Raw genomic sequence first — 72,089 nt, 5'->3', positions numbered from 1 at the left:
TTCTGGTGCTCTCATAGCGCAGCGGTAGAATTCCTATTTTTGACGTGGTATGCCCAAGTTCAAATCCTATCCACACTGGAGATGTATCATGACATCTTTTTTTATAGATCATAGAATCCCTACAGTGTGGAAACAGGCCCTTTGGCCCAACAAGTCCACACCGACCATTTGAGCATCCCACCCAGACCCATCCCTCTATAACCCACCTAATCTACACATCCCTAAACACTACAGGCAATTTAGCATGGCCAATCCACCTAATCCGCAAATCCTTGGGAGCTTGGAGGAAACCGGAGTACCCGGAGGAAACCCACACAGACATAGGGGGAATGTGCAAACTCCACATAGACAGTCACCTGAGCATTTGAAAGCATAGGCCAAAATATTGTGCTTCCAGATCACTCACAGAGATGGAACAACAGGATACGACAAATGAAAAGGAGGCTTTAGCAGTCACACTGACATGTACAAAATGTTCAGATTGTGTGATACTTACAGTTTCAGATATAAATTGAGTATAAACCATTGGTTACTCTTCTGAATATAAAGTTAAAAAAAGACATCCAGAACTCGATGGTTTGTGTTAAGACTAATCAGGCCTGACTCAACAACTGAATGCATAACCAAATGACGGCATACAAACTGTGCAAGGTGCCAGTAAGTACAACAGACAAAGTAGATTTAGAATTCAGAATGGAAGAGGCTGAAGTCTACTTGATAGAGGCCACAAAGCATTTACTGGTTACAGAAAGAAAACTGTAAGAAATATGTGAATCACAACAATGAGAGTGCTGCTAGATTAAGAAACATTGGTTAGAAGGCTGGATAGTGACAATGTATCTAATAAGTTTTACTATGCCAGTACATTGAGCAAGATAGATATCTCACTGACAACAATGACTTGCTAGTCTTCAATAAAAGATTAGTAATACCAAGAGCAAATACACTTGAGATTCTTTAGACAATACATCAAGGTCAGTGAGCATTCCAACATGTCATGCGAATGTGCAACAGTCAGTGTGTGGTCAGGGATTATACGTTCAATCCAAAAAATAATTGCTTTTCATGTACAGTGAATAATCAAGAAAGGAAGGAACAACTATTAGATTTTTTCCCATCAAAACCATGGAAACACTAGAGAATGGATTAATTCAAGTTTAAAGACAGGTTAAAACCAAAAGAACTGCAGACGCTGTAAATCAGAAACAAAAGCAGAAGCTTCTGGAAACGCTCAGCAGGTCTGGCAGCACCTGTGAAGAGAAATCAAAGTTAATGTTTCGGGTCCAGTGACCCTTCCTGAGAACTGGTTCTTCCTTATTGTTGTAGGCTACTTTTGAGATAGATTGAGGTAAAGCTTCAATGCAGAAAAGGCAGTGATTGAGTAGCTCATGATAATCTTCTCAACAAAAGCTTCTGGATTTTGTAGTCTCAGACAATGCTCCACAGCTTGCAAAGGAGCAATTCAGCAGATTTGTATGAGAATACAATTTTATTCTTATTACAAATTCGCTACTGTTGAGTAATGTCCCATGGTTGGGGTGGTGATTGTCTAGTGGTATTGTCATTAGACGATTAATCCAGAAACTCAGCTAATTTTCTGGGGAATTGGGTTCAAATACAGCTGTGGCAAATGGTGGAGTTTGAATTTAATAAATAAAATCTGGAATTAAGAATTTACTGATGAGATGAAACAATTGTTAGAAAAACCCCATGTGGCTCACTAACGACCTTCAAGGAAGGAAATCTGCCAGCCTTACCTGTTCTGGCTTACATGTGACTCCAGAGCAGTGAGGTTGACTCTGAATTGTCCTCTGAAGTGGCCTAGCAAGCCACTCAGCTGTATTAATCGCTACAAAGTCTCAACAAAGAAATGAAACCAACAGACCACCTGGAATCAACCTAGACACCAGAAGAGACAACGGCAGAAACAGTCCTGTCAAACCTGCAAAGTCCTCTTTACATACATCTGAGGGCTAGTGCCAAAATTGGGAAAGTCTTGCAGACAAGTCAAGCAACAACCTGACATAGTCATACTCACTGAATCATACCTTACAGTGTCCCAGACACCAGCATTACCATTACTGGGTATGTCCTGTCCAACTGGCAGGACAGACTCAGCAGAGGTGGCTGCAGCACAGTGGTATACAGTCAGGAGATAGATTCCCTGGGAGTCATCAATGTTGACTCTGGATCCCATGGCTTTGGGTTAAACGTAGACAAGGAATCGTCCTGCTAATTACAATGTACTGCCCTCCCTCAGCTGATGAACCAGTACTCTTCCATGGTGAACAACACTTGGACAAAGCACTGAAGGTGGCAAGAATGTAAAATGTATTCTTGGTGCGGGATTTCAATGTCCACCACCAAGAGTGGCTTAGCAGCAGACCCACTGATTGAGCTGGTACAGTCCTAAAGGACATATCTGCTAGACTGAGTCTGTGGCAAATGGTGAGGGAACCAACAAAAGGAGAAAACGTACTTGACCTCATCCTTACGAATCTGTCGGCTATAGATAAATCTGTCCATGACAGCATTGCTAAGAGATACCACTGCACAGTCCTCATGGAGACAAAGTTCCGCCTTCACTTTGAGAATACCCTCCATTTTGTTGAGTGGCACCATCAATATGTAAAATGGGACAGAATTCAAACAGGTCTCGCAACTCAAGACTGGTATACATGAGGTACTGTGGGCCATCAACAGCAGCAGAACTGTACTTCAATGCAATCTGCAGCCACATGGCCTGGCATATCCCTCACTCAGCCATTACCATCAAACCAGGGAATCAACCCTGGTTCAATGGAGAGTGCAAGCCAGCATGCCAGATGCAGCTTCAGGCATACTTAAAAATTAGGTGTCAACCTGGTGAAGGTTTCAAACAGGACTACTTGCATGCCAAACAGCATAAGCAGCAAGTGATAGGCAGAGCAATCCATAACCAATGGATAAGATATAAGCTCTGCAGTCCTGCCATTTCCAGATGTGAACAGTGGTGGACACTTTAACAACACACTAAAGGAGGAGGCTCCACAAATATCCTCATCGTCAATGATGGAAGAGCCCAGCACATCAATGCAAAAGATAAGGCTGAAGCATTCGCAACAATCTTCAACCAGAAGTGCCAAATGGATGACCCATCTCAGCCTGCTCCAGTAGCCCTTAGAATCACAGATACCATTCTTCAGCCAATTTAATTCACTCCACGTAATATCAAGAAATGGTTGGAGGCATTGGATACCGCAAAGGCTGCAGTATCAACATTCAGGCAATAGTACTGAAGACTTGTGCTCCAGAATCTGCTGCTCTAGTAGCCAAACTGTTCCAGAACAGTTGCAACACTAGCACCTACCCATCAATGTGGAAATTTGCCCAGGTAGGTCCTCAGCACAAAAAGCAGGACAAATCTAACCTGACCATCAGTCTACTGTTGAACATCAGTAAAGTGATGGAAGTTATCAAATGTGCAATCAAGCTGCACCTGCTCAGCAATAACTCGCTAAGTGACACCCAGTTTTGTTGCACCAAGGCCATTCACTCTTGACCTCATTACAGCCTTTGTTCAAACATGGACAAAAGAGCTGAATCTCATTGGTGAGGCGAGAGTGATGGCCCTTCTCATCAAAGCTGAGGTCTTCAAGATTGACTGACTGTGGCATCAAGGAGCCAGAGCAAAACTGGAATCAATGGGTATCAAGGGGCAAACCTTCCGTTGGTTGAAGTCATATCTGGCTTACAGGATGATGGTTGTGGTTGTTGGAAGTCAGTCATTTCAGCTCCAGGACATCTAGGCAGGGGTACCTCAGATATTGTCCTAGGTCCAAATATCTTCATCTGCTTCATCAATAATCTTGCCTCCATCATAACGTCAGTATTAAGGATGTTCACCAATGATTGCATAATGTTCAGTACCATTCACAACTCCTCATATACTGAAGCAGTCCATGTTCAAAAGCAACAAGATCCAGACAATACCAAGGCTTGGGCTGACAAGTGGCAAGTAACATTCATGCCACACAAATGCCAGGCAATGATCATCTCCAATAAGAAACAATCTAACCACCAGCCCTTGACATTCAATGGCGTTACCATCACTGAATCCCCCACTATCAACATCCTGGGGGCTACCATTGACCAGAAGCTTGACTGGTCTCACTATATGAATACAGTTGCTACAACAGCAGATCAGAGGCTAGGAATACTGAGATGAGTAACTCATATCCTGACTCCCCACGGCCTGTCTAAGTGTAATGAAATACTCCCCACTTGCCTGGATGGATGCAGCTACAACAACACTCAAGAAGCTTAACACACTCTAGGACAAAGCAGCCGCTTGATTGACATCACATTCAGAAGCATCCACTCTCTCTACCACTGACATTCAGTAGTAGCAATGTGTACTGTCTACAGATCACTTCCACGTGGAAAAACAAGGGCAGGACATACCCGGGAACACTACGACCTATATGTTCCTCTCCAAGCCACTCACTATCCTGACTTGGAAATATATTGCAGTTCCTTCAGTGTTGTTAAGTAAAATTCCTGGAATTCCCTCCCTAAGGACATTATGGTTCAACCTACAGCACATGGACTGCAGCGGTTCAAGAAGGCAGCTCACCATCACCTTCTCAATGGCAACTGAGAATGAGCTATAAATGCTGGCCAGCCAAAGATGCCAAGTCCCACAAGTGAATAAAAAGAAAGTTGGTAAATCTTTAAGAAATGCTCATGATAACAGCATTGCATCATAACATGTGATATGAGTGTATAAAAATCTCATAATCCTTCTTTCTTTACATCATGATACACTTGCTCCATTGTAAACTAATAGCTTAATATTAGCACTGTCATATATGTGCCTAAGTAATATAATATTTGTACATAATAGTTTGCTTTAAAGATGTCTATGGGATTCTTCAATGTCACTACATCTACAGCTAGGTATTCAAGCATCAGGTAAAACACCTTGCTAGAGGCAAGCTCACACCATGGTAACAATGCTGGCAATCTACAAAATACACCAATAACTTCATGGCAGATATTTAGAAACTAATTGAAGACCAGCCAAACAACTGCTTTAGACAACAGAGATTTCAGACAAAGGGAACATTCCTCATAGTTACGCAACATCAATTTCTGTGAGTGCAGACTGATGTAGGTGGGGCATCAACACCAAGAAAACAGTTCTGCCTTGTTTCGATTAGAATGTAAGTTCTTTCAAGGTCCAGCAATTTCTAAGTGTGTTTTCCTTAAACAAGAAAATGGCTGAAGTTATAAATGCAAGCAAAATTAAAGACTACATAGCTGCACCGAAGCACAATGCACACTCCACATCTCTCTCTCTTAAAATAAAACAAGTGATTGCTGACCCAATTTAAAAAAGCTCCAAAGTGCTCCTTGAGGAAAATACAGCTTGAAATAATTTTAAAAATAGTTTTCTACATTATCTGTGTCCAGATGTTGGTCAGTTCTGTCATTTTCTTTCTCCAAATTGACATAGAAATGAAAAAAAAATCACCATTTGATGTCATTACTGTTTTTTGACATAAATGCCACATATTTGCAGAAACATGCCATTACAAACCTGAAGTTCTTGGTTTTAAAGAGACAAAGCCAATGTAGCAGCTGTTCTAAAGGGAACAGGGCCTGTGGAACAGTCGTTTTAACTTATACTGACACAAAGTCAGGGACACACAGCTTAAGGTGGTACAGTGCAATTGTTTTTATAGTCCAATTATGGGTGGCATAAATCTCATTGCAGAATCATCATCAAATGAAATATTTACTGAAATATTACCATGCAAATATTATGTGCAGTTCTATTTTGTATATCAAATGATAAATGATCCCAAGAAAAGAGCCCTAAATATCCTGCTTGCCATTCACGGGGAGGAGTTTCACAAAATTGACACATCCAGTCTTTCCATTTATGATGAGAAAGATCCAGAAATGATCTGGAAATTTCTAAGAACAGCTCAAGGTAAGAATTAACTTCAGGATTAAATTACACCAACTCATGTCATTATGACAGTGACTCGAAGAGCCAATTGAGCAGTTTGTTGATAAATACTGCATCATAGGGCATGAGTAAGACTTTTCCAAAGAGGAACTGTCAGAGAGCTCATTGAGTCACTCTACACCAATTACAATCTATGCCTTAAGAAGGAACTGTGGGGAATAAAAGGAACCATACCATTGGCATATTACTTGAGGATAGATCCAAGTATGAAGTTATAGTGGCTGCCAACAAGAATTACACATTTCAGGTGCCACTAACACAACTGTTATGGTCAGCAAGATAATCAACCAACACAATCTGTAACAGACATAGTTTGTCTACCCAGATGGTATCTATAAAGCATGTGATACTGTCATAGTATTACTGGACCATAAGGTCACTAAAATGCTAAGGTGGAGATGGTTGATAGTGTCAAGTTCCTGGGAGTGATTATCACCAGCAAACTGTCCTGATCCACCCACGTTGACATGATGGTCAAGAAGGCTAAGGAAATTCGACATGTCCACAGTGCAGGTTCATAGTTCCTTAAAAGTGGAGACACAGCTTGATAGGATAGAGAGGAAGGAGTTTGGTATGCTTGCTTCACCATAGAGAAGACTTGGTGGATGATGAGACTGGGGAAGGGTGTGTAGATAGTTTGGGTCATGATGAGATCAAAAAGGAGGAGGTATTGGGGGTCTTGAAAAACGTTAAGGTAGACAAGTCCCCAGGGCCAGATGGGATATACCCCAGAATACTGAGATACACTAGGGAGGAAATTGCTGGGGCTTTGAGGGAAATCTTTGTATCTTCACTGGCTACAGGAGAGGTCCCAGAGGATTGGAGAATAGCCAATGTTGTTCCTTTGTTTAAGAAGGGTGGCAAGGATAATCCAGCTAATTACAGGCTGGTGAACATTACGTCAGTGGTAGGGAAATTATTGGAGAGGATTCTTCGAGACAGGATTTACACCCACCTGGAAATCAATGGGCATATTAGCAAGAGGCAACATGGTTTTGTGAAGGGCAGGTTGTGTCTTACTAACTTGGTTGAGCTTTTTGAGGAAGTGACGAAGATGATTGATGAGGGCATAGCAGTGGATGTTGTCTACATGGACTTCAGTAGGGCCTTTGACAAGGTCTGTTATGGCAGGTTGATGCAGAAGGTAAAGTTGCATGGGGTCAGAGGTGAGCTTGTAAGATGGATAAAAATCTGGCTCGGTCATAGAAGACAGAGGGTAGCAGTGGAGCGGTGCGTTTCTGAATGGAGGGCTGTGACTAGTGGCATTCCTCAAGGATCAGTGTTGGAACCTTTGCTGTTTGTAATATATATAAACGATTTGGAGGAAAATGTAACTGGTCTGATTAATAAGTTTGCTGATGACACAAAGATTGGTGGAATTGCGGATAGCGATGAGGAACGTAAAAGAATACAGCAGGATATAGATCGGTTGGTGACTCGGGAAGAGAGATGGTAGATAGAATTTAATCTGGAAAAATGTGAGGTAATGCATTTTGGAAGGTCTAATCCAAATGGAAAATATACAGTTAGTGGCAGAACCCTTAAGAGTACTGATAGGCAGAGGGATCTGGGTGTACAGGTACATAGGTCACTGAAAGCGGCAACGCAGGTGGAAAAGGTAGTCAACAAGGCATAAGGCATGCTTACCTTCATCGGCCGGGGCACTGAGTTTAAAAATTGTCAGGTAATGTTGCAGCTTTATAGAACCTTAGTTAGGCCGCATTTGGAATATTGTGTTGAATTCTGGTCGCCACACTACCAGAAGGATGTGGTGGCTTTGGAGAGGGTACAGAAAAGATTTACTAGGATGTTGCCTGGTATGGAGGGCATTGAATATGAGGAGAGGTTGGAGAAACTTGCGTTGTTCTCACTGGAATGACAGAGGTTGAGGGGAGACCTGATAGAGGTCTACAAGATTATGAAGGGCATGGACAGACTGGACAGTCAGAAGCTTTTTCCCAGGGTGGAAGAGTCAGTTACCAGGGGCCATGGGTTTAATGTGCAAGGGGCAATGTTTAAAGGTGATGTACGATGCAGGTTTTTTACACAGAGGGTGGTTGGTGCCTGGAACTCGCTGCCGGGGGAGGTAGTGGAAGCAGATGCTATAGTGACTTTTAAAGGGCGTCTTGACAAATACATGAATAAGATGGGAATAGAGGGATATGGTCCCTGGAAGGGTAGGGGGTTTTAGCTGTAACGGGCAGCATGTCGATGCAGGCTTGGAGGGCTGAAGGGCCTGTTCCTGTACTGTAATGTTCTTTGTTCTTTGTTCTTTGTTCTTTGTTCTATTGTTCAGTGCATTGAGTATAGGAGTTGGGAGTTCATGTTGCGGCTGTATAGGACATTGATTAGGCCACTTTTGGAATACTGCATGCAGTTCTGATCTTCCTGCTACAGAAGGGATGTTGTGAAACTTGAAAAGGTTCAGAAAAGATTCACAAGGATGTTACCAGGGTTGGAGGGTCTGAGCTATAGAGGGAGGCTGAATAGATTGGGGCTATTTTCCCTGGTGCGTCAGAGGCTGATGGGTGATGTAACAGATTTATAAAATTGTGATCGGCATGGATAGGGTGAAAAGCCAAGGTCTTTTCCCCAGGGTGGGGAGTCCAAAATTACAGGGCATAGGTTTAAGGTAAGAGGGGAAAGAATTAAAAAGGACCTAAAGGACAACTTTTTCATGGTGGTGCGTGTATGGAATGAGCTGCTAGAGGACGTGATGGAGGCTGGTACAATAACAACATTTAAAAGGCATCTGGATGGGTATATGAATAGGAAGATTGCAGAGGGATACGGGCCAAATGCTAGCCAGTGGTACTGGATTGATTTAGGGTATGTGGTCGGCATGGACGAGTTAGACCGAAGGGTCTATTTCCATGCATTACAGCTCTACAACTTAATAACTCATTAATTTTTATAGATGCGTCATAGAAAGCATCCTATTTGGATGAATCACAACTTGGTATGCCAACTATTTTTCACAACATCACAAGAAATTACAAAGAGTTGTGAACACAGCCCAGTACATCACGCAAACCAGTCTTCCATCCATTAACTCCATCTATATTTCCCACTGTCTCAGGAAAGCAACCAACATAATCAAAGAACCCTCCTACTCTGGTTTTATTCTCTTTCACCCACTTCCGTTGGGCAGAAGATATAAAAGTTTGACTACGTGTATGAGTAGATTCAAGAACAGCTTCTTCCCCACTGTTATCAGACTTTTGAACGGACCTCTCAAATGTTAATTCTGATCTTTCTCTCTCTCTGCACCTTCTCCGCAGCTGTAACACTGTACTCTGCACTCTGTTCTGCTACCCTGATGCACTCTTTATGGTATAATCTGCTGTATAGCATGCAAAACCACACTTATCACTGCATCTCAGTATGTAACAACAATAAATCAATTATTCAATAAATCATTGGAGAGAAATGCCTGGTGATGGCTAACTTGAGGCTTGCCAAACCTTGGGTGAGGAGCCAGGTTGAGAAGCAAAGTCCTTTATTGCAACCTCAGCCTGTATGGGAATTGAAACCATCCTGTTGACATTTACTTTGCTATTATTCGCTGTTCACTATCCACTCGCATAAGTGTAAGATGAATGTATATATTTCAGTACAGGTTGTTCTTTAATTTGTGTGCGGTCCCACTTATCTGTTGTAGTATCAGTAATTTTTGGATTATTCACATTTCCAATAATTAAAATATGAATGCTGGACTATTAACGATTGTTCTCACTTTAAAGAAGTTCTGCTTCTTTTTAAAGCAAAGGGAACTGATTTGCATCAATTGTTTTTCTTTTTGATCCACATCTGAGGCATCTCTCTGACAGTATTTGGTCTGTTCCAGGTGTTCTTGGCCACAGTGCTGAATTGCTGATGTCAAACTGGCAATTAAAGAGTAGAATCAAAACCTGGTCAAAATGACTACCTTATTAAAGTGTCCAACATTATTAACTGATGACAATGTGTTTCCACTCAGTTGTGCATTCTTGTAAAGTCCAATTTGGTCAAACTAATGCAAAGGATCTTGAAATTTAAAGCATAAATTATATCCAGTAATAATTTAAAAAGGAATAATGTAGGTACAGGCTCTAACCACAAAACGCCATGACTCTACACTGACTTGATCTCCATTGCAATTTCTGCTAATTATGACCGTTAATAAAATTTTGACGGGACTCTTCGAATTAAGCTGGACTTTTTTGTGGGGTGTTGGATGGGTTGAACAAGGATTTTAAAAAGCTTTTGATTTTATTTTAAAAATTAACTGAAACTAGCTACTGTACATCAATATAATCACAGAATCCTAGAATTCTTACAATGTTATGACCCAGGCTAGGTACACCAAATTTATGTGATAGGGTAGTTAGCAACCAATATATTTTTGTTCAAAATAAACAAAGTTTGAGATCCTGGTGATATCTTCCTTTTTTGCTAAGTTGAGGATTCCACACTCATTCTCCTGCCATGGCAGATAGAACCCTTAATGATGTCTGATCCATTTCCAAAACACTGATAAGATTTTTCTTGTTCTCACTTTGCACCACACCAGCCGTCATATTATATGGATAACCCTTTTCCATTCTGCCACCGCCAACTTGATGCCACCACCAAATATATCTTCCCCTTCCTTGTCAGCATTTTGAAGTGAATGTTTCTTCTGTGGCACCCTGATCCTCTATCACACCCAACACCACATTTACCTCCCATTGCTCCTTCACATCATTTGCTTTTTTACCTCCTCTGTCTTCACAGTTCAAGGCCCCAAACACTCCATCCAGATGAATCAGTAATTTACTCGTACCTATTTCAATTTATCCTACTGCATCTGCTGCTCAGAATGTGACCTCCACATGGAGGAGAACAAATGCAGAATGGGTGACCACTTTTGGTCAGGGGAGGCAGTAGTATAGCGATAATGTTGCAATACCAGTAATTTAGAGCCCCAGGCTCCAGCCCCACACCCACAACAAGAAGCATGCATCACTTTCACCTTCTAGTTGCTTGCCACTCTCATACATCACTTTGCTCTCATGGTCACATTTCTGTCATAGGTCTGCTGCAGTTTCCAGTGAAACCCATCATAAGTTGAAGGAACAACAGGTCATTTTATGCTTAGACACCTTACAACCTTCTGGAATCAACATTCACTGCCAAAACATTTTGTTTCCCCAGCCTTCTACTGTCTGGCTTTCTTGGTTTTTCTTTCATCAGAACTAACCTATATTTTGCTATTATTACCTACTAGGAATACCTATTCTGGAACTATATGCCTTCTTGACAACTGTTACCACTCCCTTTACCTATATTCTGTGCCACCTGTTGCATGTCATCTAAACATCCCCTGTACTTCCCTTCTGTTCTACTTGCTCTTTCCCACCTTTTTCTACAGAATAAATCCCATTACTTTTTGAACTGTCTTTGCAGTTTCAAAGAAGAATAAAATTAGACTTGAAGTGTTTACTCTACATCTTTCTCCAGAAATGCTGCCAGGCCTTCTGAGTTTCTCCTGCACTTCCTGTTTTTGTTTCAGAATTTCAGCAGCTTTTGTTTCAGATTCCATGTTCTTACTGAGGGAGTGAAGCTACAAGAATCAAGTTTTGAAAACAAAAAGAAAAGCAGTCTATATTACATATACAAATTATTTTTAACATTCAGAACTAACATGAGGTATATATAAGTTAACAGGCAAACCATGGTCAATCACCCCACCAAGCATATCAAACAGGACTTGGGGTCAAGAGATATCCCTCAGATTTTTGCAGCAACCAATCCAGACAAAAGTGATACTGAGTCACCAAACCTCATTAAAACTATGTCTCCTACACATGGGACTCTAGTTCTTCAGTTTTGAAAATATAGCTTAGAAACCTCCTCAAATGTGATTCTATCATGGTCTATCTCATTGCCTGCTCATGTCCTGATAGTTCAATGCCTTTTCCTGAGACCACAGTCCACTGAATTCCTGAGACTACACTCCAGCACTGCCTCACAGGAGTATCTCCAGCACTTTCAGAGATAGCTAGCTTCACTGAGCTGATACCACAGCTGGGATTTCTCCATGCTCCAGCATTTCGCAGGTGCACTGAGAATTCTGCTTTTGGCCTTCCTACACCCATACTTGCAGCTGCACTGAATTATTAATAGTTCCTGGGATCTTCTATACTTCAATTGCTCTGTATGGTGCCTAATGTTTCTCCTGAGCCCTTAGGCCAACATTTTGTTGCATGTAATGGCTCCCTAGGCTTCTATGAGCCTTATTTGGCTAGGCACTAATTCTTTTGCTGCAGAACACTCCCAGTCTTGTGGGCTTACTTATTACCCAATACATCTGTCCTGTGGTTGTGTTTTACGTGCCATAATAGTCACACGGCTGTCTGCAGCTGCCTGAAGACAGGACTGAATGCTAGTCTAAACATGTGCAGCCCGCCCCGCTCTACACATACTGCAACACAGAGGAATTGTAATCCTCAGCTTCTTTCTGTAAAAAAAAGTAATTTGGTTTAAGCAGGCACAGCACAGAAGGCTATTTGGCCCTTTCTACCTTCTCCAGCAGTCCAAAGGAGCAATTTACCTTGCTTCATTCCTCTGCTTTCTCCCTGCAGCCCTGCATATTTATCCCTTTCGGATAATAATCCAAATCCCTCTTGAATGTTTTGATTGAACCAGCCTAAACCTTACTCTCAGGCAATGCATTCCAAATCCTAGCACTTGCTGTTTGAAAAAGTTTCTCCTTATGTCTCCATTGATTCTTTTGCAAATTACCTTAAATCTTATCCCTTCTTGCTCTTGACCTTACATCAATGGGAATAGCTTTTCCTTGGAAATGTTTTGCATAGTTTTCCAAAAGTCATTTCATTTCTTCACAATCACACTGATGGACTAGACACTGATTTCAAATATGATGTTTTGGCGATGAACCAATTTTTAAGCTATACCAATCAAATCTCACTATTACCATTTTTAAAGATAAAAAGCAGTATTGTTTAAAGATATTTTTAACGTTGATGTTCTAAATTGTAGCCCAACTGTGCTGATTCATTGCATATTTTATACTTAGCAATATACAAATCCATTTGATTTAAAACTTGCAAAGGGAAACATTTATCAAAACTAATACATTTTTGGACACAATTTATGTCTGGATCATTGATTGAGACTAAAGTGGAAACTTTACCTCTCTATATTTATTCCGGAATTATGTTCCCTAAATTATAGACACAGCAGATTTTCCAGTTTAATTCTTTGAATATATCAGAAATTTTTAAAAATAATTCAGAGAAAGGAGAAGTAAAATATATCTAATTTTTTTCACTTGATTTAAGGTCATTATCATCCTTATTTCTGATTTGTTTCACAAAATGTAAACAGTCGCATATGCAACATGACCAGTGAAATGTAAATTTAATTTAACCTACTGGACCACCCAGAGGTCTGTACATTTGTAAGGGAAGATCTCCATGCTCCAGGTGCAGGTTGGCTCCAGATTTCATCTGAGACTGAAAAGATGCCAGAGTATGCCCTTGGGCTACACTTGGTTGTTCCTCTTCTCATTTATTGATCTGAGCTACAACTAGCCTGATAGGCAGGAGTCGCTGATGTTGGAAGCATTCTGTTTCCCTTCATCCGGAGATAGTCATCAGCAGTTCGAGGGATGTTTGATAGTACCTGATTTACAATGTTTGTTGTTTTCTTAGTGCATTTGTCTGGTCCCCAACTAGAACAATTAGCTGAAAAATCCTCACTCAATGCACGTGACTCATTTTAAAGATACCACAACAAAACTTGCTTGCGTAGGAGTTAGCAAACTCTGTAATTTAGTTGTGGTGTGATTGTTGTGAAATCTGAAACTTTCATGAGAGTTAACTAGTGAATTTTATAAGATTTTAAACTGAAAACTAGTCAAGGTCAGAAATCAACATTGAAAGAAAATATGTTGAAAGATGTTTCTCTAACTTTTTGTGGTTTTACAAGGTTTTATAAATCTTTGTAATAAATGCTAAATACAGACAAATTCTCACTTTCCTCTCATAATGCATATGGACCGTAACTCGCAAAATGCAACATAGACATTCAAATTTAGTCTTTTAGTAACTTCAGACTTTGGAGCAGGTGGATGAAGGAAACAAATGTACTGCAGCCAAATTTGCAGATGATACAAAAATAGGTGGAAAAACACATTGTGAGAGGGATACATACAAACAGTGAGATATTAATAGGTCAGTTAGTGGGCAAGAAGTTGGCAATTTGAGTATAATATGGGAAAATGTGAAGCTGTTCAGTTTGGAAGGGAGAAAAAAAGAACAGAGTATTATTTAAATGGAGAAAAACTGCAGAAAGCTGCAACACAAAGGGACTCAGGGGTACTTGTGCACAAAATACAAAGCTAGTACACAGGCACAGCACGTAATTGGGAAGGCTAATGGAATATTGGCCCTTATTTCAATTAAAGTAGGGAATATAAAAGAAGGAAAGTTTTACTGAAACTGTACAAGGTACTGCTGGTGAGACCACATCTGGAGCACTGTAAGCCATTTTCATAGAATCTTAGAATCCCTACAGTGTGAATTTTTGTCCACTAGTTAAGAAATGATATGATTTTTTTGGAGGCAGTTCAGAAAGGTTAACTGGGATGATCCACAGAGGGATTTTCTTATGAGCAAAGGCTTAACAGGCTGGGACTCCACACACTGGAATTTAGAAGAATGAAAGGTGATCTCATTGAAACATGCAGGATTCTTAAGGGGCTTTATAGGGTAAATACTGAAAGATTGTTTCCCTTCATGGGTGAGTCTAGGACCAGAGGACATAGTCTTACAATAAAGGAATGCCTATTTAAGTCTGAGTTGAGGAGGAATTTCTTCTCTCAGAGGATTCTGAGTTTTTGGAACTCTTTGCTACAGAAAGCTGTATGGGCTGAGTCCTTGTGTATATTTAAAGCTGAGATAGATTGATTCTTAATCAGTAGGGGAATCAAGAGTTATGGGGGAAAATGCAAGGAAGTGGGAATGAGGAATTTCAGATCAGCCATGACTCTATTGAATAGCAGACCAGGCTCAAGGGGTATATTTCTTCTGGTCTTATGGTTGTACTTTATTTATAATGTCATTTTGAAACTTGTTTTAATTTCACACTAAATACTCAAGTTTTCACTTCATCTGTGTCCCCATTGGTGGACAACTGAAGAACCACAAGATACTGGTTTAAAGTGGTTGCCAGCGCAACCAATAAGTAAAACCTTTTGTATGGAGACAGTGAATAGGATATGGAATGCATTATCAGAGAGTGTAGTTGAGACAAATACAATATGAGCATTCTAAGTTGGATAATACCTGAAAAGGAGAGAGGATTTCCAGGACTATGGGTGGGGGAATGGGAGTAGTGGAGTTGCTCTTGCAGAGAACTCGAACAATCAGGATGATCTGAATAGCCTCTTCACATGCATAAACATTATGTAACATTTTCAATTTCCCAATATTAATCTGTTCTAGTAATCTCCACATCCTTTCTTATTTTTCTTTCTTGATTAAAAATTTCATGGATTTTGTTTGAACTGCTGATACTCAAGGATCAATGATGCTTTTGTTGCCATATTTTTTGTCTTTATTCCTCCATTAGATATGTCATAGCTGGGAAGGTCAGCCCGAAATATTTTTAAAGTAGGTAGCTTAGTGGCAAATAAAGAACATTAATAAACCTGGTGGGTTCTTATAAGAATTGATGGTACTTTCATGACCCTATTACTGAGACCAGCATTTTCATATTCCAGATTTAATAAGTGAATTTAAATTCCATCAGCTGTTGTGATGGAATATAACAAAGCAATCAGGATTTTTTAATACAATTGCCTAGCTTTGGGGTTTTTAAGCTGTAGGAACATAACTCATGAATGAATTGTTTTTGGCTCATTAGTTAGACAATATCACCAAGAAAATCCAGCAAGGTTGGATTGACCATAATCTGAGGCATGAGAACTTGTTGAAGGAGGTGAGCGATCGAATATTCCTGGGATACAGATCAAGAGGAAGAAAACTTGAAAATAGAAGTCTCCTATCAGCTAACAACAGTGCAAATACAAGGAAGGTATGGCACACTAATGCACTTGAATTTGAGTATTGTGCCCGAAGTTCTGGTACCACACTTTTGGAAGAATATGAAGACATTATGGAGAGTGCAGAAAACACTTATGAGAATGGCTCCTAGGTTCCCTAAAGGGGAAACGTCCAAGATCATGAAGTGTGGAAAGGTGTGAGGGCCTGCCCTTCTCTAATGACTAATTTTACTTCTTCTTCAGAATTTTTTGTCTGCAGTAGTTTTCAAGCTTTTTTGGACCAAGTTTCTTGTTTAATACAGTATGAAACAATTATAGCTTTGCATTGATGAATTATAGAATGATTATAGCACAGAAGGAAGTGATTCAGCCTGCCATGTCTGTGCCAGCTCCCTGCAAGAGCAACTCATTGGATTCCACCCCTCCCTCCCTTTCCCTATAGCTCTTCTTTGTAAACCTTGATTGTATTGCTTCCACTACATTCTCAGTTACTGAATTCTAGATTGTGACCACTGCTGCAGAAAAGTGTTGTTCTTTGAAGTTTCATTTGTCTTTAAATCAGTGCCATATGTTTCTTGATCTTTCTACCAATAGGAACCATTTTCCTGTTGGATTCTGAGTTTGAATATTTATACTAAATGTCCTCACAACCTTCTCTTCTCTGAAGTGAACAGACCCAGCTTCTCTTACTTATCCATGTAACTGAGGCCGTGCACCCTAGGAGCCATTCTCATAAGTGTTTTCTGCACTCTCCGTAATGTCTTCATATTCTTCCAAAAGTGTGGTACCAGAACTTCGGGCACAATACTCAAATTCAAGTGCATTAGTGTGCCATACCTTCCTTGTATTTGCACTGTTGACCCTTGTTTATAAAACTCAGGTTCCTGTAGATCTTTTAACCACTTACACAACATGCCCTACCAACATCAATTAATAATTAATGTTACATATGGTCCCACCTCCCTCTGTTCTATCTATTTGTGCACCACATTTGAATTGTACCCTTTATTTTGTCTTGGATCTTCTTGTTCTTCCTACCAAAATGAATCACTTCAGAGTTCTCTGCTTTAAATTTTATTGGCTACATGTCAGCCCATTCCACCAGCTTATCAATTACCTCATTATCTATCACTATCCTTCTCACAATTCACAATACTTCCAAGTTTTGTATCATTTGTAAATTTTGCAATTGTGCACTCTACACTCAAGTTTAGATCATGGATATCAATCAAGCAAAAGAATGGTCTTAGTACCAAGCCTCAGGAAACCTCAATGTATACCTTCCTCCAATCCTAAAGACATCTATTCTCTGTCCTTTAATTTCTTGTCTTTCAGCCAACTTTGTGTGTAGTTACACAAGGAGGAAAATACTGACAATTTAGATGGCTGATGTCATGTGAGCAGTTCACACTGAATAGATCAAGATAGAGAGAGACTGACCCAGGGACTGGCACACATGGCGGGAGAATACTGGAAATGGGTAAAGGCATTGGCTGAGTGCGGGAGAACTCCTGACTAAAAAACTGCGCATAGAGGAAAAACCAATGGAAGAGGAGATGGAAATCCATTGAGCTGGGCTTAAGGTGACAAAACTGTGGAGGGTTTTGGTTTTACTCTCACTTTTCTATTTGTTGTATTTGGATGGCAGGTCTTCACATGCAGTCATTCACATCTTCTCTAGAATTGCATTGTTTTTTTACTCATCTATTGACCACTCTGTTGGCGCTGCACCACTAACACTTCTGCCATTTAATTCCTTTGGTTGCTTCTTCCCTTTTCCCACCCCACCCCTTTCACTTGCTTAAAATAATTTCCATTTTATATGTTTTCTACATTCTGGTGAAAGACCATCAATCTCTCTTCAGAGATGCCTCAAGACCTGCTGAGTGCTTGCAACAGTTATTGATTTTATTTCATATCCACAAGGTATTTTCTGATAAGCTGACAATATAAAACTGGAGTCAGGTTTGCTTCATTCTGTGAGAGACACTAACACTGGGTGTATTTACATCATAATTTTGCTTACTGCTGTACCCTGATATTAAATTGCATTGCAAATCCAGCTGAGGATTTCATGTTAGAGTTATTGCAGACATAAGTCTCACAAAGCTTTGGTTTGATATGCAACAAATGCCAAAGGCATCTTTCAGATATCATAATGCCATTTTAAACCTATCAGTTGATACATAAAACACTGTCACTATGGTTATTCCAGCCAGTTAAGCATTCACTTTTTAAATACTGGGAGAATCCATCATTAGGGATCATGGTTGTGATAACTATGAATAAATCCAAAAAAAATTCAATGGAAATTTCTATGTTTAGAAAGTTAGAGTGTGGAACAAATAGACTGGTGTAGGGGAATAGTGTAAATGCACCTATGGGGACAGCTGGATGAATGCATGAAGGAGAAGGAAATGGATTGTTATACTGACGGAGTCAGAAGAGGCAAGGATGGAGGAAGCATTGGTGGAGTATAAACGCTGACATCGTCCAATTGGACTTAATGGGCTGTTTTCGTTCTTAGAACGACTGAACTCTACATGATCAGCTCAATCCAAAACACTATTATTTGAACGACAGAATTCTTGACGCAGTTAGCTTGCAAAATGGGGCCGTTGAAATCCGACCTGCAGCCATTTGCCTGAGACGGGTAGCTATAATTTACATGTAGCCTCTGCCTTTTGCAGACGCTTAAGACACTTAATTCTCCAATACTCCTCTGGCTTTTGTGGTACATTTAACATTTACATTCTCATCTGTTGGTCTCATTCCCACGTGCTATGACATCTCTCTCAAATATGCATATGTTCTAGTGTTGTATCAAAATAAATTTACATCTGGCCTATGGGAACAGCCTATCCTAATGCAAAGGTTTTATTTCTAACTTCGTTTTCAGTGGGCATTCAATCATCATAATTCAATCCAATTCATTTCAAAAGCAAAACAAAAGCATTCAATCTTCATTCTGTACGCTCAGCACAGTCGACATTTGACAACACACGTTCTGTGTTGCTGAATGTCGATTTAACATTTCCGGTGAAAACGTGTCACGTCACGGTGGTCAATGCATGCAGAGGTGCCCAGTTTTGTTTTCGGTGCTCACTTACTTGTAATGGCACATTTCTAATAGGGTATAATTGGGTTTGAAATATTTAACTTGTACTAACAAAAGCAGAACGAATTTATCCGTACGCCAACAAGCCAGCTAACCAAATACAAAAAATAACCTGAGATTGTAGGAACTGCAGAATCCAAGACAACAAGGTGCAGAGCTGGATGAACACGGCAGGCCAAGCAGCATCATAGGAGCAGAAAAGCTGACGTTTCGGGCCTAGACCCTTCATCAGAAATGGGCCATTGCTTTTCCTATCTGGTTAGAACCGGCAGACATAAGATTGTTAGGGCAGAGTTCATGAAAAACGACCTCATACTGGGTCCATGGTTTTATATCCTGAATGATATTTCAAATAAAGTGTAGCACTTGTATGGTTTAAAGTGTGTCTGTTTTATAACCAGACGGTTAAAAACGAACTAAACGTTTAAACGAACTTGCCTGTGGATTTGAAAGCAGCGTTGCGTTTTAATACTTAATCTACCGAGTTTTAATGAAATAGGAGAGATAAAATGGAAACACGTTGATTTTATTCCAATATCACTCAGATACGTTGACTGTATACGTCTTTTTTATTACATATTCTTATAACCCACGCGCAAAATGAAATAAATGATAAAAATGAAATTGCACACATTTTACTGTACACGTTTACTGAAGTGATTTGCACTCTCAACTGCTTGCAATTTGTTCATGTTTAAAGATTCTAAGTAACGTCGTCATAATTCGCATAATGTCATAAAATAAAGAGAATAGAGTAAGTGGGCAGTGTTAGTGCATGACTTCAAGGTGCGGTTATTCTACTTGATCCGTAACTACCGAATTCTGAACTTGAGCTACTAACATTCTGTCTTTCTGTCCAATGTGGTGTCACGAAAACTGCCGATACACGTGTGTCCTTTAAACCTAAATGAGCCACCCACCCTTTATCATATTAACACTGCACTTCGGAAGACAGGCTCAAATACAAAGCAACTTTAAAACACGAAATCCGAAAGTTGTATGAAAAAAAAGACATTAAAATGACAGATGTATTTGCCCGAGTCTTTTAACGACCGACATTAGTCCTTTTACATCATTCGCGATGTTGTTGTCAGTTGCATTATTTGGTTCAGACGGGGGCAGTGAAGACTACAATGTCAAAGAACATTTGGGGATTAAATAAAGGTAAGGTCTTCATTCAGTGGTCTGGAACACTAAAGTAAAAGCCCCGAAAGTATGTGGAATTATAATTTCACATCTTCCTTATTCATTCCTTGGTTCGAAGATGCAATAATACTTTCTTTTTATTAACATGAATGCTAAATTAACAGTCTTTGACTGTATCACTGAGTTGTCCATCAAAAAAGAAAATTGTGACCCATATAACGGGGGTAGAAACTGCACTTTCTCGCCTTTCAATAATAGATGACCTGTGTCAGCAACCATTCAGTGAGAATATTGCCCTATGCTTAATCAGTGTCACCGCTAACATTACCAGGCTCTGATCCCATGCAATGTGGAAACCCCAGTGTTCTGGTGGATTTGAGTCTGTACCGCAGTGTTCAGCTCATTGACGGTGAAGTTCATGTTCATAAAGCTGCCAGCCGCCGTCGAGGGGGGCATGGCTTGAACACTGGGATAGTTACAGTCATAGTTGGCAGTGGAGGCTGCACCACTGTAGTTGGTATAGTTTGCATAAGTGCCGTAAGCGTAAGGGCTGAGGTGCATGTTATACGGTGAGTGATAAGATGAAGACTCTCCCAGACACGGCTTCCCGTCTCGAACGAGAACTGGTACTGCGATTCTTCTGGGAGGCGGGAGGCCAACCATCTCCAGCGATTTATCCTGGCGTTGCCTTTTACATTTGTATCTGCGATTTTGGAACCAGATTTTGACCTGGGTGGAGGTGAGCTTCAGTATGTTTGCTAAATGATCCCTCTCGGGTGCGGAAAGGTACTTCTGCTGTTTAAACCGCCTCTCGAGTTCGTAGACCTGAGCCTGGGAGAAAAGCACTCTTGGCTTCCTTCTCCTTCGACGGGGCCGCTCGGCTTCATCAGTTTTCTCTCCTTCCTTCTCCGTGTTCACTCCAATCAGTCGGCATTCTAAATTGCAAAACCAGACCGTTAGTGCGAAGCAGACCTTTATTCCCTGCACCTTTCTGCTAAACCCGTTTCTAACGTTGAATCAGATTTCTCAAAGTCGAAAGCAACAGTACAAAGCCTGATCGATATATTGATATCTGTACCAGGTTTATAGAACAATTAGCCTGACGGTACAATCGACGTACATCTCAATGGAAGGCCGGACAGTCCAACAGTTGGAGATGCAGGATTTCAACTTTAACTTGAGACAATGCGGGTTAAATCGTTAACACAAGATCAGAGGAAGGCACTTGACAAGGTCAACCCCAGCGCGTTGAAAAATGACAGGATATGGAACACTTTAAATTGAGCGATTTCTCCCATAAGAGTTACTGAAATTCTGTGTAAAATATTCTCTACATATCAAGGTCACTGTTTAAATATAAATATCGTACCACAACAATAGGTGAATAGAGTTAGAGGGTGATGTGAAATGAATCACAGTGAAGGAGAGGATTGTAATTTGTCGTTTTCAAATGTAGTGTTTTGAGGAGCTTTTAAAATAAGTAATTGGGCCGCTTTGGGAAATATATAAAAACGAACTCTTTTAAAATCTCTCTCCCTCCCAATGGAAAATGTATTGGAAAGATATATGAACAAACATAACTACAATGTACTTTTGAAGAAGAGGCGGATCTATTCTGTGTCAGTTTGAGAAGTTGAATGTTAACATAATGGACTCGGGAACCCCTCAAACGTTATTCACAGAAAACCGTGAGATACAGAATCAGGCATTGAAAGTTTAAAGCAAAATAGCGTAGCAAATCCAAATCTAGAGAGGTTAGTGTTACTTTGGGAACAAATATTAATTGAATGAAATCCAGGGAAAAAAAGAGATGTGAGATGATCCGTTAAATTGGCAAGAAATTGATCCTGAACCAGAAATTAGGGGAAGAACAACTCAAGAGTTTTAAAATAAACCATTTTGCCCTCGAATGTCTATTCCACCATACTTTAAATCTGCAAATAATATAGAAACTAGAGCCAAAGTAGGAACAAGCACCTGAATAATAATTCAAAACGTGGAATTCAAAATGTTTACATTGTTTACATTGCCCATCATTTGGTTCTGTATTTTCGATTTATTTAGTCCATAACAATACATCATTGAGTTATCTGAACGGCGAATGAATCTCCAATTAATATATTTTCAAAGAAAGTTCATAGATATTTAATTGAATGTGAAGGTTTCCTGGGAGTGCTCGTGAAATAAACGTGCTGCGTTTTATGTAAAATAATTATACAGCTTTTTTCTATCTCTGCTGTCTATTGTAAACTCATCTTAGCTCATTTCCCTGATTTAAATTGGATTTTTAAAAAATTCCAGTCATTCACCCATTTTATGCAGATGTTTTATTAGTTTGGACCATAAGAACTCGTCGAGATTACCAGAGATCGGGTTATCGGCAGACATTACAAAACCAATAATTGTAGGCACTTACTAATAAATCGTATATGAAGTGAAAGGAGTTCAAAAATTTGTAAAATTTACTTTTACCCTTATTTTTTCCCGTCGCTCCATTGCTTGTTTTTGCTTCTCTGCTGTCGATTTCCAAATAATTATTTCCGAATGAACTGCTGGAATAATTGGGATGATTTTTGCAGGAATTCAGTTTAGGCAGCAGCTCATTGTATGTCGCTAGAGATTGCGTTTCACTGAAGTGCTGCTGTTTGGTCCGTGCCAGCATACAGGAAGCAGGGGAGGGAGGCGAATCGAACTCCGCCGACTCTCCAAGAGACGCCATGTCAGGATGATGCTGAAGATTTAAAATATCCTTCACTGAGAATGGAGTCGAAGTTGTTGAGCCGGCAAACATGTTGAAAACCAACTACTACATATAAAGTGTCCTCAGAAGACGAGGTCTTGGAAGGGTTATAGTTAGAGGTATATTTGATCATCTGAATAAGCAAAAAGCAATTATAATTAACGTTCAGTTTAGTTATTCAGTGGTGAGCCGTTCATCTCCCCTACAGTTTGACTAAAATATCTAGCTATGGGATGTGCTGGTGCAATCTGACATCAGTATTTGGAGTGGGGGAGGGGGATGCGAGGCGGTATTGGATCACTGAGACCGACGTGTTATACAAACAGCCATTGGCCTGAGGTGCTGCGCTCCGTGCACCGATAGTAAGCCGTTCTCCTGATACTCCCAATATGGCCTAATGAGCAATATTGTTCATACCAGCATTTCCTCAAAATTGCTTGTACATTCAATATTTTTCATTATATGGCAAGTTTAATTTGAACAAAAATATGCAGAATGTAATATTAAACGCATTTGAGTATTTTATTTGTCCACTTTCGGTGACCCAGTATGTTCTCATGAAATAACAGAGAAACTGATGCGAGAAATTACAGGACACGTCACATTTATAGAGGTCTTTCCGAGAGAACTAGACATCACATTTACGAAAGTGTGTGTGTGAATACGTGGCCTGTGTCGCTGAATGTGGATACTTGTGTGTCTGTGTCCCTGAGCGGGAATGTAAGCGTATCTGCGTATGGTGGTGTCAGTGTGTGTCCCTGAGTGTGAATATGTCGGCTTCTGTGTGGGATTGAATATGTACGCAACAGCGCGCCCTGACATTACCCTAAGTAGCAAGATGCTTATTATTGGCTCCGACTCCTTTTGAATTCGTATTTTGAATCACCTGCGTATTACTTGTTAATGTATCTTCTTCGCCTGTACTATAAGGTTTCTCTTTGCTGTCTTATTTCGAACGTAGAATATTTACATACATTTAGGGATAACTAAACAAACGCCCATTAACAAACCACAGTGCATTAGCAAAAAACAGACATGGCGCATAAAATCTTACATACAGTCTGTCAATTCGACTTTTATAAAGTTTATTCGTGTAATTGAGGCAACGTGTAAAAGTTCGTTTCGTGTTGCGTAATACTTTGCTTGATGTTTGAACCGGAACGTTCAGCACTGCAATTTGAACACTGACACTGGAGGTTTATTTTAAAGAATTATTTGTTTGTCTGACTCAGGCCTAATTGGGAAAACGGATCTTCTGCAACAGATGTTTGTTGAAAATTGAAAAAAAGGTAAATATAAAAATTAAGATGCGGAATGTTGAAGGTTAACAATTTAAATTGAATTGGTTCACACAACAGAGGTCTGTCCGCTTCAAATTTAGTCCACCACAGAAGATCTTAGCGGCTGGTTCCCCAGTAAGCTCTGAGCAACGGCCAATTAAACCACTGAACGCGGGTGGACGGTTTTGAGAGTTTATCTGAAGTGTTTGTGTGGTTGGGGCGTGGGGGTAGCGGGGTTGGGATCCACAACAGGCGACACGCTGGAAGTTCGAAACTTTGGTCTGGCAACCACTTCAGCCTCCTCGATCGCTGATAAAGAGTTTGGATAAGAGACGATTAGGAGGACTGCAAATGTAAGGAGGAAACAGTAGACAGAGTGCTAACAGACAGAAAACAAACAAAAAAAGCGAAAAACCGGCTTTGGTGGAACAGGAGCTGTCATTTTGACTTTGTTGAAATGTACGTGCTTAGTTATCCCATTCAGTGTAATGAAGCTGCTCCTTGAAACAGGCTGGTGAATCAAATACTGCTCCAGGACTGAAACATTGACCTGTTTGTGTAAAAAAAAAGTATCAGTATTTTTACAATGAGTGGCGAAGCGTTTTCATGCAGCGGTCGTTACAATGAGAATTACAACCCGAAAGACGTAATGACAAGATGTAGAGGCTTCTAGTCTGCCAATATGTGTCCCGGGCCATTTTCCGCCTAAAATCGGGGTTTTTACTGACATCATCAATGAATCATTGCTTTTCCCAAATTTGAAAACGACATTAACCTCAGAACAATGACAGAAGAGAATGCACAGTACAACTCTGGGATTGAGGCGATATACAAAGTCAACATTAATTCATTGCAGTCGTGCTTTTAGATAAAGTACATTAAATAAATCAGGACATTTCGGAATTCTGAGCAGGTCTTCTCTTTAGAACTGTCGCCTTGTTGTCAACAAGACGTCCAGAAGTTTCCATTCAGCGTTTCTCAATATCTTAAATATTCAACGTGTTCTGATTAAATGGATAAAAAAAGTAACGCAATTTCTGTTATATTTATAAAACTGGAACAGTATCCTGGTAGCTTCGTCCATCTGATTTGCAGTCGAAAAGATAACGATACATGATTGAAATTGTGCTGCTTGTGAAACCAAAAAAATCGCATAAAGATTCGTCTGAAGGTTAATGGAAAGATCGGTTATTTGCTTATTTTTGTCTTCTTATCTGTTTGGAAAAAGAAAACTGTGTATTTAGATAACGCCTTTTACGAAGTCAAAGCTTCAGACAGCGCGTTGCAGCCAATGAAATCGTCTCGAAGGCAACGCAGCAACCAATTGATGCACAGCAAGCTCCGAAAGTAACAATTTCATAGCCACCAGACAATCCGTTCTGATGTTGATTGGGGGATTAATATTTGACAGAGTAACTCTCCTGTTATTCTCGGTATAGTGCCCTAAAAATCTTTTTACGTCGACCTGAGAGGTCAGGCCGGCCTTTTGTTTAAAGCCTCATTGGAAAGACCCAAAATTGTGTGGTAAACTCTCAGAAGGGGGACCTGAACGCACAACGTTCTGACTTAGAAATGAGAGTGCTGCTCATTGAGCCATATGCATTGGGAACAAACTCACTGTTCAGTATAGTTCAGGACATATTTCCAAGGCTATGGGTGGAGATGAATTGCTTTTATCATTGGCCAGATGGTTTCCCTCCAGCTTTGACAGCTTCTTTCCTGGAATGACTGGCGATCTCCAATATACGGGTGCATTCAACAATATGCCCATCAGTGTGGGGAAAATTAGAGATTAATGCACAAATGACAGTAACTGCAAACATATCCAGCCATTAAGGAAGCTCAAAATTCAGAAACAAGCTTAGAAATTGCTGCGAAAACCCAGGAGGTCTGACCGCGTGGGTCCGATGACCCTTCTTCAGAAATTGATTCCAGCATCCGCCGTTCTGGTTTTTTATTGTTTATTGAAAATGTAGGGGTCGTAACTCATTTTTTAAATTAACACCTGAATATAAAACTGCATGAGTTTCCAAGCTAAGTAAGCAACAATTCACTTGTGCATCACTTGACCATTCACTTGTGCATCCATGACAGATAGCACAGTTCAGATGACGTAATGCTCGACACGATTAGAGGCATCTCGAAGAGTAACAAAAGTTAGATGGAGTGGCATGTTAAATGTCAGTGTTTTTTTTTGTCAGATATTTTGACGATCAACTGAAGCAACCGGATATTTTTATTTCTGTAAGATTGCATGGCGAGCGCAAGCTCTGAGGCCCTTGATCTGCAAAACCCCAATTTGCACAGCTGAGAAATCGTATAAAAACGTTTAAGATGCTACTGGCCATTCCGTCAACTTTTACAGAATCAGAAACAAATTATGACGTTTATTGCTCGAAACCTGGGCCTAACGTGCGAACTGATATTCGTTCCTGTGACACGCAGTTAGCCAAAAGGGAAGGGGACTTCCCTGCAATACCTGATAAAGAATCATGAGCGGAATAGAAATTTCACCAGGGAAGGAAACCGATCTTCTCAAATAGAAAGAACATTTAGTGTTTTTTTCTCCATGTCATTTTATCTTTCTCCTTTGAGGATTAAATTATATTCTGGATGAGTTTTGGCTCAGTGGTGGTGCTCCCAGCTCTAGATCTGAACAATATGGGCTCAAGTTCTACTTCAGTGCTACAAAGACAGAATAACAGCCGCACTGGTGCCGCCATTCCTAACTGAAATTCAAGCGAGGCCTCATCTATCTCCGTATCTGAATGAGAAAGATCTGAGTACATAGGTCGTGAAGAGCAGTCTCCCCGTTTCCAAGTCCGAACCAATATTTATTCGTCAAGTAACTGCACTTATAACAAATTGTCTGGTCATCTCTGCTGTTTGTGGAAACTTACCATGTGTACGTTGGATAAAGTTGCCTACATTATCATTTCGTTGGTTGAATAAGCGAGTTGGATGATCATGTGGTCGTAAAAGGCGCTATTTACATGTCCTTATTTTCAATATACTTACAAGACTCCTAATTGCAGTTTCATGTTCAATAATCACCACGGCTAAAGCATTTCATGCTCTAAGGACTCTGTGGGAAACAATACCTTGCATTTGCTCCATTTACTATTCTGGCGGTAGCTGTAAGTGGTTTACTGTTTTAGCAAACGTGAATTCCACAGCGCATCCTTTCAAACATGTTTGAATTTTGAAAACCTCTGTTAGCCAGTTTCGTAAACTGACCTATAAAAAATCTAAATTATTTGTCTCCACTCAGCATCCAAATCTCTTTCCTGACATAATTCTAGTGAATCTTCACTTTATGGCATATCTGTAACACAGTTCCTAAAGCGGGTGCCTGGAACTTCAATATTTCAACTGTAGACTATTGCTGTCTTGTACCAATAGTACATCACTTCCTCGCCTTTATATTTAGTCATAGACTCATACAGCATGGAAACAAACCCTGCGGTCCAACTACTTCATGCCGACAATGTTCCCAAACTAAACCAGTCCCACCTGCCTGCGTTTGACTCTTATCCCTTCAACGTTTCCTATTCGTGTACACCAAAATCCTACATAACGTGATATTATTTTCGATGGGCCTTTGCTTTATGGCAGGTGATTTTGCAAAAGCCACAGCTTATGAAAAATATTTTATTTACAAAGCAATATTTATAGAGACCTACAAGCAGAAGAATCGGATTGAATTTTTAAAAATCCGATATCTGCAAAACCACGGCATTCCGCATGTACTTGTAAACCTAGCTCCCGATAGCACCATGATTAATACTCTGACGATCCGTTCAGGTAAGTAAAGATTCACTCCTTTGTGCTGGGGAAATGATAGAGAGCTACATCCTCTGGCAGGCTTATGCTGAACAATTTCACTTCTTAGTTTTGAACTGTAGGGCCAGACTGAAGCTTTGACTTTTACATAAGCCAATCTTGTTTTTTCCAGTTCTGAGTAAGGGTCACTGGACCTGAAACGTTAACTCTGATTTCTCTTCACAGACGCTGCCAGACCTGTTGAGCTTTTCCAGCACTCTCTCTTTTTGTTTCTGATTTACAGCATCAGCAGTTCTTTCGGTTTTTATTTTGGTTTAGCCGTCATCAGTCTGCGTTGCTCTTACCGCGCATTTATTCTAAGCATTGTAAATACAGATTGCCACTATGGTCTAGAACACATTATAGCTTCTACATACCAAACAAGGAACATCAGTTTGTCCAACGTGGCAGTTAATAAATTCGTGTTATAAAGATTCATTAAGTCCAGATGGAGTGAGGGGAATCAGCTTTCCTCTTTTGAACCCTCTATCTGTCAGTTGCAACAAATATTTTTATTTCTTCTGGCATACAACTGTATCACACTTCAATTAAAATTTAGTTGCTAGATCAAATTAATAATTTACAATGATTTATTAAGTGAAAGAGATATGAATTTATTATCCACTTAACCTTAAAATACATCAAAACATAAAAACAGGGATAAAAAGTTTAAAAGGAAGACTGGTACAGACTGTAAGATGAAAGGCTGCCCAGTTTTAAAGTTGTTAGAATCCTTGAAGTATCACATTTTTAATTTGAAACCATCGTTGTTTCATTATTGACTGATATCCTCAGCAGGGGCAAAGTTTGCAAATGCATTTATGAATTCTTGGTGAATTGTTGTTTCTCAAATTTCTTTTATGACTGGGTGCTGTCTTTCCAGATGATTAGAGACATAAGAAAAGGAAGGCCTCCCATCCTTACTTTTAACAGTCCATGTTCTTCTTCTCTGTTCTCCTGCTCAAAATCAGCTGTTGGAATATTGTTCAGTGTGTGCATTTGAGTCTGGCACCATTGTCTTTGCAAGCTGAATAACTGGTAGGTGAGCCTTTCATTGCTGAATATGTGAAATTATCATACATACGTGAATTAAAACACATATAGTATTTTCTTGATATTCGCCCAGGACAGGAATGTTCCTTCCCAGTCGGGGAATACTTCAGTGATCAAGGACATTCAGCATCCTCCAAGGCGGCCTTTGAGATACACAACCATGTAGAATCACTGAGCAGAAACTGTTAGCCAAGTTCTACAAAGGACAAAGAACAAAGAAAATTACAGCACAGGAACAGGCCTTCGCCCCTCCAAACCTGCACTGACATGCTGCCCGTCACAACTAAAACCCCCTACCCTTCTGGGGACTGTATCCCTCTATTCCCATCCTATTCATGTATTTGTCAAGATGCCCTTTAAAAGTCAATATAGTATCTGTTTCCACTACCTCCCCCGGCAGCGAGTTCCAGGCACCCACCGTCCTCTGTGTAAAAAATTGCCTCGTACATCACCTTTAAACCTTGCCCCTCACACCTTAAACCCATGGCCCCTGGTAACTGACTCTTCCACCCAGGGAAAAAACTTCTGACTCTCCACTCTTTCCATGCCCTTAATAATCTTGTAGACCTTTATCAGGTCGCCCCTCAACCTCTGTTGTTCCAGTGAGAACAACCCAAGTTTCTCCAACCTCTCATCATAACTAATGCCCTGTATTACCAGGCAACATCCTGGTAAATCTTTTCTGTACCCTCTCCAAAGCCATCACAACCTTCTGATAGTGTGGTGACCAGAATTGGACACAATATTCCAAATGCGGTCTAACTAAGGTTCTATAAAGCTTCAACATTACCTGGTAACTTGTAAACTCAATGCCCTGGCCAATAAAGGCAAGCATGCCATATGCCTTGTTGACAACCTTTTCCACTTGCGTTGTACACCCAATGCGCTTAAGGGTTCTGCCATTAACTGTACATTTTCGATGTTGATTAGACCTTACAAAATGCATTACCTCACATTTTTCCAGATTAAACTCCACCTGCCATCTCTCTGCCCAATTCACCAACTGATCTATAACCAGCTGTATCCTTTGACGGTCCTCATTGCTATCCGCATTTCCACCAACCTTTGTGTCATCAGCAAACTTACTAATCAGACCAGTTACATTTTCCTCCAAATCATTTATATGCTATGGAAAAAAGCAAAGGTCCCAACACTAATCCCTGAGGAACACCACTAGTCACAGCCCTCCATTCAGAAAAACACTCTTCCACTGCTACCCTCTGTCTTCTATGACTGAGCCCGTTTTTAATCCATCTTGCAAGCTCACCTCTGACCCCATGCAACTTTACCTTCTGTATCAGAATATTACCTGGTATCATGTGACTTCTGACTAGGTACAATGGTAATGTTAATGCAGATGGTTCTGTACCCATGAAGATGTGATCTTGGGTTCATGTCGCACTACATGTAACTCCACCACACTGTTCTCTACCTTACTGTCCTGTTTTGTCACCATCACCTGGATAAATTGTTATGTTCTCTCTACCTTAATTAGTTTGTACAGTTTTAGATTACTTATGACTTAGGTTAGACTCTTGGCATGTGACTCTTATTCCGATCATCTTCCAGTCTTTTGGTTTGTCTTTATTTTTAATTTTTTGTAATTATCTCTGCCTCATTTAATCAGATTATAGGTCATCCCTTCACTTGTTATTCAGCTGTTGACACTTTACTCACACTGTCTAACACTCCGGATCACCTGCAGGGACTTATTATACCACACTCCACTCACACCATTTGTATGATCTTTTGATCTGTCTGCTTTTGATCTCTCTGCCTGTAAATTCTGTGTCTATGTACTTCTCACTTACTTCACGTGTGATGAAGGGGCTATGCTTGGAAAGTCTAGTGATTTCAAACAAATCTGTTGGAACATTACCTGGTGTCGTGTGACTTCTGACTAGATACAATGGTACTGTTAGTGCAGATGGTTTCCTTTATTCAACGTGGATCTAAGGAAGGCTTTCTTAATGTGGTCAGGTGACATTTGCAGCCATTTTAGATCCATATTTCTTTTTTTTTAAAACATGCCCATGCAGGTTGCTGGATATAAAAATCACATGAAAGAAATTAAAATTCAACAGTCTATGTTTATTGCTATGGCAACAAAGTACATATTTGGGAAATGTAGAACAGATCTGATTGAACGTAAGGAATTCTTCAATCGGATATGCAACACTTGGATGACAGACTCACTAATACATTTGACAGCCTCATAACGTCTGCCTAAGTGATTCGCTTTTTTTTAGCAGAGACGTTCTCGTTTGGAGCGTCCTGATGGAACGTGTCAAATCTCAGAAGAAACACAGCGTAACATGAAAAGACGGAGATAACAGATTATTTCTAATCTTGTGATTAAAAGATGGTGTATAGACAAATCTACAACAAGTCAACCAAAAAGTTATTAGAATGTATGTTTAGCAAGCTTCCTTTGAGTTCCACACCAGATTAATGTCCATCACCCTCACGAACACGTTGAGTGTGATGTTCGGAGGGATCCACGTAAATAGATTTCCATAAACATCCATTGGGTAAGAAATCCTTTTCTTGCCAGTTTTTCTGGATTCCACACATAGCATAGCAAATATTAGGAAGCTCGATCTCTGTCAGCAAACTGAGCATGAATGCGCGACACGACCGTTACTGTCATGAAAATCCTGACTGAATTAACGTTTGGGTAGTGTACAATTAGATGGTGGAAATATCATAAAGCATGAAGATAAGAGAATACAGTAACTTTACTCTGTCATCTTCTAGCTTCTAATGCACACAGGATTTTGAGGGTGTTCTTCCATCTGGTGAACATACCGACAGGTTTTCAAGTTCGAGAAGTTAGCTCAATTGCTTACTATTTAAGAATGTTGAAGAATGCCCGTGTTTTATAATCTAGGTGGCACTTTAAGTAACGCGGCAAATTCACCAATATAATTGAGATAACTCGTTTTGCAATGAGGAATTATTAGTTGCCAGTCATAGAATCATGGAATGATTCGATCTATTCGGCCTGTCCCGACCCTGCCAGCTCTCTGCAAAAGCGACTGTATCTCCCCGGATGTTTAACTCAGTAGGCAAAACTAAGGTAGGTGCTGTAGACAACTGCCATTATAAATGTACACGTATGAATTTTGAATTAAAGTGATAAGAAAGCCCAGGCAGAAATGACACAATTTATCCAGTTATGTTGGGACGTTTGGGTGGATTGAGAAAGAAATCAAATATCCGAGTTTTGAGTGGGAAATTCCGGGAATTGAGTGCACATTCAGCAAGTTTCTTATTCAATTTCAGCAACTGGACTGTGGCATTAGACCAGACATTTACATGAGATTGGGAGACACTGGCGGGAGGTTATCTCGTTCTTGATAAAACTTGTGAGCAATTTAAGAACAGCAGGAACTAATCACACATTAGGTAACCACTAATGGATTCCCAAGTCATGAATGTTAGGAAGTAATGGAAGTTGGCAAGGCGATTAACACAAGCCACACGCGGTTTAAATGCTCCTGTTTTAAAGTATGCGGTGGTAGAAAGTCAAAGGCTGCAACACATTTCCTAAAAGTATTAAGGGATTACATTGCTGTAATAGAATACAGATAAATAGATTAAGGATATTACATTATATCACTCGATAGCCATTGGAAGAATAACTTCGTATCGGCTCTAATATCAATTTCACTATTTCGTTTGTATCTCGAAGATCAACAATCGCGTGCTTCGAAGTTTAGTCAAGGTGCCACTGAGTGCGACGACAATAACAAAAACACAGGTATTGACAGTTTAGAAATCTAGGCATAAATTAGTTTAATTGCAGAGACGGAGAGAGAATTGCAATGTCTTAATTGACAAATCCGCTGGTGTTCTTTTTTCCAGCCATCACTGGATTAGGTTGCAGATTGGTAATTAACTCTAGCAATCAACAATCCTTGGTACGTTCTTTAATTGACACAAAACAAAGGGAGGTCATCAGTTCCTCTGGGCCCAGGCTCAAACCAATCCGAGAATCTCCATGAAGCCGTTTTATGGAAGCCTAAATCTGAAACTTCGGAAATGATCGGGACTGGACGAGTTTACTTGAACCAACACGTATGACAAACTTTATCTTATTTTTAGAAAGTGATTTAAATTTATTTTGTCTATTTTTGTGAAGTGACGCGTAGTTAAGTGATTGATACTGGAGACATAACCGTTTCTGTCAATGTGGCACTGTTAAGAGTCACATTTCAGACGGACTGGCTCGATTGTTTTGCATCGGATCATTTTAAAGAATTTTAATTTAATTTTATGAATCAGTTTCCTTTTAAAGAGCAACACGGATGAGATGGTCACTAAAAACAGAAAAGGAAAGTTCTTGGAGAATCCTGATCATTCCAAATCACAAATAACTCGACATAAATCTATAACCGACATCTGCACCTATTTCTCATGGTTTTATAAACAGCGTTAGAGCAGTCACACTACTATTGCGAGATCGAACGAACTGGGTGATAGTTACAATAATATCTGATAAGATTCCCTTATCATGTGAAGTACTAACTTCCGTTTCAATTAAAATTCCTCAGTTAAAATTAATGGTGGTGTCATGATAGCTTCTGACAGAGTGCATCAGGCTTCCTGTAATAGCTGCGTCTGTGCCGACAGTTTTCAGACAGTTACTGGTGTCCCCATTATCTCAGGATTTCATCTTGCCAATTTAAATCAAGCCTCGCAAATTCACTGAACGGGAACCAGCTTCGGCACACACATGCGACACTTTTAAAGGACATGCATGGAGCTTGGATTTTATGTCACTTACGCCCCAACATCTATTTAATATGCCGCCTTGTTTCAGTTGCATCCTTTCTTAAATCTTATAATTTGTGTTTATATGTTAGTAAACATCGACATCCCGTTTCTCGAATTAGTTTAAGTTGCTCGCAGAGTTTTTTCCTGTAACATTTTAAAAGAAATGATCAAAGCTCACTATATTTCTTGCTCATGTAGAATATTTGTTTTTTTACATGTGGCATTGGTGTGTTTTTAGCTTTTACGTTCCTGGACGCTGATGCTAACGACAGGAGCAGCCTCGAGCCGCTTCCCCGGATGTATCTACCTTTTACAAAACATCAAGTCTTTTGGTATGTCAATCCACTCACTGTTTAGAATTAAGATGGATTTATTAATTCGTTTGTGTTCGGCGAAAGCGTCATTCCCGTGAGCTAAACGATTAAAATGTTTTAAGGAGAAAACGCAAGAATAAATTCCTCTGGGAGTCCCTGTTATGAATAAATATTGTGCGTGGGATTTCCACAGAAGTATTATTAGCGCGTTTTACACAAAACTTGTGTGAGTGGGGTCAGGATGGTTATCAATGAAAACCCTCTACAATAAGACTTAAAAATACACTGTTGTGTCAAAATTGTACCACATACTATAAACAGTGCGAAATCCAACTGGGGCGAATAAACAATAACTTCAGTGACTGACAGTATTCAAAACGAATGCACAATTTTTATTGCTGTTTCCAACATTCAACGTTAAACCGCATTGTGTTTATGGTGCTCACCTACTACAACTAGGAGATGGGAGTCCAGTGTTTGACCGAGTGATAAATGTAGGTTGGCACTTTCAAGACTACTGTATCAACAACTAGGCTGCTTTGGAGCAATAATTGCTGAGAAAGCAAACACAGATTGAAGTGTTATTGCGCTGCTTTTTGTCAAACTGATTGATGCTCTTCCCATTAAGTACAAGGAATCGGTCCATTTCCGGGTCATTTTTACTATGGCCGCTTCCTGAGAAAGGAGGATGCGGGGGAGGGGGTGGGAGTGACACAAATCAGAAGTATTGCTGTGGGAGCACCGTGAATTTGACCCGTTCGGCATTAAAAGCGTAATATATAGCAAGGTAATATACCTCGGTCATTTAACCTCGCAAAAATAACCGGTGTCAAAATGAAAATCATACCTAAGTGGAAAAAAAAGGAAACGAATTGGCTGCAGCTAATGTGGTTCTCCGGCGAATCTTCACATTTGTCGCAATGAAAACATGATAGGCGCTGAACTGGAGGATACAGACTTCCATACAAATGATCTACGGTTCATGCTTCCGATGAATTCATCAATACAAAACTATAGTACAAGTAATTAATACGCTTAATGAGAGTTAAATTTGGATTAAAACACACACACACAAATTCCGAATGAGTTGCGTGAGATAATCTTTGGTTGAAATGATGAACACATATATCTCTGTTTTGGGATATGGGCTGTGCAGTGTCATGTACAGTTATGATTTACAAGAGAGAATGTTAGAGTTAGTATTGTATTTGTGTGCTGCGGTACATAGCATAGCGGTTGTGTTACTGTAACAGTAATCTGGTAGATACGTGTTACTAGCCTTATTATAATTTGTTAATTGAATTCAATTGATTAAATAATTCACGATAAAAATGACTGGACAGTACTCTGGTGAGACGATCATCTGGATATATTTGGTCAGTGTAATAGCTCAGAAACGTTATAAAGACAACTGCATTAAATCTGGGGATTAGTGATAGATGTGGAATTATAAAACTATTTCCAATAATGTAAACACAGCAGTAAAACATATTCACGCAGGGTCAAAGTACAACTCAATCCCCGTATTACATTACAATGTTGGACGCCAATCTGTACAATCAAGAGAAAACGGTTGCGTCAAAATCTCATCGAAAAGGGTGAAAGATGCCACAAACTGAATTTTTTAAAAATACATACACCACACAAATTAATATTTGAGTACTTCCTTTTTACAAAAAATGAGTTAACCAAAAATCATATATCTCAGATACAATCGTCTTGTAAAAACCCCTTTTATTATAGACTCGTTTTTACCAATGTGATTTATGTTGCATATAGCTTCTGACACATAGGGAAAGCAACTACCATCTTTGGCCCACAGGCAAAATGCGCATGGGACAAAAGCAATTTAACCCTTAGTACCAAGTTGATAGTTTATAACGCATGTGTTGTCTACACTTTGTGTGGCTATGAGAACTTACGATTACAAGGAAAATGAGATCAACGTTTTGTGTCGTAACTGTCTACAGTGTATTGTGTGTTACCCCTGTTAGGAAAAACCTCACAAGTGAACTCAAAGGTAGAGTTCCCACGTGTGTTGGAGCGAATGAAACAACCGTCACTGGTAGATTGAGCAGGTCCACAGGATGGAAGATGGTCACATGTCTGGGACCTTCTGCATAGGGAAGTAGCAGGAGCCAGATGATTAGAGAGTACGCAAGGATCTGCCTCAATGATGGTTGCAGGCACCGTGTGAGGCCCTAATCATTTATCATCATGCCAGAGTCACTAGCTAAAAGTAAAAGGGGAAAAGGTGACACTTCTTGGACTGTCATGGCTAGTGGCTACAGTGGCTTGGTAACACATACCCATAGAATCACTTGGCAGCTTCAAGTACCAGGCTGGTGGCAGAAGCTGCTTCTCCGGATTGCCCACCACAGCCATGAGCAAAAAATACGCCAAATGAACATACTACTACGCCACTCCATCCGCCTCAATGGATTGTTTACTGTGACCATAAGACTATAAGACACAGGAGCAGAAACTAGGCCATTCGGTTCATCGAGTCTGCTCCGCCATTCAATCATGGCTGATAAGTTCCTTAACCCCATTCTCCCGCTTTCTCCCCATAACCCTTGATCCCCTTGATAATCAAGAATCTATCTATCTCTGTCTTAAATGTGCTCAATGTACTGTGTGCCCATCATCTCTAGTAGGTGGACGGATGATGACATTATAAATACAAAACTAAAACTAAGCCGTTGATGTGTGCACGTTGGTTAATTTCCCTTACCACAGTGACATATAGGTGCTTCATCCAAACCTAACATAGAAACCATCAGTGCAGGACGGCGAGAATGTGAGCTTTGGTGAAATATTGAGAAACAACTTCGTTATATATACTGCACAGTTTCATTGCTCTCTATAATGTAGAAGAGCGTTGCTTCATGAACTGTACGAAAAACAAAGCTCTATGTACAATAATTCACCATAGTTGGTACTTTTCAATTACATTTTTCGCATAAAAGAAACGAAACTCTAAAACACAAATTTAGGAGAAGCGCAGATTTTCTTTTGCTGCGCAGTCAATTCCATGAACCTAATAATTTAACAAATAATTCTTACTGGAAGTCCCATCAGTGCGTGCCTTTTTATTTGTAGCTCTTAAAAGAACAGATAGTCTTTTGTTTTAAACTTCCTGTGCTGTGCGGTGTATTAGCTCCAGCCTCTGAAATCTGTCTTGGTATTTTATCTCATCTGTTACACTGTCCTTAATAGCAACAAAGAAAGACGCCACACGCATTAGGACCCAGACTGCCGGCTTTCCGCACTCTTCACTGAGTGCCAATCACTTGGCTAAAAATTGCACTCTTCTACACTCTTTACAAAAGAGTTCGAAAACAGAACGAACTGATTACAACAGTTAAAACGTGAGGTCCTTGTTGCATACATTACCCAGGAGGTCAAACATATGATGGGCGATTGTCTTCTGTACAACCACTCGTTGATTATTTTCTCAGTAACAGTTCGTTGATTTATTTCTCTTTCGGGGTTTACATGAATCATTTGGATTGTCGAAAGGATATTCACTATCTAATGCACATGTAATATAAATCTGTGTAGAATAAAAATTAGAACATGAACATGCAAACACCAATTTTCGAAGTGTTTGACCATTGTTTATTTATGTTTTGTTTACCAGAGGGATTTGCTACATCTCTGAGGATCAAGAGGACAATAATGGCTGAAGAAATAGCGAGTGAAGTCCCCAGAGCTGAGCCACCAACTATTCCAACTTCGAATTTTCTTGTAAACCTATGCAGAATACTCTTTGTTAGAACATTCGTGAGTTGGAACACTTTGCACATAATTGTCTCCAGTCATTAAAAACAGAACAAGTCTCGTTTTATGGGACGAATCCGTGACTATTAATTGTCCTAAAGTAACTCCAGACAATTTTAAAAAATTATATCAGTTTATGTTTGTCTTAGTGAACTATACTTGGTTGACAGAAACGGGGAGATTATTCGCATTATCAGAAACTGCTCGCTCCAGATGCTTTCTTACTGAGAACGTATCACGGTAAACGGCAAAGGGCCAGTACCGTGAAAGGAATTGAAGCAAAATTACATTTATAGTTAAAGGATTCTAAATTGATATCCGTTGCGTATATGAAACTCTATTTTCAAGCACTTTATTTTAAATAATTGATTTTACCGATTTATGGAACAGCCAAGTAAAAAAAAGGACGGTAGAATATTTAAAATAATAACTCCGGATGTTGCAGCAATTAAACATGACTGGATTGTTAAAAGATGAAATATTAACGAATCGAAGTTGGATTGGGATGCAAGGCAATTATACTAATACAGCCCGAACGCCTTTACTAGCTTCCACTTGTAATGATTGAAAACATGTGCCGGACTGGCACTAAATAGTGAAGGGGTTAAAATCTTCGCATAGTGATTTAAATCGATTAAGAATAACTGTGCCCGAAAGTGTATAAGCTTGAAGTAAACTCATTTTCAGGATCTGTTTTCCTATAAATAAAACTCGTTACAGAAAAAAAAATTCTTTCTGCGCCAATATTTTAAATTACAGCATGGCGATGAAACAACACGCGAGTGGTTTTCAGGACAAATTTAATTACAGTTTCGGAATTAATCTCGGAATTGCACTGACGCACATTGCAGAGACGGTTGGTATGAGTCTGCACCTGACTGACGGGTTACACTTGTCCAAAGCATCAAGAAGCTGTAACCTTCAAAGCCCAAGGAAAGCTTTTGAGCGTTCGGTTCTCTGGAGTTGTTTTGTAGACGGTGGACGATACGTAAGCTTTTCTTAACTATTTGGAGCTTGAAATTTATAGGTCTTTTACACCATTTGCTGCAATGGAAAAGAGATGACGAACGTTTAGTGATGATGCTAACAGACGCAAAATAAAATCCTTACCTTTCACGAGATATCTGGAGTCAATCAGCTTACTAGCTTCATTGTTTATGCAGTTCCATTACACTTAACAGAGTCCGACCTAGTTGTGTCCATATACCCGATCAGGATGTTGGGTCAAACGCGTAGGAAGATTAGTATTGAAGAAAGATGAATATACTCCCAGCAGATGTCTGAATACAGTTAGATTTGACTGATTAGTAGATTAATGTCGGGTTATCACATCGGTGCATGCGCGTGGGTCGGAAAAAAATTAAAATGTATGACTTTTTTCCCCTATCATTGTGATTCTATGTTTATGAATCAGATATAACAATATAATACTCAAACATTAGATAAAAATCACAATGTGACTTTCGTAATTCAGGTAAATAAATCACTATGAAAGAGTCAGAAATGTAACAACGGAACACAATGCTTTGTGATTGATCTACTAACAATTGGCTTTATCCAGATCTGTGACAATTAGTGCATGTAATAATGATCATTTGTGCAAACTTTAGAAAAAAATCTGAACTTTCTGCTTCTTTCCTTGTATGACTCATTATTTTGGTGGATATCTTGTTGGAAGTATGTGGGTATATAACCATATGCTTGTGTGTATGCTGTCAAATACAAATCCGAGCGATTGCTGTTACAGTGAGCTTTATTTATACTTGTTACAGACATATGTAGAATTTTCTCTACGTGATCGCTTTCACCAAGTAACTTGCTTTGAGAAGGTTTTTATTTATGTCTGGGTTTCTGTCATCATAACTTTATGATTTTTTCCCCCTTTAACTTGATGATAATGTTGTGTTCATTATTGTTGTAGTCATTATGGAATCCCGGGAGTAGAAATCAAACTGTGAGATGGAATTGCATAAAATGGTGTTTCTTTCACTTGCTGCAAATAGCTAAGGCTATTTCTTCAAAAATAGAGCTTACGTTGGTTAGTAAAGCTTGAAAATGATTTATTGGCATGATGCAACTGTGGAAATATAGAAATGCAGCCATGTGTTGTGTGATTTCATGAACAAAGCTAATCTAAACGTATTCTACAACAGATACTCACTTTGGATACCAACCTCTCCTGCTTATTCGAAATTGGTTACCAACCCATCTTCGAATGGAAATTGTTATGGTTTCTTATTTACTCTTGTCAAATGCCTCTGTTTCTAAACAGTAATAGTTCTCCCTGAAAGCTTCCCTGCTGAAAGGGGGAAAATGCAGCCTCACTACTATCAACAACTAAACAAAGTTCCTGATTGCTAATATCATTTTGGTAAATGACCTTTGCAACCTGTCCAAGACTTTGACATTTTTAAAGTGCAGCACCCAGATTTAGACGCAATACTCAAGCTAACTGGTAATTTATAATGTCTAGTGTATACTTTTTAATCTTTAGTACAGAAAAAATTCCATACATAGTGGTTATTTATCCAAATTTGAAGTTTGTGTATATTTTGTTTGGTTTCAATATAAGATGAATATAGTTTTAGTTTACTGCTTGGACCTAAAGTCAGTATTTAGTATATGCATTTTAATTTGTACTGATTTTTGTATTTTCAACTCAAGAATTATTTTGCAGCACAAAAGAAAGAATAACTATGCATTCTGAAGACACTGCTTTTGCAATGTCATGATGTTCCAAAGACAACCAATTAAGTACCTTTGAATTGTAGCCCCTGTTGTAATATAGAAAATTTAATAAATATTTATGCATAGCAAGGACCACAAACAAGAAAGCAATACTGATAATCATGTTAGCATCCACTAGAAAATGCAACGAGGTCCTCAGAGTAACAATTCATTGGACCATCAGAAATAAGTGTAGAAGTGCATCATTATTCAACTAGATCACTGTTGATTTTCCATCTCAACACCACATTCTCGGACCATTCCCACAACCCTTGATGTCTTTAGTATTTAAAAATCTATTGATTTTTGTCTTGAAAATACTCAATGACTGAGCTATCTGTGGGTAGAAAATTTTAAAGATTCACCATGGTTTGAGTGCAAAAAAATTTCTCATCAGTACCAAATAAGCTGCTCCTTATTTTGAGACCATGCCCCTTAGATCTAGACCCCAGCACAGAGAAATATTCTGCCTACATCAAACTGGTTGAGACCTATAAGCACAAACATGATTTCACTTTCACAAATTCATGCTGATTCTGCCTAATTCTTTATATTTTCTAAGTGTCCAGTTAGCACATCCTTTAAAATAACTTGCACATTTTCCTAATGTTAGGCTAACAGCTCTGCAGTTCTCTTTTTCTCTCTCCAGTCTTTCTCAAATAGTGAGATTATGTTTGCTACTTCCAATCTGCAGGAAACAATCCAGAATCAATAGCATATTGGAAGATAATCACAAAGGAATCCATTACATCCACAAAGGAATCAAGCATGTAAATAATCAAGTTCCGGGCATTGGATAGGAGAGAAATGAAATTCAATCGAATGGGATGTCAGAGAGGCTAGAAGTACAGCACTTTCCCTCTTTTACACCAAAAAAGTTAATGGGAGGTTTGAGAGAAGTGGTCAAAATTATAAAGGGCTTTGGTAAAATATATAAGGAGAAACTGTTTCCAAATGAGAGTGGGGTCAATAATCAAAAGATGTAGATTAAAGTAATTGACAAAATAACCTGAGGCAACGGGGAAATGTAACTTGTTCAGCAAGTCATTATGCTCTGGACAGCAAGGTTCCTCCAGGTACAATAGCAATGTCTCTGCCCGTGGGTCAGAACATTCAAGTCCCGCATGCTAGGGAGGTGTATCACAACATACCTGACAGGTCAATCATTTTTTTTTACTTTATTGTGGACTGCAGTGCCTGAAACAATAGCAGAAACAGTTTCATTAATAACTTTCAAAAGATAAACATAAATACTTGAATGTTGTGACTTCCTAAGGGTCTAGAAACAGAGAGTAGAGTATGGGGTTCATTAGATTAGTGGGCATAATGAACATATTTGTTTCCTCTCCACCTATCCTCTCCTCTATCCCTCTTCTATCCGCCTCCCACTCTCTCCCTATTTATTTCAAAACCCCCTTCCCCTCCCCCTTTTCTGATGAAGGGTCTAGGCCCGAAACGTCAGCCTCTCTGCTCCTATGATGCTGCTTGGCCTGCTGTGTTCATCCAGCCCTGCACCTTGTTGTCTCATAAGAAAACAGAAGACCATTTTAGTGCCATAGTTTTATGAGTTCGTGTTAATAGTTGTTTTATTCAATTACCTTTGCAAGTTTCTGAATTGTCCTCAATTTCCCTTAATTATATTGGCAACTCTCTAAAATTGAGATTGCCGCAGAAGATTAAAGTCCCACTCCACTATTCGCCTAGCCCTAGTCCGAAAAAGCTTTTGGCATTGTGCTTACGATAACCTGATTTGAGAAGAATCATTGCCCTGCCTATTCAAGTCACTACACACTTTCTACAACATACTATTGGCATAGGAACGGCTGAGTGTAGAAATTGTGTTCTCTCCATGTAAATTGACATTCTAATTGCATTCAAAAAGTGTTTGCCATATCTCCACGCCTGATGGTGATAAGAACCCTTCTGTCCCTCCGACATTCTGACGTATATTCTGTACATTTTCAATAGAAAATGTGTTGCTGATATTAGCAGACAAACCTCTGTACTTTTGCATTACATTCCTCTCTCCACTATTTTAGTAGAAACCGATTTAAAGTAGACGGATTAACACGTCGGTTGCAACAACGGGCGCAGCAATCTGCCTTGTTTGCCCCGAACATCACCACTATAAATTCTAGGCTGATACGTTTTCTACATGATTGTAGTTTACAGAAAATACACATTTACAGTAACTTATTTGTAGATTTTCCCTAAGACTGAATTAAACGATATGGTACTTGTTACATTGTGCAGCAAGTCGGGCTCTGCTGGGGGTTATGGCGTTCACAGACCATGCTAATGGTTAAATATTTTACACAGTTCATGCGCCTTAGATTCATTTCAAAAATGTACTGATATTTCGTGTAGGAGTGGACAATATCATGTCATATTCTTACATTTTACAGTATAGGTATTACCACGTTGTTCCAAAAAGAATAATAACATTACTGAACAAATGTTTTCATCACAACATTTTGTTGCAGGATCAACGTCGAACAGAAATGACCTTGCTGAGTGTTACCAGCATTTTCTATATTTATTATAAATGGTTGTGTTAACTGTTGTAGACTGCAGGGGGAACAATTTCAAAACCAGACAAGAAGGGGCATCTTGTTTACGTTTCTAATTCTGCGTTATTTCGTGGCGACAGACTTAAAAGAGTCTTAATTCTCCGACATGAAATATGTACTTAGATTTCGAAAGAAGGAGACAACGATAGGAATTTTAACATTAGGTGCCATTCGTGCCATCAAAGTACAAGTTTCATACATATTGCCTGTGATTTCCACACATGGGATGGCAGACTCCACCGGACAATGGGATTAAAAGAGAATCATCATTTGTCATCTGTCTTTAAGAAGACAACCACTGCAGTCAAGGTTCAGGGATGGGGTGTACTGTTTACTTTGATTATCATCTGTTAGTCGCCCATGGTTCGGCGCGCGGGTGATTCTTTCGCGTATTACACCAACTGCCGTTTGTAAAGGCGAATGATTTCGTTTACAGATTGTTTCCGTAGCCCTTGGTGAATGGTGCACTGTGAAGATTTGTAAAGGGCCAATACCTAAAATAAGAATTAAATTCTACGGATTATGGAAATCAGAAATGTAAACAAAAAGTGCTGGAGAAACTCAGCAGGTCTGGTAGTACCTGTGGAGATAGAGGAACAGAGTTAACGTTTTGAGTCCAATATGACTCGTCTTCAGAACCTAAACTTGTTTGGCTCGAGAGAGGAGCTAAAAGGTGATTTAAATATCTCTTTTATGTTGTAATAGAAGATTCATTGAAGATCAATTCTCAGATTAGCTGTGTCTGAACATGTAGTAATAAAATGAGTTTCAACTCCCGCTCAACACGTGATGGGCTTTAAATGAATAAAAATAAAGTACTGCCGGTGCTGTAAATCCGAAATCAACACAAAGTTCCACAAAAGCTTAGCAGGTATGGCAGCATCTGTATAAGGGTTCTGAGGAAGGATCGTATTGGACTCCATAAATTGGGCTGAATTTTTCTAAAAATCAACTGAGTCTTGTCTCTTTTAAGAGCGCTAACCAGTTACAGTTATCTCACCGCTGCTCACTTTACTGTGTATTGTCACACATGCACTATTATATGCTAACCTGCAGCGAAGTACTCTCTGCTGCTGGGGGTCTTTTTCGGATTCCCATGGCTGGTACTATGTTTAAATTCCAGCCGTGACCACTTCAAATGCTGCAAGTCCTTCGCAGGCCCAGGTCTGCCCAATAGAGACAAATTGGCACCTGATTCGCAAACAGGGCCTGGTGGAGGTGGTGGTGGAGAGGAAGGCTCTGAAGTTGCCACCCAGGTCCTTATGGTGTCTTCAGTGTGGAGGAAGGAGGTTTATGAACTGTAGTCCGAAGAATAGGTAACAGCTTCTCTCCGCTACCTCACTCTCACTGTCACTCTGCTAACTGCACCCTCCTCCAACCAAGGCTCATAAACCATTACTCCATGCGGCATTTTCTCTCAATTGCTCTCATTCATCTTCTCCACCCTGACTACTAACATTTACTGCCCTCTGTGCACCCTACTCACTTGCTGGGGACGCCTCACTATGTTTCCTCCACCTGTACCAACACTAACAGCCGTGCCAGCACTTGGATCTCGCTCAGTCCCACGTTTTGCCACGTTGCAGATGAAAAGGCCTATTATAGGATTGAAGGGGCCAGGACAGTTGATGGGATGTCCTGGCTCCATTATGAGGATAGAATCTTTGATTTCTTAGCAGAGAAGAAAGACTGCTCAGGTGTCTCTTTAAGGAGTGAATTTCATGCTCGGGCGATCAATCCAGATGATCCCGAAAAACTTGCATGTGTTTCAAACAAACGACCATGTCTGAATGTCCAGGAGGACCAGTCCTCAGTCGAACGCAGGGGTCAACAGTCATTCAGGGTGTGCCGCAACATTCAGTCTAGGGATTGTTCGATCTCAGTTCTGGGGTGATCGGTGTGAACTGGTTCCGCAGTTCGGTGTCCTTGCAGTCCTGGAGGTCTAGTGGGAAGAGTTCCGGTCTCAACTCCTCTTTCGTGCCAGCCCACTGTAGACCTCAACTCTCCAATATCTAAAAAAAATCTATCTCCTCTTTAAATGCGTTCAGTGATCTATCCTCCACAACTCTCTGAGGCAAGGAATTCTAGTCATTTTCCACCATCAGAGATGAAATTCCTTCATATCTCCGTTTTAAATGAGTGTTCCCTTATTCTGTAATAATGTCCTCTAGTTCTAGATACTGCCATGAGGGAAACATATTTTAAACATCTACCCTGTCAAAATCTAGCAAATCTTGTATGTTTCAATTAGATCACCCCTCAATCTTCTAAACTCTAATGAAGAAAAACCGGACCTGCTTAGTCAATCCCTTCATCCCAGGAATCAGCCAAGTGAATCTCTTTTGAATTTTCTCGAATGCTAATACATCATGTCATAAATATGGGGAGCAAACTATATACCATATTCCACATGGGGCCTTGCCAACAGCCTGTACAGTAATAATAAGATTTCTCTATCTTTAAACTCCTTTACACCAGGCTAACAGACAACATTCATCATTTTTCCCACTAAAAATATAATGAATCCAGCTGTACTTGAAACTATTGGGAAGTTTAGCCATTGAGGCATCACTAAAAGTGACTAATTTCCTTCTTTCTGCATCATGCAGGGCTGGAAATCTGACTGTACACTGTTCTAAACTTTATTTCTTTAATGTCTTATTGCAGCATTGAAGCAGTTCTTGAATAGTGGCATGTTTCCACATGGTGCTTAGTTCTAATACATCATAGCATGTATCTGGTCTGGTTTGTTTACACAGCCAATTAATGTTCTCAATTATCTAATTCTTTTTTAGTTATAGAATTTTTTTAGGTGTGCATCTAGCCTGATTTATCAGGAAACTATCAACATTCTGTAGGGAAGACTGTTGATTCCCATTTCATCTGATTAACATCCAATCCAATCCAATACTTAAAAGCTTCCAAAGTCTGACTTACAATTTTGAATTCCTTTATAATTTTACCTGTCAATGGTTTTACAAATTATTAGATTCTTCCCACAGGAAATAATCTATATGCGTTAACAAAATACCTCTTTTGTTTTTCTTTACAGGTTCAATAAAAATTTGCTGAATCTGCATTTATCTAATAATAATCAGTTTTTAGCGGGACAGACCTAACTGATAAATATCACCTCCTGGATGTAAAATTTAATCCATAATCATGCTCAATTAACCTCCATAATTTCCCTTCTATATCTCCAACTTGTTTTGGAAGACTTAAAAATACTTCTAATTGAAATTGTTTCCAGTCCAGTTCCAATAATACTTCGGTGTCAGTTGATTGACATTCCCACAAGGGTGTTGCTAAGAGTGCTTAGGAAACCCTCAAATTTACTTTTCTGTTGATCAGAAGTCTACACTCACTTCCTGGTCACCCAGTTGTACCTTAAATCTATGAGTTACAAGACTGGCCTTAACCTCACAGGTACCATCAGGAAATGCTTAGTACATACATGTCACCTATGGGACAATGCTGGTTGGCACTTCCATGTATACTCCAAACTCTTTATCAAGATATTTTTGTTTTGTTTCACTTCCTACATCAAATTTCCATCAAGCTTGTTGGTAACCATGAGAATTTCTCCATGAGGATTCTTACCTCTTGTGGTGCTCTTTGGTCTTGGTGCATGTTAAACTACACACTCTGCTCGATCTCCACAATCATTCTGGACTGTTGTTGCTCAACCCGTCCCTTCTGTTCTTAGATAACAAGGTGTAGAGCTGGATGAACACAGCAGGCCAAGCAGCATCATAGGAGCAGGAAGGCTGACGTTTCAGGCCTAGACCCTCTGTTCTTAGGCCTCTTTTCAGACATCTTTATTCTTTTCCTTGATTTAAACTCAATGACAGGCTCACCATCTAAGCCTAATCTAGGTTTCCTGGCTTTCCACATTTTTACTTCCTTCTCTCTACCCATGGCCCTGATGTTTTGCCCTTAATTTGCATATTCAGCTTGTTTTAGTATTGCCTTTCCTGGTTCAATCTATATTTAGGTAATTACACTGTTCTGTGCAAATATTATCCTGTTTTCTGAATTTCTCTATTTCCTGTCAAGCCTCATAGGTATTCAATAAGTCATCTTTCACATAAATTTTATTCATAAACTTTAACAGAAACTCCCAAATCTTCTTCACTAATCAGCTGCTCAGCTTTCTAGGTAAAAGAATATATTGAAGCTAATCTTGCTTCTGGCAAGAAGCAAAAGTGATAGGGTTATTCTTTATTTTCCCTGCGATAGAGATATAACACGTCCACTTATTGACTTTATTTTTCCATGGGTCATATGAATCTGCTTTGCATAATAGCAGAGGAAAAAGAAAAGAGCATATCGTGACACCTTATACCTGGTTTCAGTCATCTTTCTTCAGAGACTCACCTAAAACCATCTCCTTAAAAAAAAATGACTCTAAACTTTCTATCTGAAAGTAAATGTTAGTCTCATACCTTCACTTTAGGCAACCATCCTCTACTACTATTATTAAGGGTGACCTGAGTCTATTTGTGACTGAAACACAGAGACCAATATACTCCGTAAGAGCTTTTTTTTTCCTCCATGAAGAACATATTACATCTTCAAAACATACACAGCCCCTCTCTAGGTTGACTCTGCTTTAAACATATTTTAATCCAATTACCCAATTAATTTGTAACACCTGTTTCCTTATTATTTTTAATATCAAAACTTTCAGTGATCTATTAACAAAGTTAGTTGTGAACAGTACTGTGTTTTTTATGTCAACTTAGACTCAGACCACTTCAGTTAATACAAAAACAATTTGACTGTAGTTTTAGCAGTGGTATTGGCATGAGTCATGTTGCAAAGTAACTGAATAAACTACAGAGATCATGATTATATTATTAGGCAAGACTTTATTGTAGTCACTAATAGTCCCCATTAACAACTGTTCACCCTCCCAGCCTGATCGTTACCAACTCTTTGTTTGTCCAACTGCTCTTCTCTCTCTTTAGGCTCTATCCTATCATTTATTCCCTATTCCATCCCCTCCCCTTTTTTCTGCATATAAACTGATGCTTTCCCAGCCACCCTCAGTTCTGGGGAAGGGTCACTGGACATGAAGCGTTAACCTTGCCCTTTTTTACCACCCACCTCCCACCACCCCCCCACCCCACTCCCAACCCCCTCACAGATGCTGCCAGACTGGCTGAGCTTTTCCAGCAACTTTGTTTTTGTTTCTGATTTACAGCATCCACAGTTCTTTCGGGGTTTTTATTGTGTGTAAGAATTTATCGTATTTTGTTCACTCAGACCTTTGAGAAGTCTTGGTTAGATATTTTCCAATTTTGGGAAGAAGTTTTTTATAATTAGCTCAAATTTTAAATGTAATTTATACAGATGTATAACTAAACAGCTAAATTATAAGACATCCATCTCCTTGACAACTGCCTCAAAGCTAAATCAGAATGCTTGCAATATTAGTGTTATGCTTGACTCAGATAAGCTACCCAATATGGATCTGTGCCTTTATTAATATTGCATTTTTGCACCTTAATAACATCAACCAGCTGCTCCTCCCTTAGATCTTCCCATGGTGGAAACTCATCCATGCATTTATTTATTTTTGGACTTGACAATTCCAATACACTCCTGGTCAGCATTCTAGCTCCCATGCTCATAAACTCTGCTGCCTATATTAGACCATGCATCAAGCCCTGCGCACACATCTGCCTTGTTCTTGTTGATTAACATTAGCTCCTGGTTAAGTATGGTCATGTTACTTTTTAAATTTTCAGCCTCATTTTCAAGTACTTTCATGGCTTTGTTACCTCCTATCTCTGAAACTTTTTCAGCTCTACAATCTTTCAAGATATTGATGCATTTCTGATTCTGGCCTCTTCTATGTTCACAATTTTAATTACTGCATCATTGATGACAGTGCCTTCAATTCCTCAGCTGCTAAGCTCTGGAATTCTCTCCCTGAACCTCTCTTCTTCTCTACTTCTGTTTCATTCTTTTAAATTGATCAGTGATACCTACCTCTTTCACAAGGTATTTGATCTTTTGCCTTAATATCTTATACGACTCTGTGTTTATTTTTATTGAATAATGTTCAGGGAAATGCCTTTCCTACGTTAAAGGCACTATGTCAATGATTGTTGTTTTTGACAAATAATATCTGCATATTTTATCCATAAGTAGGATTTTGAATGTGTATATTTTTAAAAACTGATTTTTTAAATTGCTGTTTTTCATTTCTAGACTGTGTAATTTAGAAACTTAAACAATTTGCAAGATTTCTTGCATTATTTTGCTGAAAAGTGCTCTCAAATTGCAATAGTATTTTTTGTTTAATTTCGTGAATTTTCTACATTATAATATTATTTCATCTAAATTTTTTCTCAACAGTTTCCTTGTCTTCTATCCTTTTCAACTTCCTGTCTAATACAGATTCACTGATACCAATCAACATGATAGCTATTCCAACAGGTCAATTGGAAAAAGCTGTATATGCAAGAAAGCTGTATAAAAATAAATAACACACACTGAATTTACCTCTGTTCAGCTATCAGCCGATATAAATGGGTAAATGTGGTCTTTGGCTAAACTAAGTGCAGCTCTTCCATTTTTGCCTGTAGTTCTTGATATCAAACGATTTAGAATTTATGCCTGTAGTGCGATTCATGAACAGTGAACAGTTTGAGAGAATAAAAGATCATTGCACTGTATATTGACAAGTAGAACTGAGATAAACTATTGGGATGAAACCAATCTGCAATTTTTAAATTACTTCTTCCAAAACATGTAAACGTCTTGCAGTTTTCCTGCCAGTCTACTGTGATTACAGTTAGAAATAACTCGAAAGATTTCCAACTGCTTCATTTAATCTTGATTTATTGCTTTGGACAGGATGTTAGATTAATGAAGACTATGGCTACGGATTTTGTCTCCTAGGGATATAATGCAACTCTATTATCTAGTTTTAAAACCCTGCATTAGAGACACTGTTTCATCTTCAAGTACCAGTCTGCTTTTCAATCGCACATCAGGCTGTAATCCAACTCCTATCCAATTCAGTGCAACAATGGCTACGAACATAGTAACTCTTTACTTGTAATTATAGCTGAAGATCCATTTCCATTCTGGCACTGCTTTGTTGGATACTCCTGATAGACTGTGTTTAAAATATGTAGGTACAGGTAAAAACAATGTATTCAGTTTAACGCTTTCTCGGCGCACAACTTTGCAAGTCATAAGTGAGATGGAAAATGTATGCTGATGCTGTAAAAAATATGTAACAAATGTAACAGCATATGCCACACTTAGCTTAAAAACCTCTGCAGACTTCATTTTTCTGCAAAGCAATTTCATCAACAATAGTCATTTGGTTGAAAATTTTCTTTAATTTGTTTTAATTTATAATATCCACGTTTTTCTTCAGCTTTCAATTGGTATCAAATTGTTTAAATATATTAACAAAGGCAAAATAAGTCTGCAATCCAGTGCAAACCCTTTTTAAGCGTGAGAATTCTATCTTTAAATCTTTCTAACAGCAGTCCTCCCAGTTAATTAAGTTATAAGCTCATAAAATTCTATTTAGTGACAACTACACATTGCAGAGTGATTAGGATACTAATCCATGTTATTAATAGATCAAAACCTCAATGTTTTTACTAAATCCAATATGTATCTTCTGGTTTTACTTAAAAGATCAGTTGTATGCCTCAGAAATTCCCACAAATACATTCAATACATCTAAATTTAGACATTTGGAATAAGAGCCAACTTCTTTGTCTGTTGCACAAAAGGCCTACCACAGAATACAAAGGAATCCCTTATTGCTAAAGGTCCCTTAATGTAAATTGAATTATTGGGCAACAAATTCTGAAAGCTCTTTACTCAGGTTGAATAATCTCAGACATTTGTTTGTTGTTAAGAGATCTATCTCGAACCAGGGTTCTGGAACTAGCCCTATTCTGTGCATAGTAATGTATCATATGGGTGGTTTCTCACAGCCATCATACTTTTCTAACCATCAGAAATAGATGGAACACATGTTACAAATCTAAGTGGGGTTATGGCTAGTGTTGCTTTACTCATATGCACCATAATCATCATAGTCCTATACAGAAACATTTTCTGAACACTTTAATAATCTAACATTTTACAATTAATTTTCAAAATGATTCCAACTACACAAGGTGCATGGTGGGGATATTAGTGGACTAGTAACCCAAAAGATCTGCACTAATGATCTGGAGAAATGAATTAAAATCCAACCATAATATAAGTAGAATTTAAATTCAATTACTTAAGCAAATAAGACTTAAAGGCTAGTGTCAGTAATGGTGACCAAAAAACTTCCACAAAAAAAAGGGTCACTGGACTTGAAATAATAAATCTGCATTCTCTCCATAGATGCTGCTGAGTTTCTCAGCAATTTTTGTTTTCGTATCACAAAGAGCCATCTGGTACGCCAATATGCTTTAGCAATGGGAATCTGCTTTCTTTACTCAGTCTGCCCTATATGTGGCTCTGACCTACAGCAATATGATTGACTCTCACCAGACTTTGAAATGGCCTAGCAGGCCACTCTGTTGTATTTGACAATGCAACTCACCACCATTTTCCCTAAGAGTACACGGCGATTGCCAGTAAAAGTTTGCTGTGTGAGCAATGTCTATGTCCCAGAAATACATTTGAAAAATTGCTCTGAAATAATGGTGTCTATCTCGAGGCTGATTACTGTAATTGATAGCTACTACTGGAAAATTGTTTAAGCTAAAATATATTTATTGCTGTGCTGGTGAGGCTCCATAATTTTTTCTATTGCATCCTTACTTCCTAAAAGCCAGCTAATTCAGATTTCCAAATTGATTACTTTACTGAACGGAAATTATCCACTTCATCAAAATAAACAGGATGACTTTTTGCACTGGTGTCAGTAAATGTTGAGAAATGGTAGCTGGAACAAGATGGTTATACAAAACAAAAATATAAACATGGTTACATCAATGTCAAAAACAGGTTGGCCAATATTCCTGTGTATACAGAGTTGGCACATGACGTAAGTAAAAGTGATTAAAAGGTTATGAAAGTGAAACTATCACATAATAGAAAAAGAAAAATATTACAGAGGAAAACCAAAAGCCAATAAAAAAGTTGGCTTTCACAGAAAGTGAGAATTCAATTGTTCAACTTAAGGGATGAAAAGGATAATATCATTTCAACAGCACTCTGCCACTGACTAAGATAAATATACACACATGATGCTAAGCATTTTTCAGGATCAAAAAATAAATAATAATATAGCTATGTTTTGAATGATTAATGATGTAAAATACAGTAGGCCATCCTTTAAATGATGATCGAGTGATTCATGATATTTTCAGTAGTTCTGATATTATCAATTCATAAAATGATAAAATGCCAAAAGTGATAATATTACCAAAGAAAAACCTAGCCTCAGAGACTTGCAGTCCACAGTTGTCATGTAAAGCTTTGCACAGATGTTTCATTCCTTCCATGACACTGAATAACCTACCTAAAGTCACAAATGACATCTTCCTGTGACTGTGGGTTTACTGCCTTAATTCTTCTTTTTGTTTGTAAATGGTCAATCACAGTATCCTCCACAAACATCCCTTCTCTGTGGACCATATTCATAGAATTGCTTTTGTTCGGTCTCATTGTAACATCTCCGATCATTGCAAGAGTCCTCTGGTAATGACTTTGCCTTCAGTCCTCAGACATTCACTTCTGGAGATTCCCAGGGTCTGTTTTTGACTCTTTCCTCTTTCACACGGACATGCTGTGCCTTGGCAACATCATTCATATATATGGATCAGCTTCCATATACATATTCTCTTCACCCAGCTTGATCACTCTTGTCATATCATTTGACCCCTTCAGTGTATCTTGTGATGTTCAACTGTCTGCAAATCAGTCTTAGCTAAGCTGCAATTTCTCCAGTTAAACTTCAGGAAAATGGAAAAATTCTTATTTAACCCCAGCTACATATACTGTACCTTTGATAACTTTTGCCCTCCTCAACTACCCTCTCAGGCTGAGTTACTTCTCAACCTTGCTGTCCTATTTGATCTCAAGCTGAGATTTTCTTATAATGAATGTTGCTTTTCCTTCCATACCACTGCAGTCTACCCACGGCCATCCCCCACAACCACCCTATCCTCTATCCCTCTCAGTCCATCTGTCACTGAAATGCCAAAGTGTTTTTTTTATTGCCATATTCATCTATTCCAACATTACGTTGACTAGCTTCCCATCCTTTTACTATAATTTGCTTGTGCCAGCCACCGAATGGAACTTAATTTATATAGTTATATACTTCTGCATTGCTAAAAGGAGACATGCAACTGAAACATTTTGTCTTGCACTTGTCAGGAATAGACGCAAAGAATCAGACTTTAAAAAAAGAGCAGCAATTTATACAGCATGAGAAGGGAATGCTAATGGCTTGGCCCATCATCGGCATACGTGCCAATCATGCTCAACCAGCCCATGCTTGTGATTCTCAAAACCAACATTCAATGCCATTCTGTGATTGGCCAACATTCATTTAATTCTAGGAATTCCATCAGTAATCAATTTAAAATGAGTTGGTCTCACAAATTGGTGCATCCACAAGAACTAGAAGCAACATGTATTAATATGTTGAACCTTGTTTTAAGTAGGCAAAAGGAATTCATACATACATTGCATCACTTTAGTTGGGATAAAAAGCTTAATTGAAACTATTAGTCTCTGCTTCATTCCCATGGCAATACCCTGAACAATCAGAATCTACATGGCTGGTCCAGAGAAAGACCAGAGAAAGGGTAGGGCCAATTAAGGATTGTAAAGGGAATTTGTGCACGGAGCCTAAAGAGATAGGAGAGGTCCTTAATGAATACATTTCTTCAGTACTCACAACTGAGAAGGACCTAGTTGTAGGGGAGGACAGTGTGAAACAGGCTGGTAGGCTAGAGGGGGGTTGATATTAGTAAGGAAGATGTACTAGGAATTTTGAGGAACTTGAAGACAGATAAGTCCACCGGGCCTGATGGGATTTATCCAAGGAGTCTATGGGAAGCGAGAGAAGAGATCGCAGGGCCTTTGCTGATGATCTTTTCATCCTCACTGTCCATGGGTATAGTGCCGGAAGATTGGAGAGTGGCAAATGTCATTCTCTTGTTCAAAAAAGGGAATAGGGATAACCCCGGAAATTACAGGCCAGTTAGTCTTACTTCAGTAGTGGGCAAATTTTTGGAAAGGGCTCTGAGAGATAGGATTTATGATCACTTGGATAGGCACAATTTGATTTGTGATAGTCAGCACGGATTTGTGAGGGGTAGATCATGCCTCACAAACCTTATTGATTTCTTTGAAGAGGTGACAAAACATGTGGATGAAGGTAGAGCAGTGGATGTGGTATACATGGATTTAAGTAAGTCATTTGATAAGGTTCCCCATGGTAGGCTCATGCAGAAAGTAAGGAGGCATGGGATAGGGGGAAATGTGGCAGATTGGATTCAGAATTGGCTGACCCTTAGAAGACAAAGGGTGGTAGTGGACGGAAAATATTCAACATGGTGCTCAGTTACGAGTCCTTTTGGGAAGTTACGAGTGGTGTACCACAAGGATCTGTTCTGGGTCCTCTTCTATTTGTGATTTTTGTAAATGATTTGGATGTAGGAGTGGAAGGGTGGATTAGTAAGTTCGCGGACGATACGAAGGTGGGTCACGTTGTGGATAGTGCGGAGGGCTGTTCTAGATTACAAAGGGACATTGATAGGATGCAGAGCTGGGCTGAGAAGTGGCAGATGGAGTCTAACACTGAAAAGTGTGAGGTGATTCATTTTGGAAGGACAAACTTGAAAGCAGAATACAGGGTTAACGGAAAGACTCTTGGCAGTGTGGAGGAGCAGAGGGACCTCGGGGTTCATGTCCACAGTTCCCTGAAAGCTGCCACCCAGGTGGATAGAGTTGTTAAGAAGGCGTATGGTGTGTTAGCTTTCATTGATAGAGGGATTGAGTTCAAAAACCATGAAGTTATGCTCCAGCTATACAAAAGCCTGGTTTGGTCACATCTGGAATATTGTGTCCAGTTCTGGTCGCCTCATTACAGGAAACATGTGGAAGTGTTGGAAAAGGTGCAGAGGAGATTTACCAGGATGTTGCCTGGAATGGAGGGAAGGTCTTATGAGGAAAGGTTGAGAGAGCTAGGGCTTTTCTCTTTAGAACGACGAAGGTTGAGAGGTGACTTGATAGAGGTGTACAAAATGATCAGAGGTATAAATAGAGTGGACAGCCAGAGACTTTTTCCTTGGGTGAAGGTAGCTATTACGAGGGGGCATAGTTTTAAAGTGGGTGGAGGTAGATATAGGGGAGATGTCAGAGGTAGGCTCTTTACTCAGGCAGTGGTAGGGGCGTGGAATGCATTGTCAGAGAGGGTAGTGGAGTCGGCCTCATTAGGGGCACGTAAGCGGATATTAGATAGGCATATGGATGATAGTATAAGGCAGGGGTGGAGGTTAGATAGACCTTAGGTTTAGAGTAAAATGTTCGGCACAACATACTGTGCTGTACTGTTCTTTGTTCTATGTTCTATGGTCTGCAAACTAAGATTGACTTAGTTAACTTGCTGTTCATTTTTCAACTCACTCCTGATGAGTGCAAGATAAAAATCTTTGACTTCATTTCTCTTCTAAGGAATTTTTAAATTTCTGCACTACCAAGAAATTTGTTAACATACTAAAATTTAGAAGCATATTGTTGATCACAGGAAGCAGTTTTTATTAAATGTCTGACTGATAATGATTCATGGAACTAAAAAAGAAACATTCTTGGGGATGAATGACATATTCTCTCAAGAATATTGCATTTAATGTGTAAAACCTACTGGGCTGTTCAACTGCAAGTGGGATTACTGTTGAGTTGGGTTGTGAGTTGGCAGGTGGAGTTTGTCGCAATCAATGAGAATTCCTACAGGTTTCCTGAATTGTTGGTGTAACTATGAAGAACTATAGTTAAGCTGAACCTTCAGTATTGTGCCCAATTTTGGTCAACATGATACTGGATCCGTTCTGTAATGAGAGGTAAAGCCAATGCTCCAAAATCCATTCAGGACCAAGGGGAGGTGATGGCCTAATGATGTTATCACTGGATTATTAACCCAGAGGCCCAGGTAATGTTCTGGGGACCTGGGTTTGAATCCTGCCATGGCAGAATTAAATAAAACTCTGGAATTAATTTAATGATGACCATGAAATTTGATTGTGCCGGGGGGAAAAGCCGATCCAATTCACTAATGTCCTTTTGGGAAGGAAACTGCCATCCTTACCTGGGTCTGGCCTCCACGTGAATCCAGATGCACAGCAATGTGGTAGACTCTTAGCTGCCCTGTAGGCAATTTGGGATGGGTAATAAATGCTGACCTAGCCAGTGACATTCTCATCCTGTGAATGAATGAATAAAATTTGAGGCAGTTTGATACATATGGAGGAACCACAGTTTTCTCTGGCAAAACTGTGTTGATAGGCTGAATGGCCTTCTTCATCTGTACTTATTTTTATGATTTTGAATCCAATGTAGGATTTAAGGTGTAGTTATTTTCTGAAATATGGTAACATCCTATATATTGCCCGCTGACACTGAAAGTTCTTGAAGTTTCAATCTCCTCACCTCTGTACTTACTCACATATTGTTATTTTCCATATCCATCTTACCTTTTCCTTTTTTTGTGATTTGTCTTTGAATTTCTTATTTAGCACATACATCATTAGAGACTTGACAAACTCCATCTTCCTTTTACCTTTAAGAAAGTCTTTGTTGCAATTGTCCAGCAATGGACTAATAGAGACCCTTCTTTTGGAAAGATTTGTGGTATATGGCTTCTTTTGGGGTCAAGGTGGCATATCTGATTATGTGAAATTGGGACAAAATTTCAGTTGAAACTTGGTAATTTGTTTCAAGTGCAGTTGTTGGTGACTGCTCAGCCAAACTGCCTTATTTGTGGGGTTCCTTAGGGGTAGACCTGTCACTGAAGCATTAGATTAGGACTAGGTAATTCTGCAGTCTAATGCTTTAGCAGTTAGATAGTTCCATCCAGACAAGCACAGAAAATTTAGCTAAGTGATTTACAGTACTAGTAAGCTGCATGCCTTTAACTATTAACTGGCCATCAACATCCTAGACTCAAAAATTGGCTCCTAAGCATAGGGTTGCATCTAATTTGCTCGAAGTCTTTACCTTAAGCATAGGGCCATGCCCATAAATTTCTATAGTAGATAGATGGACAAAGATAAAGTGGAGAATGGGGACAGGAAATCATCAGCAAAACCAATCTAGAACATTTATTGGTTTGTTCACTGACATAAGTTGGAGAAACAGAGAAGGGAGGTTGAGAATGAGGAAAAGTAATGACAAATCCTGATTTCCTCTGAGCAAAAGATTATACTTGCCAGCAATCCATAAACATATGGTGTTTAGGTTACAGTAAACAAAATTCTTCTCAATAGGTGAGAGGCATTAATTTATTTACAGACTTATCTGTTGGCTAATCCTATATCAAAGTAAAATAATAATATATTACAATTATCTAAAGAGTTTAGAATGTAGATTAATTTTCTACTGCTCTCTGAGGCCTGGTGTGATCAGTTTGTTGTGCAATTGACAATGGCATCCTGCTGATTGTGGTACACGGTCATTGACATTTACGAAGATGATGGCCAGTATGTAAATGGCATACATTTATCTTGGATAATTTTGTCCAATAAAGAAAAATATGAATTTTAAAGTGCGGGATTTGAATAAGGAACTTAACAATTTGAAAATCACTTAAAATATCTGTGTTTAAGTAACCTAGTTGCCATCTGTTTTACAGTGAGCCAACACAGTTTAATATGCAACACAATGTTTGGAATGCTCTGACACTATGGTAACTGAATGGCATGCCTTAGGTTATCCATTTTGTACTATGTTCCCTGTGACACAGAGTCATTCAATACCTCAAACATTAGAGTCAATCATTAATGTATTTCCAACTTAACTCTGACTCACAAACTTTTGACATTTATATTGACCATTTCTTGTGCAATTGTTTTCATTTGTCCTTCAGAGTTTGTTCAAAATTCTAAACATTACTTTTTGTTCTTAGCATAATTCCTTTCATGCGATGCCATGATAATGACCTTTGAATTTTATTGAACAAAACCTCAGTGTATTTTTAGGTTCAGATGGATAATGCATTATCACTGCTACTATTTTGTTTATTCTTGTATGATGTACTTCAAGGAAAATGAGAAGCAGAGAGATAACAGTTTGACTGAAATTCAATTTGACAGATCTGACGTGGAAACAGGCATTATTTTGTTTAATTAGAGTTTTGAACTAGTTACTGAGTTCTTTTGTAAAGTTCATTGGTAAATTTCCCACTTCTATTTTAAGGTTATATCTTCTTTCCTTAGTGTAACTGTCTTGATAGCTGAAACTCACGAGGTGAGTTCAAAGCTAACTCCCCATCTTCCTTCAAATACACCACACCAGCCATAAGAAAGCACCAGTTATAATGAAGAAATAAGAACAGAAAATTAGCAGGTGTGGCAGCATCTGTGGAGAGAGAAACAGAGTTATTGTTTCATGTATAATTTTACTCTCAGCCTGATAGGATAACCTAATCTTCCTTTTTCTTGAAATTCCCCTCTTATTTCTGTTTCCTCTCTCATCATAGCTTAGTTTGAGAACTGAATAGAATAAGACATACATCTAGACACATTTCTCTGTCTTATGAATAAAGCTTTAGATCAATATTTTTCTATATTTCTTTCTGGCCAAAGCTGTGACTTGTCAAGAACATTTGGAATTAGGGGTTAGATATTTGGGATAAGGGATATGTAGACTAATTTTGAATTGATTGTCAAGTAAACAGGGTCAAAGAATTCAAATTTGCTGGAGCAGTAATTATTGACACACATGACAATAGCTCCAGTCAGTGACTAATACATCCACATTGGTGAGGCAGTCATGTTGTGTCTGGGCCAATAATCCAGACGCTCAGGCTATTGCTTTGGGGATGTGACAAATCCCAGCATGGCAGGTAATGAATTTTAACTTTGATTAATAGATCTGGAATTAAAAGCTAAGTACTCATGACCATGAAACCATTGGTTGACTGTTACAAAAATGCATCTGCTCTACTAATGCCCTTTAGGAACGGAAATGGTTGACATGTGACACCAGACCTACAATGGTGCCCTATCTTCAATGTCCTCTGAAATGACCTAACAAGTCACTCACTTGTAGTAATAAGGAATGAAAGATGGTCCAACTTGAATTGAATGTAGGCTCTGGAAATGACAAATGAAACAACAAAGCAAAGAGAATCCTTCAAAATCCCCCTTAATAGGGTGGCTTATGCTAACATTGGGAGAGCTGTCCACAAATTAGTCAAGCAACAGCCTGATGTAGCCATACTTATTGAATCATGCTTCACAGACAGTGTCACAGATACCACCATCACCTTCCCTATGTTTGTTCCTGTCCCATCAGCAAGGCAGACCCAGCAAGATGGCAGTATAGTGATATACAGTTGGGGAGAGTGTTCCCTTGGCAAGGAAACCTCCTGCATGCTGCCATCACCATCCTCATCTGTGAATCTGTTTTCCTTTTGATCATCAGTTGGAAGATGTACCGTGGTGCATGGGCACAGAATGTACTCTGGGTGGGGAACTTCAACACCGAGCACCAAACATGGCTCAATAGCACCCAAACTGAATGAGCTGGCTGAGTCATATGGGACATAATTATTGGATTGAATCTGCAGCAGGTGGTGAGGGAACCAAAAGAGAGGAAACTCACCTGACTTTGTTGTCACCAATTTGCATGTCACAGGTACATCTGTCCATGACAATATCGGGTGAAGTGACCACAGTACAGTTCTGTGGAGACTAAGCACCGTTCTCTATTGAGGATATCCTCTATCATGTTGTAAGGTGCTATCATTGTGTTAAATGGGATAGACTTAGAATAGATCGAGCAACTCAAAGCTTGCGTTCATGAGACACAATGGGCCATCAGCAGCAGGAGAATTGTATACAACTCTAATCTGTAACCTCAAGGCCAAGCGTATTCCCCACTTTACCACTACGGTCAAGCCTAGAGTTCAACTCTGGTTCAATGAAGAGTGCATGTAGGCATGTCTAGAGCAGCACTATGAATACTGAAAAATTAGGCATTCATTGTGGTGTAACCACAAGACAGGACAACCTGCATGCGAAACAGTATAAGCAGCGTGCAACAAGTAGAGCTATCAACCCCACAACCAATTGATCAGATCTAAGCTCTGCAGTCCTGCCACAACTAGTCATAACTCATGGTGGAAAATAAACAACAAAAGGAGGAACCTCCATAAATTTCCCATCTTCAATCAGAAGGGAGCCCAGCAAAGATGCTGGACATCAGCCAATTCAATTCACTCCATGTGATATCAAGAAATAGCTGAAGTTACTGGATACTACAAATTCAGTGGGCTTGACACCATTCTGGCACCAGCATTGCTTGTGGTACAAAACTAGCTGTGCTCCTGGCTGAGAAACTCCAGTACATATGCAACACTGGTTTTCACCCAGAAATGTGGAAGATTACCCAGACATGTCCTTCCCCTGAAATCTAGATAGATCCAACCTGGCCAATTATTGCCCGATCAGTCTATTTTTGATCATTTCAATCCTGGTGGAAGTTGATAACAATGCTGTCAAAGGGCATTTACTCAACAATAACCTGCTTGGTGATGCTCAGTTTGAGCATTGATAGGGACATTCAGCTCTTAAACTCATTACAACCTTGACAAAAAACATGAACAAAAGAACTGAACATTGGAGATGAGGACAGAATTATTGTACTTTCATGTCAAGGCAGCGTTTGACTAAGTGTGACATCAAAGAGCCCTAGCAAAACTGAAGTCAATGGGAATAGGGAAAAGCTCTCCAGTGCTCAGAGTCATACCTAGAACAAAAAAAGATGGTTGCAATTTTGGCAGTTAGTTATCTCAGTCCTAGGACATCACCACAGGAATTTCAAATCGGAAAAGGGTAGTTCTGCTCAGTTCTTTCCTGCTTATTTGCACCAAGACAGAACATAGGCCAGTGCTAGTTGCTACTTTATGAAGATTTTCCATGTTCCCATTGAGGAATATATGGAGTGAGGATATAATTTACTGCATGCAGAGTTCTCCAACAGAAATTACTTTGCCATTTACATCACACAAGCTAAGTTATAAATTGTTACCTACTCCTTGTTTGGGTAGGTGAGTTGTCTTCTTCAGATTGCTTCTTTCAAGCTGTCAATAGATATGTATCTCCTTGAGAAAAATACTGAGTTTGGAACTTGTTAATGGAGAAATAATGATTTTAAAGAATACAAGGTCAACTACTGTGCAACAATGTGTTGCAACATAACCCATAGCACACCTGTAGAACTCAAAAAAACTTTTCTTTTCTAAATTATTCGGAGACCAACATTTCAAAGCAGCCTCAAGGACTCAGTTAGTTGAGGCAAATAGCATAGATGCATTTAAGTTTACATGAATGCATGAGGGAGAAAAAAAGGTGGATATACCAATAGAGATATCTGAAGAGGTGTGGGAGGAGGTTCATGAAATATACATACTGATATAGACTAGTTGGGCAAAAATGCCTTATTCTATGCTGTAAATTCCATGCAAATCCATACAAATGCATTGATCAATAAAAAAAACCCCAGATTTAATCTGATTTAAGCTACAGTGCTCCAATTAACTTTCACAATTCTGCATCTTGTGAAGGGAATTAATCAGTTTTGATACCCCATAATGGCTCATTATTCATTGAAAGATGTTAGCAGGTATGTGTGCATACATGTCTGATCGGGAGAGATTAATGGCTCTTCGGATCAAACACCTCGTCAACATTTACTGTTAAGTTTCATACATGAAAAATGACCACTTGAGGGAGGTCTGCATCCATAGAAGTATAGTCCCGCATTAGACTGAGAGGGAAGAGGGAAAAAAGAATTGTGTTGAGATGAGTGTCAAATATGAACGCAACAACAGGAACAGTTACTGTTGGCATGGCATGAGAATAGTACCAGTCAATGAGTGATTAACATGCACGTCTGTGTTGATTTTATACAAGATTGATGGTTGTTTTGTTTGGCACTCAGCAATTTGGCAATAAGGCAAAACTGATTTTTGGGTGTGAAAAGTAGTAAGAAACTGCCATTGAGTGGAAATTCAGGAAGTTTCATTAACAAAAGTATCCATAAAATGGTATAGTTAAGAAGTATTACAAAAATATCAGCACTAACAACATGAACAGTTATATTTAAATAGGGTGGAATTTTCCCTTCTGAAGTTAAAGTACAATGGTGAACATGTTGGATAGCTTCATATCAGCCAATGCTTAGCTATTTCAACCAAACACAAGCTTCTTCACTCATGAGCAAGCGAGATGTTGTATAAGTTAATTGGCGAATCATGTAGTGAGTGAGCTGAATGTATTTAACAGGACTTCAAGGGTTCAAAGGCTCTGGTGTCATACCTAAAGGCCAGATGGACAACACTTCAAATGGTGCAAACCAGGAGCAGCCCCTCAAAATTTGGTGGGCACCTGTACAACTGAAATAATGGGTTCAAAGAAGGCAAATTCTTCGAGGTTCATCCAGATGATAAACTATTGGACTGTGTGATGGAGAGAAGGCATGTCTTTTTCCCAGCTGACCACATCAGGAGGTTATCCCATCTAACCTGTCCATCTTGGTCAGAGATAGCAGTATGTGTCAGTATGGCGTTATTTAACAGAGATAGCAAACAAGGCTGCAAGAAGGTCTAAGATATGTTGTGCTCTGCAAGAATAAATGGCACCAATTTCTCTCTGCTAACTCACATTAAAAAAGCATCACTCAGTCTAACTATGCTGCTGCAAATGCAGCTCACCAAGGGTCTCAACATCATATGCATCAGGTCTACCCAAGAGCTCAAACTACCTCATACTCTCAAACTGCCAACCCTTCTTGCCCTCAGTGTTTCTTACTCACTCACTTAGAATGTCTCACCATATCACATGGTTATATATGATCACAACATATTCCTATGCTCATTTTCATCATACTCAAAATGATCAAGTGCTCAAAAGGACTATGAGATCCAAGACTGACAGTTGTTTAATGGACATCATGCCTCTCACCTCTTTGAGCAAAGTGGGGTTGAGCTGTTTGGTGAAGACCAGAGCTGTTCATATGGGAATGCAGAAACTGCAATGGGCCACCATCCCAATGATCAATACACCGCCATGCTCTTCAAACATATGCAATATGTTAGCTGCATAAGATGCTGTCACACGCAGCATCTCTGACTTTGATGCAGCACCATACCGTACAGTGAGATATAACCCCTCTACAAACATTTCCTACTACCATAAGCTGCCTGCCTTTTCCTCTGTGGTAAAGTTTTACCTCAGCCAGAAGCCACTGCATGATCCTAAGCAATCTGTAAGATAGCAAGTGCTGCCTGAGCCTCCCCAACAACAAGCAACAGATGTTTTGTGGCTAACACATTGCCATAGCCCATTGTGCAGATTGAGGGCTCAGAGAGGGACACTGTGCCCTGTGACAAAGGAGGCAACTGCTCTAGTTGTAGCAGTTCCATCAAAAGTAAAGAGAAAGAAATAGCTGGTACAGCCATGAACTCACCCAAGGTAAATACAGACGGCTCAACTCAAGGGTGCCAGCTCAGGTTTTACTCTGTCATTTTGAAGCATTGAGTTTCTCAACTAGAGGTAAGTTAATTGTGTATACTGGGTAATGTGGCGAGGTGTGCAATTAGTTTGATGCACATACATGTTAGTGGGGGGCTGAGAATTTGATCTTGTCATTTAAGAAAAGAGAATTTAATTGCAATAGTTTTTCTTGATTATGAGAATCTGAAGTTTGGAATCTCACCTCATCATTATCCTCATCATCTCAGGAAGGAGAACATCGTATCCATAGTTTCTTTGACATAATAAAATCTTTCTAGGAACTTCACTGGCATGTTATGAAACAAATTATGGCATTGAGTCACATAGGAGTTATTAGGTCAACATTAATAGTTAATGTATCTTAAATGTAGAAAGAGTGGTAGAGAAGTGGAGAAGGAGGGAAACATATTCCAGAGCGCAGAGCTTTGGAAGCTGAAGGTGGTGTTTAGGACCATGGAAACAACCTTAAGATGATGTAATGAAGCTTCTTCCCACATGGTATAAATAGCTTAGTATGGGCAGAGTCACTTGTAAGTAAATAGATCAAAGATGGAAGATTGTTAGAATTCAAGGAACGGTCACTTAACAATGTAACATAAGTTCTGAAATTAGTTTATCTCAGCTTTGTATGTATAATTGTTTTCATTGTGAATATACAATAAATAGGATTTCACAGAAGCCTACTCTTGAAGACCACTCAAGATGTCCACATGACAAAAGATGGTGGCAACAATGGGATCGACTGCCATGAAAATCATGGTAAAATTTGTAATGATTGTAACGAGGCCATCCAGCTGGATCTCACGGAACATCAGTTCCCTGATTGGGCTGGAGGCCAAATATTGAATAAAGATGAGTTGAGCCACCTCTTATTAGCAGATGCACTACTGTGGGTATCCCCAGTGGAAGAGTCTGTAATTGTATTAAATTTTCTGCATGCGCTCCCAGTCACAACAAACAATATCAGACTTTGGATGCTATAAGATCTGGACCTGTCAAAACTGAAACTGGTGATGATAGGGAAATCCAAAGGACTATCACAACTAGAATTGAAACTCTTTATGACCTGGAGAGACCAACTCACAGTAGAGGACAGCATATTTTTATGGGGGGGCACGTGTGATTATCCCAAACTCTACCAGGGCTATCCAGGGGTCTCCAAAATGACGATGTTGGCAAAGTTATGTCTGGTGGCCAGGCTTGGATGTGGACATAGTGGCATTGCTGGGGCAATTCCCAGAGTGTCAACAAGGACAAAAATTACTGCCAGCAGCTCCCCCATGTCCTTTGGAATGGCTGGATAGCTGGGTAAACCTTGGACTCAATTGCATGTTGACTATGCAGGTCCTGACATGGGGTCAATGTTCGTAGTCATTGTAGACGCCCACTCAAACTGATTGTACATGCATAGTGTCCATTCATCAAACACGGGGATGGTGATTGAAAAACTGCATGCAGCTTTTTCAATACACAGAGTCTGGAAGTGTTGGTCACAGATAATGGGCTATCATTTACTGGCAGGGAATTTGGGTATTTTCTAAAGTCGAATGGGATTCGACATATAATGTGAGATCAATACCACCCATCATCCAATGGCATCCAGAAAGAGCAGTCCAAACTTTAAAGGTTGGCTTGAAGAGATAGCCTACAGCCTCGCTAGACTCCGTGCCAGATTAAGGCTGATCTTCCTGAACTTGGGGGAGGGTGAAATGGTATCAGGAATGCCAATGCTGGGAACAAGATTCTGCCAAGTGAGAGAGACAGTGTGATACATGGAACAAAGTTTGATATATGGAAATGGCCCTGCGTACATAAGAGGCACGGTTGACATGAGGTCAGGACCAATGATGTGCAAAATTCGGGTAGATATGATGGTCCTGAACAAGCACGTGGACCATATGAAAGCCATGAATTCACAAAACATGCACTGTCCCTCAGAACATTTGGAAAGGCTGCCGGAACCTGTGGGTTCACCCTCTCCATCAAGCATTGACAAGTCCTCAGAATCTGAGATGGACATGATAGATGTAGCCATTTCAACACGTTTGCCAGTGGAAAAAAGAGAAATTCTACCTCAGTACTCCTGGCACAGGGGGCGAGCTCCCATGCTTTACATGCTTCCCATTTTGGATGTCAAACACAGGACTTGGATCCAGTGCTAAATTGCCCTAGGAGGTTCTTGAAGAGAAAGCACCGGCCTATGGCCTTGGACTCGGGGTTGGGCTGGGGGAGGAGGGGGGTGCGTGGGGGATGTAGTGGCTGTAACAAGGTCAGCCAGCTGGATCTCATAGAACATGGTTTGATTTGATTTATTATTGTCACATGTACCAAGATACAGTGAAAAGTATTGTATTGGGTGCTAACCAGACAAATCATATATTATATCAGGGTAATAGAACAGAATGCAGAATAGTATTACAGCTACAGAGAAGATGCAGAATGTGAGTTCCCTGACTGGAGCCGTTATTCTGGTCCAATCAGGGAGCCTGGGCTGACAAGCTCTGATAACTGACTCTGAAGAGGCAGTATTAAAGTAAAGGACTGTTCGTGTGGAAATATAGGTTGACTTGGTCATGGGATACCAACCTCTGGAGTTAATTCAGAAATAAAGAGCAAGGAGCATATCTGAAATAATGAAGAAAACTCAAAGAATCACTTGTCCAAAAAATCTTTGTACAGCTTTAAGACTACCTAGAAGTCTGAGGACCCATAGAACTGTGCTACTGTGCTATGCTACTGTGAAGGAAAAATCTCTGAACATAAGATGCCTGCAGAGAAATTACCAGAGGCGACTGTAGGTTGATGAAATCTTTTACAGGAAGTGATGGGGAAACTAATTTTTGAGGTGAAAAGAAAGCAGTGAGGACAATAAAAGCAGCCAAGGGGATAAATTTGGATTGAGCAATATGAAAAAAAGCTAGTTACCAGACATCCAACTATTTCTCACCCAGAGCAGTCTGATCCCTTAATGAGAAAAACACCCTGAAAAGCTATGCTGGGAAGCAGAGTTCAGATTTCTAGCAGTTATTTGAAAGCTTTAAATTAGTTATTCAAGGGAAAATTTATCACCAAGCAAGAAGATTGTTCAGTTACAGGCTCACTGCGCAACAATTGATTGTAAAATTTGGGAGTGAGAATTACTTTGGAGTTTGAATTTTCAAAGCTTTAATAGTTAAATTACTCAATTCTCTTTTTTTTGGAGCTTTGGATGAGAAGCTTTGTTAAAGAAGACAGATAGATAACCATTAGATGGACATGCAGGAGTCCTCTGTAGCTGTCCCTCTGACGAACGAGTACTCTGTTTTGGATACTGATGCAGGAAATGACCCATCAGGTGACAGTAGCTGCAGCCAAAGCAGTGGCACCACAACTGGTCCTGCTGTACAGAGGGGATGGACAAAGCATTGTAGAGCAATAGTAATAAATCAGGAAATTAGTGAGAGTGGAAAGCAGACGTCCCATGATTCCCATTGGATACCAAATCAAATATTGAACAAGCTAGCACATTTCACTACTACAGGGGAAGAATGCCAGATCATATACTAATTTTGAAAACAAATCATAATTGATGAACTCATAATAGCCCTCGATCAATATTTTACTTCAAGAACAAATAAGTCACTGGAAAGATCACTCATCAGTAGCTGATACCGACTCCCTGGAGTGTCTGTAGATAGCTTTATAAATGACCAATGTGTCCTAACTGAGCCATGCAACTATGGAAACCTACAAAAAGAGCTCAGATGTGACAGAATTGTCATTTGCCTCTTAGATAAATCAGTCATTAAACTTCTTCACTCAAAAGAGGTTCTAAATCCAGAAGGAGCTGTCCAAATAGCAGTGGATACAGAGTCTGGAAGTTGTTTAAGAAGTATTCTATAACAAAAATTCCATTGAATGCAAATATTTGGTGATTACTCTAGGAATAGTACAGCATTAGACCAGGTGAGCCAGACTTCTTAGTAAAAGATATTCTGCATGTGACAACTTCAATATGAAATCTTAAACAGTCTAATGCTATAGTATATTGTGACAGGTTTGGTTCCAAAACACCACATCAATTAAAACAACACTGTTCAACCTTCCTTGAACAACGTATCTATTAGAAAAAGAGATCACTTCTCAAAGATGTGCTACACTCTAAAGAACACACCAAGCACTGAACCAAATAATTTTTTAAACCAACATGTATGTTCATGCTTTGGAACAGAACCTTGAAGAGCAAGTCAATATTGAAAGTTTCTTAGTACAGACAGCAAGTACTTACAAATCAACAGCAACACTCTTAAAGAAGTATCACCATCACCTGATCCAGATGATATTAATGGATAAGGAAAACAACCTAAATTTCCCATAGTTACATCAACGTCAGACCCTTCAGCAAGTACTACCAGTTCAAGATGTCTAGTCATGCCACCAGATTGTTTATATCTCTGATCAAACAGAAACCAGTAGAAAGTAAACTCACTAACTTTACCTCAAGCGTTTTGATACATTACCATATCTTTCTTTACCCATCTATCACCACAGGTGAGTCAAGTCAAAAACTTGTGGAGAGGTGAGAGATGTAAAGTAAGAAAATGGAAGGTAAATAGTGTAAAAAGAAAACTCAAGTAACCTATGAGAATGTTTAAATAAATTAATCAACATTTATGACAGAGGGAAAGTACAGACTGTTGTATAAAGTCTTTAGCAGGCAAGCTTGTGATGATGTCATGGAGCAGTTACTAAAAGGCAATGCTCAATGTGAGTGTTTTATTAGGTATAAAATAGGTAGATCACAGATTGAAGATCATTGGAATGTAGGTAACAGTCTGTTAATGTAACAATAAGATCTGAACCTGGTGTCTCTGCCATGCAATAAATGCAGTTTTACAGAAGCGTAAGTTTACAGACAGTTGCTGAAATTTCCCCTTCCTCAACTAGTCTGTCTTGAGCCCAAACTCTCAGGCGTGTCCTTAAAAAGTACACACATGACAAAACTGGCAGGGCTGCACTGGTGGAGTGAATAGAATCAGCACATTGCAAGAAGTAGGATTAGAGATGACCAAATATCTCGGAGATGAGGGGCCAGGTAATTTTACAGAAATAGGGAGGGATAAGGCTACGCAGTGACTTGAAAAGAAGGATGGGAATTTTAAAGTGAAAACATTTTCTTCAACCAAGATCCGATATCATTCAGCGAGTCTAGGGGTGGAAGGAGAATGGGGCTTGGGTGTACGGAGAAACATGCTGTTATGAGCATGATATTGTCTGTCTGAGAGGTTGCAGTGATTGAATATGGGAAGAAACAGCCACTACAAGGAAATATAAACTAAGATTGCTGTAGAAGGATAACATATCTTTTCTTGGTAATATTTCAGAGAATGGAGGCAGATATATACTGACATTAGAAATCATCCAAGTCAGCCAGATCATCATTGCAGCCATCAAACCAAAACAGCATCAAAGGAATAAACAACTAGGTCCAGTTAGTTAACTTACTACATGATATGGAGTCATTCTTAGCACCAATTTATAAATAATGATGTTTATAATGCCAGGTCTATAAATATGTTGCATCAAGGCAACCTACGTACAACAATGGAAATACATCTCTAATTTGAGGCACTCCAAACCTTTCACTGCGTGTAGTCTGCTGTGGTGATTTAAGTAGAGAAAATTTGTATGGACTTAACCAAGTATGAAATTATTCATGACACAAATTTAAAATGTTTTCTGCATTGTCTAATGCCAATGTTTTGACAATCTATTAGGGAAAAATGTTATAAATTATGACTCAGCAGTTTTCTTGAAAATGGGAAATATTGCATTACATTCTACAATTGTTCATGTGGTTACATTTTGCATTAGTAAAATTCTTTCTGATAAGGTAATTGTTTTCCAAGATTTTCTACAACTTTCTGACAAGAAGATCTTGTTCCTGTTAATGTTAATTTTAAAATCCAGAACAAAATGTCAAGCCCTTTGATTTTGATTTAATTTGATTTGATTTGATTTGATTATTGTTACATGTACTGAGATACAATGAAACTACTGTTTTGTGTGCTATCCAGTCAAATCATGCCATACATAAGTACATCAGGGTAATAGAAAAGAATGCAGAATATAGTGTCCTAGAGTCATAGAGATGTACAGAACAGAAATAGACCATTCGGTCTAACTCATTCATGCTGACCAGATATCCTAAACTGATCTAGTCACATTTTTTGCCAATATCCCTCTAAACACTCTCTATTCATGTACCCATCAGATGACTTTTAAATGTTGTAATTGTACCAGTCTCCATCACTTCTTGGCAGCTCATTCCATATACCCACCACCCTGTGCATGAAAAAATTGTCCCTTTTAAATCTTTCTGCTCTCACCTTAAATCTTTGTACTCTAGTTTGGACTCCCCTACCCTGGGAAAAAGACCTTGGCTAATCACCTATCCATGCCCCTCATGATCTTATAAACCTCAATAATGTTATCTCTTAGCCTCTGAGAGTCCAGGGAAAATAGCCCCAGTGTATTTAGTCTCTCTGTCTATAGCTCAAACCCTCCAATCCTGGCAGCATCCTTGGAAACCTTTTCTAAACCCTTTCAAGTTTAACAACATATTTCCTATCGCAAGGAGACCAGAATTGAATGCAATATTCCAATGCCTGAGCAATGTGCTGTACAGCTGCAACATGACCTCTCGACTTCTATACTCAATGCACTCTTACAGCTACAGAGAAGGCGCAGAGAAAAATCAACTTTAATATATGAGTGCTCCATTTAAAAGTCTGGTAATAGTGGGGAAGAAGCTGTTCTTGAGTCTGATGGTACGTGTTTTCAAACTTTTGTATCTTCTGCCCATTTGTACATCTGGTTTGTGTGACAGACTGGACTATGTTCAAAATTCTCTGCAATTTCTTGCTGCCTTGGGCCGAGCAGTTGCCATACCATGCTGTGGAGTATCTGAATAGGATGCTTTCTATGGTGCATTTATAAAAATTGGCAAGTGTCTTGTGGACATGTTGAATTTCCTTACCCTTCTGAGTAAGTAGAAGCATTGGTGTGCTTTCTTAACCATAACATTGATGTGGATGGACCATAACAGATTGTTGGTAATCTTCAGTCCTAGGAACCTGAAGCTTTCGACCATCTCCACCTCAGCACCACTGATTCAGACAGGGGTGCGTCCTCCACATCTTGAAGTTGATAACCAACTCTTTCATTTTTCTGACATTGAGGAAGAAATTGTTGCCTTTACAACATGCCACTAAGCTCCCTATCTCTTTCCTGTACTCTGTCTCGTCATTGTTTAAGAACTGACCTACTACAGTGGTGTCGTCGGTAAACTTATAAAAGGACTTAGAGCAGGATTTGGCCACACAGTTGTGAATGTATAAGGAGTATAGTAAGTGGCTGTATATGCAGCCTTGCAGACCACTAGTGTTGAGGATTTTTTGTGAAGGAGGTGTTGTTGTCTATCTTTACGGATTGCAGTCTGTGGGTCAGGAAGTCGAGGATCCAGTTGCAGAGAGGTAGCAGAGTCCTAGGTCTCGGTGTTTGGAGATGAGTTTGATTGGAATTATTCCCATAGAGTCATGGTGTCACAGAGTCATACAGCATGGAAACAGATCCTTCTGTCCAACCAGTCCATGCCGAACATAATCCCAAACTAAACTAGTCTCATCTGCTTGCTCCTAGCCCATATACCTCCAAACCTTTCCTATTCATGTATCTATCTAAATGTCTTTTAAACGTTGTAATTGCATCCACATCCACCACTTCCTTAGGAAGTTCAATCACAATGCGAACCACCATCTGTGTAAAAAATTTGCCTCTCATGTCTTCTTTAAATCTCTCTCCTCTCACCTTTAAACTGTGCCCCCAGTCTCGAAATCCCCCATCCCCAGGAAAAGGCAACTACCATTAAGTCTATCTATACCTCTTATTATTTTATAAACTTCTATCAGGTCGTCGCTCAA

General features: G+C 39.3%; 1 protein-coding gene and 1 long non-coding RNA gene across 3 annotated transcripts; one reads left to right on the top strand and one right to left on the bottom strand.

Annotated features, from left to right (window-relative positions):
- Positions 1 to 19,695: 19,695 nt before the first annotated feature.
- nkx2.5 (NK2 homeobox 5) lies at positions 19,696 to 23,347 on the bottom strand. Its single transcript, XM_020528359.2, has 2 exons — positions 22,804 to 23,347; positions 19,696 to 21,266 (listed from the first exon to the last, which is right to left on the bottom strand). The coding sequence occupies exons 1-2, from the start codon at positions 23,120 to 23,122 to the stop codon at positions 20,656 to 20,658; spliced, it is 930 nt and encodes a 309-aa protein (XP_020383948.1). The 5' UTR covers positions 23,123 to 23,347; the 3' UTR covers positions 19,696 to 20,655.
- Positions 20,762 to 40,397, top strand: LOC125484600. 2 transcript variants are annotated; one of them, XR_007263433.1, is made up of 5 exons: positions 29,099 to 29,211; positions 32,921 to 32,989; positions 33,094 to 33,306; positions 34,244 to 34,337; positions 37,963 to 40,397. It is a non-coding gene; the product is annotated as an uncharacterized LOC125484600 (long non-coding RNA). The 2 variants fall into 2 exon arrangements; XR_007263434.1 differs by lacking the exons at positions 29,099 to 29,211; positions 32,921 to 32,989 and adding an exon at positions 20,762 to 21,070 and having other exon boundaries at positions 37,963 to 40,396.
- Positions 40,398 to 72,089: the final 31,692 nt, after the last annotated feature.

This window comes from Rhincodon typus, chromosome 12, assembly GCF_021869965.1.
Source record: "Rhincodon typus isolate 14 chromosome 12, sRhiTyp1.1, whole genome shotgun sequence".
NCBI lineage: Eukaryota > Metazoa > Chordata > Chondrichthyes > Orectolobiformes > Rhincodontidae > Rhincodon > Rhincodon typus.
The sequence above is the reverse complement of the archived record's forward strand: the minus strand, read 5'-3'. Positions and strand labels throughout refer to the sequence as shown.

Excerpts from the sequence above, each read along its gene's own strand:
- nkx2.5 (XM_020528359.2), bottom strand. The coding sequence starts at position 23,122 with ATGTTTGCCGGCTCAACAACTTCGACTCCATTCTCAGTGAAGGATATT. Across the intron at positions 21,267-22,803 it reads AGCGACGGGAAAAAATAAGG|AATGCCGACTGATTGGAGTG; the intron begins GTAAAAGTAAAT and ends TTTGCAATTTAG.